General features: G+C 39.0%; 2 protein-coding genes and 1 long non-coding RNA gene across 3 annotated transcripts; all 3 read right to left on the bottom strand.

Moving 5' to 3' along the window:
• Positions 1-26,239: 26,239 nt before the first annotated feature.
• Positions 26,240-27,497, bottom strand: LOC122136920. Its single transcript, XR_006154407.1, has 3 exons — positions 26,925-27,497; positions 26,553-26,779; positions 26,240-26,454 (listed from the first exon to the last, which is right to left on the bottom strand). It is a non-coding gene; the product is annotated as an uncharacterized LOC122136920 (long non-coding RNA).
• A 10,665-nt stretch (positions 27,498-38,162) lies between these two features.
• Positions 38,163-41,419, bottom strand: LOC122136864 (mycocerosic acid synthase-like polyketide synthase). The gene is made up of 2 exons (XM_042721454.1): positions 41,389-41,419; positions 38,163-41,310 (listed from the first exon to the last, which is right to left on the bottom strand). Exons 1-2 carry the CDS (start codon positions 41,417-41,419, stop codon positions 38,729-38,731), a joined length of 2,613 nt encoding a protein of 870 aa, XP_042577388.1. The 3' UTR covers positions 38,163-38,728.
• An 897-nt stretch (positions 41,420-42,316) lies between these two features.
• On the bottom strand, positions 42,317-58,062 carry LOC109102305 (cluster 41 polyketide synthase-like). Its single transcript, XM_042721095.1, has 6 exons — positions 58,055-58,062; positions 57,789-57,942; positions 57,383-57,543; positions 57,003-57,209; positions 42,962-43,143; positions 42,317-42,858 (listed from the first exon to the last, which is right to left on the bottom strand). Exons 3-6 carry the CDS (start codon positions 57,486-57,488, stop codon positions 42,529-42,531), a joined length of 825 nt encoding a protein of 274 aa, XP_042577029.1. The 5' UTR covers positions 57,489-57,543; positions 57,789-57,942; positions 58,055-58,062; the 3' UTR covers positions 42,317-42,528.
• Between the last annotated feature and the right edge of the window lie 14,027 nt (positions 58,063-72,089).

The raw sequence follows: 72,089 nt of genomic DNA, 5'->3' as shown, positions 1-72,089 counted from the left end.
CCCTTAGAGTAATACAAATACAGTAATTATGTGTTATATTCGTGGTTGAAGCAAGAAGGGATACATTTACAGGAAACCAGCAATAAATAATTTTTTCTACGTATTAGATTGTGTTTTATTAAAGTCAATACCTACCCCAACCCTAAACCTACCCTTACAGTAATGCAAATACATTAAATATAGTATTTTATCATGTGAAAAAGGACGTGATGTTGCTGTGCGCATGCGCAGTTAACCCTGGTAGGAAAATCTGACAGGTAGGATAAAATGTCAGGACACCGGCCATGTTTTTTTAGATAAGCGAATGTCCTCACTTGTGCCACTTATGACAAAGACACAGCATACCAATTTTCAAGTTGATCGGACCAATGGTTGCGTAGTTATACCCTTTTTATGTTTTTTCATCTTATAGCATCACCAAGTGGCAAAGTTGCAAAAAAATTTTATTTGACCAAAGATTGAGGTCATAAACATGTGTACCGATTTTGGTGAAAATAACTATAGCTACATTTAATAATTAGCTAAAATTAGCATCAAACGTTTTGCCATTGCTATGTGACGGAAAGTTGAGATGTCAACTTTTTTTTATAATTATTGATATTCACTGTCCAGAGAATATTTCTGAGTGGTTTGGTTACGATTGAGTGAAAAACCTATGACTAATTTGCAAAAACCGTATGTTATAAAGCAATCTGTCAGACTGTTTTGTTTGTGTTGACCCAAGGATTCCAAAAGTGTAACATTTTTGAGTCTACGACAAATGGTGTACAAGCTAGGGCCAAAGTGTCTGACTTTTTTTTTTTTTGTGCTGTAGAGCCCTCTTTAGGCTGATTTGGGTTAGCCTTTGGATCTGAGTAGCGAGCAATACTACTACAATCTGACCAAGTTTCAGCTCCCTAGGCCTTACGGTTTGGGCTCCACAATCAGTTTAACCGGAGAAGAAGAATAAATAGGCTAATAAAATAGTCTTTAATGAGAAGAAGAATAAATAGGCTAATAAATTATTCTTTATTTATGTGGATTTTTTTGGTTTTTTTTAAATTCTTCTTCTTCTCCATTTATGTGGAAATAATTTGATAGAAAGGTTACCTTATATCTCTCAGGATAGTGTCTGTGGGACAGGACACTGCCGTCGATTCAGATGTCAGGTTGAGCAGAACAAGATTTCTGACCTTAAATCTCATTCACCTGTGGGTGTGGACTATTAAAATTAGTAGCATTCAAATATTTGCTTGTACTGAGTACTGAATGTGCTGACAATAAAAAAAAAGAAAAAAAAAGAGTGGGTTTCTTTAGGGTCTCTTAACTAGTTGCTTATTAGCATGCATGTTACTAGAATATTAGCCATTTATTAGTAGTAATTAAGCATATATTAATGCCTTATTCTACATCCCTAATCCCTATACCTAAATTTAACAACTACCTTACTAACTATTAATAAGCAGCAAATTAGAAATTTATTGAGGGAAAAGTCATAGTAAATAAGTGTTCCCTATTCTAAAGTGTCACCATGACCTCTAACTGAAACAAATATTTGAAAGTTTTTATAATTCAGTCAATAAAAATAAAACTTCAGTAGTAGGTAACAAGGTGCTTTTTTTGTTGTTTTTTTTGGTTACTTTACAAAACCTCTTGGCCCTGTTTGAGGGACAGGTGAAGGTGGACACGGTGGTCAGCTGCAGAACTGTCTCAGCTGTGTTGAGATGCAGTAGGACGTGGGTTCACCATCTGTATACTTTTTTCTTGTTCTAACATTTGTTTCATTTGTTGTTGCTTTGTTTCATGTGGTGTTGACTTATTTATTGTCATGGTTACATTGATTTATTATTTTACTCATTTATTCCTATTTTAAAACAATTGTTTCATTAACATATGCTTTAATTCATTACTTAACAGAAAATTGAGATGTATTCACCTTGAATGCATTTGTCTAGTGTGTAGTCATTCGTAGCTATGGGATATGACTAAACAAATTACATTTAGTTTGTTTTACTAAAAAATATAATTAATTATTGGTCAGCCTTTATCATTATTATTGTTCATAAGTGTTGGGGTGGGCTAGCAATGCTTTCTGAGGTCATCTTAATTTCTATGTAGAAATACTTCTATACTGTGTAAGTGTAAAATCAACAGTCTTCTCCAAAGACAGGATCTTTGAGCAGCTGATCAATGTCTCCTTTGTGCAGATATTACAAACGCTGAGGAAAACTACTAGGTAGGGTTGTCATGTTACTGATGCTAAGAGGTGTTTGTGCACCTGTCTCTCTTATTTTCTTTTTATTATTACTGTGGGTTATATTAATAACGAAAAAATATAAAAACTTAAGTCAACACAAAATATATTGGTTTTACTACAATCACAATGAAAGGGCAGCTGTTTCTTTACAAAATAAGCAAATTTCATCAACATCAAAATATTTAGATAGAGGTATTAAACCTGTCACTCATATCTTTTAAGTTGTTACGCTTGTTATTATGTCGTAGATCACATGATAACGTAAACATGGCGGATGACGTATGGATCACATTCATACACAATGAGATTTGGCTGTAGAGTACGTACTCTTTTAGCGCTCGTTAAGTAAGTAATTATTGAAATTAAGCCATTTCGGACACAGTCTTTGATTACTAAAGACAATTTCATAAAGACTGTCACCCGATAGATAAGACTCTAATACAGTGCATCTGGAAAGTATTCAAAGCGGTTCACTTTTTTCCACATTTTGTTAAGTTACAGCCTTATTTCAAAATGGATTAAATTCATTATTTTCCACAAAATTCTACAAACAATACCCCATAATGAATTTACCACAGGTGGACTCCAAACAAGCTACAGAAACATCTCAAGGACGATCAGTGGAAACAGGATGCACCTGAGCTCAATTTTGAGTCTCATGTACATGTGGTTTTATCGTTTTTTATTTTTAATAAATTTGCAAAGATTTACATTTACATTTACATTTATTCAAAGTAACTTACAGATGAGGACAATGGAAGCAATCAAAAAAAAGAAAAGGTTTCAAACACACTTCTTTCACATTGTCATTATGGGGTTTTGTTTGTAGAAGTTTAAGGAAAATAATAAATTTAATCCATTTTGGAATAACGCTGTAACATAAAATGTGGAAAAAGTGAAGCGCTGTGAATACTTTCGGATGCACTGTAATTAGATGCACTTCATGACTAATGTTATATCTTAAATTTCACTGGATATCAGAAGCAACCATATAAGAGTATTTTAGACAGAACTAAATATAAGGAACAGCAAGGATAATTGTGACTTTTTATTTATGTAGAAAATTTAAGGCTTAAAAGTTAAACTTAAAGCTTTGAAATGTTGACTCAATCATTTTGACATTTTAATTGATTATTCATTACTAATGTCAAGTAAATTCAAGTACACAAAGACAAATAAACAAAGTGATGAAACTAAAATATCAGTGTCATTCTAGGGATATAGTGCATGAGCTATATATTGATTTTGTTTAATGTATTTATTTATTTTTTGTCCATAGTTTGACAGCCAGTGGTCAATGTCATTTTAATACAGCAGCTTTTTATGATTCAGTCAATATAAATAAAACTTCATTGGTAGTTGAGGTTTTTTGGTTTTTTTTTTTTTTTTTGGTTACTTTACAAAACCTCTCAGCTCTGTTTGAGGGACATTATGCCCATCATAGAGCAGTAGTGTTGTTGTTGACACACATAGCATGCAGGTGTGTTAATCAGGAAACACACGAGTTTGCATATTGTTTGCATCAAAGTCCTGTGCATGGCCTTAGGCTGAGATTGTGTTCATGAAGGTCACGATATCCTGTATTTCAGTTACCACCACCCTCTATTGTTTAAAACCAATAAAAAAAATGTTGTTATTGTTTCACAAAACTGGAATGACTTTTAATTTTTGAATGTTAGGCTGCGTCCAAAATAGCATACTTCCATACTATATATAGGCAAAAAGCATTAGGCGAAAATTGCACTAATTCTCGTGAGATTCGGATGTACGTATACTTAAGTTGCGTTCTAATATGCCTACTTACCTATGAAAGAAGTGAAATTATTTCCTTATGAAATTAACTCCTCAAGCCAAAACTCAGGAACTCACAGAAAACAGATACCATGCTGCCATGCAATAAAACAATAAAACTGACCTGGAGAAGAGATCTTCAAGGAGAGTAAACAACACATCTCCTTTCTCATTTACGACCCCCTTTCTCCCTTTCCTCTCCCCTCCCTGCCTCTGACTCTCACTCTTCTCCCACAAAAGCAAGAATATCTATATGCCATGTTATATCTTGTGAAAATGTTGTTTTTTCCACTTCATGTTTTGTATCATTTTAAAGGTCTCTGTGCGATTGGTAAATTAGTCTCAATCTCACAGTAGTCACTTGTATTATAAGAAAAATTAAGAACTTTTGTAGAATTGTGTTCTGCTGAGAAGTGGGTGTCCCCCCCTTTACAGGTCTGTGAGAATATTTATCTCCAGCCAGGTGTGACCCTGATGTGATCACGGGAACCTAAAGAACCAAAAGGACTTTTATGTTTTTACAACTGATTTGAAGATTTCTTTGTTTTCTGGGTATTTAAGGGAAGTGACACAACACTACTGGGCGATTCTGTAGTCAGATCAGCCCATAGTGTGGAGTGTATCTCATATGCTCAATACTATGTATCTTTCTGAAGTCAGGTATATTATTATTTATTAAAAAATGTAATTGTGTTGAACACATTGTGCCCATAGGGCACACTGTATAGTTGTTTGTGCTACTACCTGCGCACATTGGCTAGTTAAGTTTATTCTCTAAAACACCTGAGTGCTTTACTATGCATTTTAGACCATGTGTCTTAAATTAGGATAACTGCTACATGTGTGACTATGTTAAATTTGTTCGTGGATCACTCGGCCGTTCCCCATATGGCTACAGTGTCTATGTACAGGAGCAGGTTGCCACGCGGTTACTATGTCATTCACAATTACACTATCCTTTCTAAATTGGTTTCTAATTGTTTCATTACGTAATTGGCATGATACAATTTTACCTGACTAAAGGCCTGTTCACACCGGGACGAATTTCGCGCGCGATATTCGCCGACGTTTAACGCCTCGTGACTAAACAAAGGGCGCCAATGTGCGTGTGCACACCGACGGCCAAAAACGCCACGCGTAAAAGCGTCATTTTTTAGGAAAAAACGCCTCGGGTTCGATTTTTTTTGGTTTGACGCACCGCGTCAAAAACTATACGACCAATGAGAATGGCGCTTTTGCACACGTGTCTGGAGCTTCTGAAGTTACAGTAAAACACAACTTGGGGGCGCTCAAACACAAAAACTGTCTTGCTGAGCACACATACGTAACGGCGAAGAAGATATACGCCAAGTAGCGTCTACACTGCCGCGGGGAAGAAATAAGACGAAGAAGATGCAAGGCAAGATGAATGTAGAGTTGTTCTGGTCTCGTTGGTGTCGGAACACAAAAAAACTATATGACAAACGCGACAGCGATTACAAAAATCTTGATAAAAGAGAACTAGTATTTCTGTTTTACATTAAGCGCCATCTAATGTCAGGGAATGAATTTGCATGTTCACTCGGCTCATCGTCAGCGAAAATCGCTTGGGTGTGAACACAAAAAACGCGTTGAAAAACGCTGGCGAATAACGCGCGCCGATATTCGTCCCGGTGTGTACGGCCCTTAATAATAAATTGTTATATTTGATTTATCCCAAACTCTCCTGAAATCATTGTGACTAGTAAACTGTGAGGAGGCTTTTGTTACCGCAAATCTACGGCCAGGATAGGTCAAACTGAAGGCTTGAGAATGATAGGAGCAGTAGGCACGTCATCGGGACCCTCTGATTTCTGTCTTTCGCTGCTGTTAGCAAGTTGTATGGGAAAAGACTAAATAAACTACACTTTTTGTCATAAGCAAGCAGTAGGCGGCATGCGAAACGTATTAGTCTACCTACATCCTCTGACTAACATCAGACTGGCGAGTTTGTGATCGTAAGATCCATTTGAAGCTAGCGTGAGACTTAAAAGAGACATTAGGTCCCCAGTGAACGGATAATTGAAAGTATAGTTAGTCTGGAATAATCAAATACCAAAATTGATACATAACCTTTGTGATCAGGTTTTAAATAGAAACATTGTCTAAATTCAGTGATCACTTAAAACTGGAGTCAAATTGAACACAGAGCTAGACAAAAATTTACACTAAGTTCTGATAAACTCAGAAGCGCAAGTAAAAGACTGAATATGCATTTAACCTTCGACCAGCCCGCTGGATTCTGCTAATTGGGCCGGCGGGTGGATCCTTACACCTATTATAAAGTAGGAGAAAAAAAAAGAGTATGTGAAGAAAGAAGTATGTTTGAAAACCGCAGTATTCATAAAAGAGTAGGCGAGAAATCCCTGGATGTCCTACTGCTTCAGCCCAGATTCTGAAGTATTCATTGATGGACACTTTTCAATCCCAGAAGCCCACGGGAGATCAATACGTCATCATTGAACATGATGGAGAACAGGTGTTTGGAATGAGATGCTCCATCACTCCACCTCTTACTGTCTCATCAGGACCGGATGTTGCTGTGGTCTCTTCATCCTCAGTGAGCCCAGTGCCAGAGAGAGCATCTAGAGAAAGACCAAAAGACACTGAGGATGTGATTTTGGTCAAGTTTGTTCTGCTGGTTTCTGTTCATACAACATCAGTCAGTAAAACCCGAGTTTCAGAAGCTTCAAAAGCATCATCAGATAAAGTCATGAAGAATCTGAAAGTCATGCTCCATTGACTGATACTGTATGAACACAAACCAGCAGGAGAAACTTGACCAAAATCCCCTTTTGTGTTAGGAAAAACAAAACAAAAACACACACAAGGATTGAACAGCGTGGAGGCAAGTAAATAATGACTGAATTTATGTTTAGATGAACTAACCCTTTAAAGGCCCAATTAGATAAATATATGTATTTATAAATACTTTATTGAGTGTTTGTGCCCAAGACACAAAAAAGCATTTACAAAATTGTCACTTACATTTTTGCATTTGTCAGACACATTTATGTGAAGTGACTTACAGTGCTCTAATAAAAGGGGCCCCAATCCCTCTCCAGCTACCTTGAGTAAAGACAACTTGGTGTGGTGATAGCAACCTTCTGCTTACCAGTTCCCTACACCACAGAAGTAATGAAGCTATATCAAAAATTAGCATGTAGTTGTAAACATGAAATTAAATTTGGCAAGAAATGGAATGCTGATAACATGAGATATAAAGCGTTTTACTTGATTTAAATGTGTTACAGGTAGTGGTGCTCATGGAGATCAGGCACATTAAGCCAGTTTTGCATGTAGATGAACAATTTTACACATAAAATAAAGAAATTAACATATTCAAGAGATAACGAGTTTGGGTTTTCGTGATAAAAATAAAATATCTTTAAGGATTAAACTGTGGGTTATATTAACAGAGTTAAAAATATAAAAACTTAAGTCAGCCCAAAATATATTGGTTATACTACAATCACAATGAAAGGGCAGCTGTTTCTTTACAAAATAAGCAAATTTCATCAACATCAAAATCTTTAGATAGAGGTATTAAACCTGTCACTCATATCTTTTAAGTTGTTACACTTATTATTACGTCGTAGATCACATGATAACATAAACATGGTGGATGACGTATGGATCACATTTATACGCAATGAGATTTGGCTGTAGAGTACGTACTCTTTTAGCGCTCGTTAAGTAAGTAGTAATTGAAATTAAGCCATTTCGGACACAGTCTTTGATTACTAAGTGATGTTTTATTAACAAGTTTCAGGAGGAGCATGCGCAAATAATTAACATGGCCAATTCATCATCAGTAATCACATGCATATTATTATGAATTCGGTGATAAATCAAGTAAATTGTTTGCCCATCAGCCCATCTGCTGCTTCACATCTCATTACTCAAATTTCCACCTATGTTGGGTCTTCAGTTAATCCACTAACTATTAATAATGAGTTCAGGAATTTTTATTCCTTGTTATATACTTCGGAAAGCATAGCTGAAGTAGCCCAATTCGATAATTTTTTCAATTCCTTCAATATGCCTTGCATTGATCCTGATATCTCCTTTAATTTTTATAGGCCCTCTTACATTGAATGAAATTAAGTCTGCTCTTAGTCTAATGCAGAATGGCAAATGTTCAGGGCCAGATGGCTTCCCTACTGAATTTTTCAAGACATTTTCTGGGAAATTATCACCTCTTCTACTTAACATGTTCAATGAGTCTTACAGCTCAGTTATTCTACCTCTTTCCTTATGGCAGGCTATCATTTCTCTTATTCTCAAAAAAGATAAAGATCCTTCTCAGTGCAGCAACTATCGTCCCATCTTCTTACTTTGTTCAGATGTAAAATTATTAGCTAAAGTCCTAGCAAGACGCCTGGAGGTGGTCCTTCCTTTAATTTCTACTGATCAAACAGGCTTTATTAAAAATAGACATTCTGTTCATAATATTAGACGCATTTTGAATATTCTTTATTCTTCTTCTTTAAATGAAACACCAGAGTTAGTTATTTCCATGGATGCTGAGAAGGCGTTTGATAGAGTCGAGTGGCACTATTTGTTTTATACACTGAGGAAATTTGGCTTTCCTGATCAGTTTATATCTTGGATTATGCTTTTATATATATCTCCCTTGGCCTGTGTTCGAACTAATAATAACTATTCTGAGTATTTCTCCCTTGGTCGCGGGACTAGACAAGGTTGCCCACTTTTCCCCCTTTTGTTTGCAATAGCCATTGAGCCTTTGGCAATTGCTCTAAGATCCAGTGCGATGGCTGGCATTCAAGCCAGCAGGTTGGAGCATAAACTATCTTTGTATGCAGATGATCTTCTCTTATATGTCTCTGAGCCTGGCACTTCCATTCCCTTGGTGCTTGATTTGCTAATGGATTTTTGCCTAATCTCAGGCTAAATTTGAGTAAAAGTGAATTAATGCCCATCAGCACAGCTGGCTTGAATTATCCATTAGCATCCCTACCTTTTAGATCTTCCTTACAAAGTTTTAGATATTTGGGCATAAATGTGACAAAAAACTTTTCAGATTTATTTGACCACAATTTTGTCCCATTGCTTAATCGTCTATTTTAGGATTTTAATTGTTGGTCTCTCCTTCCTATATCCCTGATGGGTAGGGTTAATTGTATTAAGATGAGCGTGCTCCCAAAATTTTTTTATCTTTATTTCTAAAGTCTTTTTTTCTTATACTCGATAGCTCTATTTCTAGTTTTCTTTTGAATAAAAAAACTCCAAAGATTCGGAAAGGCATTCTGCAGAAGGCAAAACAATTAGGTGGTCTAGCTCTTCCTAATTTTCTAATATATTATTGGGCAGCAAATATACGCACCACTCTTTACTGGTTCCAGCCAAGCAACTCCGTCAACTCACCATCCTGGCTGCATATTGAGAATGCCTCATGTAAATCGTCTTCCCTGGTGGCTCTTTTATGCCTCCCATATACATTGTCCCCAATGAAATATTCAAATAATATAATTGTTAAAAACAGTCTTAAAATCTGGACCCAATTTTTGCGACATTTCGGTCTTCATAATACCTCCCTGTTATCCCCAATACATTCTAACCCGTTGTTTTATTCCTCCATTTTAGACAGTGCTTACACCTCTTGGAGTGACCTTGGGTTGGTTTCTATTGCTGACCTGTACATCGATGGTGTTTTTGCCTCTTTTGAACAGTTGACTTTTCAGTTTAATATTTCCAAAAAACTTTTTTTCAGATATTTACAAATTCGAGATTTTGTACGAAAAAAATTGTCAACTTTCCAAATGCACGGCTCCCTTCAGATTTAGACACCATTCTGGATGTAGATCCTTGTACTAAAGGGTCAATTTGTAAATTAGTGAATATAATTGTTCATTTGCAATCTTCCTCTGATGATTTATGCCTTGTCTGGTCCCAAGACATCGGTACTGAGATTAACGAGGAGCCATGGAGGGTAGTCCTGAACAGGGTTTTACTCCTCACCCCTCTGCGCACGTCACAGGCTCTTATAGTACAAGGTGGTTCATAGAGCCCACTGGTCGAAGACCAGGTTAGCCTACATTAACCCGTCTATTGACTCGGAGTGTGACAAGTGTCATTTTGGTTCAGCCACTTTAATTCACATGTTCTAGTCCTGCCCTGCCCTGTCTTCCTTTTGGAGACCAATTTTTGTCTCATTGTCAGCCATTACCCTGGCGGATATCCCACTCTGTCCAGTCACAGCTTTATTTGGGGTTCTCCTGCCTGGCCATTCTTTGCCTTCTCACTTTTCAGATTTTGTGGCCTTTCTGACTCTTTTAGCTAGGCATTAAATTCTATTGAATTGGAAAAGCCCTCACCCTCCATCTTACACTCGCTGGATAAGAGGTGTTCTTTATTTTATGAAACTGGAGAAAATTAGGTACTCTCTTCACCGACCTAGCACCATTTTCATCAAGCTTTGGCAACCCCTTTGTGAACAGGATCAATTCATTTATGGAAATATTTCACCATTCACTGGCACGCTCACTCAGAATTGATCTAAAACACAACTGCCCCTGTTTTGCTGCAGGACAGCAATTGTGAGTAAATTTTCTGTTGTCTTTTTAGGACTGTAATATGAAGAGCGTGCAAAGTAAATATCTTTAGCAACAGTGTGAAAGTGAATAGCACATAACTGCATAACTGCAAAATTAACGTTACTGCTATAAACATGTCTATTGGTACAGTGTGTTACAAGACTAAACATGCTTCATCATTTTCAAAAGCCTCTGTTTTCACAGTCCATACTACAACGTGAAAAGTGCATACTGAAATTTATCCGCTCTGGAGAGCGTTTAAAAAAGGCTGGAAGGCCAAAACAAGAGGAAAAGATGCTTTTTCAACGGAAACGTATTAATGTGGACAAGGCTTGAGGAATTGCCAACTCTAGCAACAAATTGCTATGTCGGCAACATCGTAGGCTACCCAGGCATTTTTAGCTTGTCCCGTCAAATGTCACTAGCCTTTCTACTTTCCTGGAGCCTACAGCTACAGCAGCCAAAGCAAGCATGAAGCTGCTTCTACTAGCAACACTGGCCCGCACATCTAAGTATTTCCGTCCTGTTAATTCTAACCCCTTTTTTCCTTTCAGTGGCCTCCAGCTCCCATAGCAGATGCTAGCGTGAGCATGCCTCTGCTAGTGGCACAGACCCATCCACACCCCCATCATTACCAACCCCCTCCCCTACCCATGATCTGCAGCCCCACAGTCCAACCCTAGCATGAGCATGCCTGCTCTAATGGTGCAGACCCCGACGCCCGCCATTCCCCCACCCCTTTCTTCAGTGTTCCCTCCCTGAGCAATCCCAAGCGTGAGCATGCCTGCTCTAATGGTGCAGACCCCGACGCCCGCCATTCCCCCCCCCCCCCATAATAAAGATGTAAAAGTAATGTAGTTGTAACTAGCTTGAGCACACCTCTGCAGACGGTTCTGGCAGCTATGTTTCCTCCTCCTCGCATGCTTGCCCTCCCTTCTCTCTCATTTTCCGCCACACCCCTATCCATCCCTCTGAACAAGCTCACTGAACGCTCATCAGCCAACCCCTTTAACGCCAGTCCATCCCTGTTCACTCTAACTCCTGACCCACCGTAGCTAACCCCCTTTAACATCATCTAATCCATCTATACCAACCCATCCCCACTCCAGCTGTCCCAGCAGCATCCCGCAGTAGCTTTACCTAATTCCCACACTTCCACAACAGTCACCGATCCCGCAGGAGACTTTTCTGTATTTTTCTACTGCCGCAGCAGTGTCTGCTCCCGCAGGAGCCTTTTCCGTATTTCTCCAATGCCGTAGCAGTGTCCACTCCCGCAGGAGCCTCTATCTGTATTTCCCTACTGCCGCAGCAGCAGCTGCTCCCGCAGGAGCCTTTTCCGTATTTCTCCAATGCCGTAGCAGTGTTTGCTCTCGCAGGAGCCTCTAGCTGTATTTCTCCACTGCTGCAGCAGTGTCTGCTCCCGCAGAAGCCTTACCGTTTTTTTTTTTGGTTTTTTTTTCCCACTGCCGCAGCAGTGACAGCTCCCACAGGTGCCTTTTCCGTATTTATCTACTGCTGCAGCAGTGACAGCTCCCACAGGTGCCTTTTCCGTATTTATCTACTGCTGCAGCAGTGACAGCTCCCGCAGGAGCCTTTTCTATCTTTCTCTACTCCCGTGATAGTAGTGTCTTCCGCAGGAGACTTTATCTCTCTCTTTCAGCAGTGAACTCTTCCACAGAAGCCAAATTCTCTTCCTAGAAACCGCCGCAACAAATGTATACCAAAGGACATTCAGGACCCCTCTAACATTAAGCCTTGCTTTTTGGGGGGCTGCAAATGTACGTATCTGGCTGCTGACCTGTTCTAATTGCATTTTTGGGGTAGCGATTGGGTCCGGGCTAAACGCCGAGCTCAGACCCCTCTCCCTGGACAGGGGAAGTACCCCGGGCTTGGGAGTAAGTACCGAGCTCGGAACCTTCTCCCCGGACAGCATGCCAAATACGCATAACCCTTTATATGTAAGTGTGAACTCGTGAATTGATGTTTTATTAAAAAATTTCAGGAGGAGCATGCGCAGATAAATAACACGGCCAATTCATCATCAGTAATCACATCCATCTATCCAATCAGCGCAAGAGAGAACCCCATAAATAATCAAAGTAGTCCTACCTTTGTTATTTTTAGTCTTTCAGCATCCCTCCACCACGCCAACTCCTCACCTTCAGCCCGTTCCTAACCCAGCACGGGGAAGAACACTTGGAGGGAGCGATTGGGTCCGGGCTAAATGCCGAGCTCAGACCCCTCTCCCCGGACAGGGGGAGTACCCCGGGTTCTGGAATAAGTACCGAGCTCGGAGCCCTCTCCCCGGACAGCATGCCAAATACGCATAACCCTTTATATGTAAGTGTGAACTCGTGAAAGACAATTTCATAAAGACTGTCACCCAATAGATAATACAGTGCATCTGAAAAGTATTCACAGCGGTTCACTTTTTTCCACATTTTGTTATGTTACAGCCTTATTCCAAAATGGATTAAATTGATTATTTTCCACAAAATTCTACAAACAATACCCCATAATGAATTTACCACAGGTGGACACCAAACAAGCTGCAGAAACATCTCAAGGATAATCAGTGGAAACAGGATGCACCTGAGCTCAATTTTGAGTCTCATGTACATGTGGTTTTATATTTTTTTTTTATTTTTAATAAATTTACAAAGATTTACATTTACATTTACATTTATTCAAAGTAACTTACAGATGAGGACAATGGAAGCAATAAAAAAAAAGGTTTCAAACACACTTCTTTCACATTGTCATTATGGGGTTTTGTTTGTAGAAGTTAAAAATGAATTGAATCCATTTTGGAATAAGGCTGTAACATAAAATGTGGAAAAAGTGAAGCGCTGTGAATACTTTCGGATGCACTGTAATTAGATGCACTTCATGACTAATGTTATATTTTAAATTTCACTGGACATCAGAAGCAACCATGTAAGAGTATTTTAGACAGAACTAAACATAAGGAACAGCAAGGATAATTGTGACTTTTTATTTATGTAGAAAATTTAAGGCTTAAAAGTTAAACTTAAAGCTTTGAAATGTTGACTCAATCATTTTAACATTTTAATTGATTATTCATTACTAATGTCAAGCAAATTCAAGTACACAAAGACAAATAAACAAAGTGATGAAACTAAAATATCAGTGTCATTCTAGGGATATAGTCTGTTTGAGGGACATTATGCCCATCATAGAGCAGTAGTGTTGTTTGTTGACTCACATAGCATGCAGGTGTGTTAATCAGCAAAACACACGAGTTTGCATATTGTTTGTATTAAAGTCCTTTGTTTGCTCTTAGGCTGAGATTGTGTTCATGAAGGTCACGATAACCTGTATTTCAGTTACCACTGCCCTCTATTGTTTAAAACCAATAAATATTTTTTTATTTTTTTGTTTCACAAAACTGGAATGACTTTTAATTTTTGAATGTTTGGCTGCGTCCAAAATGGCATACTTCCATACTATATATAGGCAAAAAGCAGTAGGCGAGCGAATAAGTACATTTGTATTCATAAAAGAGTAGGCGAAAATTGCACTAATTCTTGTGAGATTCGGATGTACGTATACTTAAGTTGCATTCAAATATGCCTACTTATCTACTATATATTAGGGAAAAAGAGTATGTGAAGAAAGAAGTTCGAAATCTGCAGTATTCATAAAAGAGTAGGCGAGAAATCCCCGGATGTCCTACTGCTTCATCCCAGATTCTGAAGTGTTCATCGATGGATACTTTTCAATCCCAGGATGCCATGCGAGGGGATACGTCATCATCGAACGTGAAGGAGAGTAGTGTCGAAGGTGTTTACAAATTTGAGTATTATAAACCAAAACACGGTTCCCGTGTGTTAGAATCATATTTGTTTAGCTACTGTAGAGTAAATTGTTGATTTGCTTAAGCTGTAAGACTCTAGACATAGTATACTGTATAGTATATTTGTGATTTTTCTGTAAAAACACATCTTATTATGTATAGCGAACAGCGGCGCTCCAGTAAGCACACACACATCTCCAGAGTGCATTTACATAAAACCATATACATCTTAAAGACGATTAAATGTATATTTAATATGTGACAGGAAAATGTTCTAATAGAACTGCATATGAGCACATCACAACATGAACAGACATCTGAGTGAGAGATGTGTGTGTGCTATTATGTAGAATTCACTGTCAGCACTGCTTAAGATGAATGTAAGTAATGTAAATAAATAAATCTACATAGACTAAGTAAACATAAGTTATCTATTTCATTTGACCATTAGTATTGTTGATAAATTGAGGATCATTTGTGTTGGATAAAAAGCGAGTGAACACATCAGCAACAACCTGAACATGTAAATGCACTATATCACAGATACATCACAGAGGTGACTAGACACACATGTGGTTATCTGCTGCAGAGAGACTGATGGAGCAATGCTGCCATCAAAGCTCTCAGTGAGTATACCACAGTCATCAATAAAACATCTTTTAAATCTTAAGTTGTAGTTTATTTTAATTATTGTAATTTCAAACAGAGTTATTACAGCACTTTTCTGATTCTTGATTGCTGTACATTTGATGCAGATCTTTTGTAATGGAGCAGGTGATGGTGCCATTTGTGAAAAAAAAAAAAAAAAAAACTAAAAACCTGAAACAAAAATATAAAGAAAGATCATTTTGTTATTTATAATACAGAAATCAAATGACATTGTGTTGTTAAAATGACTGCTTTTGTTTTGTGTTTGTGCATCTTTGCTGGATCTGAAATGTCTGCAGACTGCTGTGTGCACTGAGGATGGAGAAGACAACAGCAGCATGCTGGAAATGGTTGAGTGCCATAGATGAGATGCTCCATCACTCCACCTCTTACTGTCTCATCTGAGCCGGATGCAGCTGTGGTCTCTTCATCCTCAGTGAGCCCAGAGCCAGCGAGAGCATCTAGAGAAACACCAAAAGACATTGAGGATGTGATTTTAGTCAAGTTTGTTCTGCTGGTTTTTGTTCATACAACATCAAATCAAGGAACTGTGCTGCTGTACCATGGGTGCAGCAGGCGCAGTGATATTACGCAGTCCCTGAAAATAGTTCCCAGCAACTCTGCTATTGCTGCAACTACTTTCTGCTGGTCTTAGTACACAATATAATTACAGAACAGTCAAGTCTTAAATAGGAAAAATATCGAAACACTATGGTTATTTTTGAACGCGATGCTACTGGTCTAATAGAATTCAATGATGTATGCTAAGTTATGCTAAAAGTGCTATACCCAGGTCCGGAGATCGGCTGAATGGATTCAAAAACGGTAAAACTCAATTTATTAACTCTGGGGGAGTTGGAGAATGAGCCTATTTAAAAAAAAAAGTGGAGTGTTCCTTTAAATTTCACTGGACACCAGAAGAAACCATGTAAGAGAGTATTTTAGACAGAACTAAATACAAGGAACAGCAAGGATAATTGTGACTTTTTATTTATTTAGAAAATTTAAGGCTTAACTCGTTTAATCCCAAAATTTTCCCAGATATGAAAATATCCAAATTATGTGTAATTAGTAACCCTTTGAAATAATCAATAATTATTTTTTGAATTTTTTTTGAAAAGTGTGTGAAAAATTGTGTTTTATGTTCGGTCACAATTGTGACCGGTGGGTTAATGTGTGTACTGAAATAACATATTTCTGCAGTCATAAATATGGTTAGATATTTTAGCCCAGCTATTTTAAACTGTTTGATCACGTTCTAGGGTTACTATTATGCAGAAAAAAAAAAAAAAACTTATGCAACATTGATAGGAACACAGATTAAAAAAAAAATTGTTAAATATAAAATACAATTTTTAATATTAATGCTTAGAGTATTAACACATTATTACTGTACTTTTTTTCTAACATTTGATTTTTTAATTTAGTGCAATATTTTGTTATTGCAACATTTTATTGTCATTTTCACCAGCAACTGCAATTAGATTTATATTGTTTACCTAAGTTCACTGTTATCCCACCGGTTACTATTGTGACCATCAACATGTTTACTCATTCTATGACCACACTCAACAAAACTAAATATATGTGAATGCATATATTAATACTAGACACCATAAACCAGTGGGGGATTTCAGACATTTTTGATGACCAAGGAGAGGGAGTGGTCATAGAGAAACATCCAATCACTTGGTATCTCTTAAAACTGTGGCATGTACAGTCTCAGAGAAATTCACAAAAATATAATGTCCTCATATGAGGCCGCAGGGTCTTAAGAGGGAAGGTGTGCCAAAAGTGTAAGGTAAAACAAAAGTAATCTATAAAACTGGTCAAATAGAACATAAAAATTACATAAAATCAAGCAATGTTAGGTTTTCCTTTATTATCAAACTCAAAGTAGGGACACAAATAATAATTTTTGTACTAATATTTACTATATACTAATAAGTGGATTCAATTGATGGATGGCGTCCGGGAGATGGCGACCTCTGGTGGAGAGAGGGAGAAACGCAGGGCCCGGACTCATGACAAATGGTTTGTGAAATTTGCTAAAAATTCAAATTGCTTGTACGCCAAAATTTGAATATCACCCATTTTATCTGAATCTAAAGACAATTAAACTCCTCACCAATAACAAACTAAACTAAGAGTAAACAATCTGAGAAAAAAAAAATTGCATGAATTCCTTGAATTTTAATGTATAGTCATTTCAACTTAAATTTTAGAGCTCTGAATTGGAAAAAAGAACAACCACCTACATTCAAATTATTTAAACATATTATAAACGACACACTACACATGGAATATTTAACATACAGCTTAAAAAACAAAATCCACATCTTTTTAGAGACCTGGAATATTTTTTTTGATCTATCATGAACCCTTTGACTCATGATATAATTTTTCACCCACTGTCAACACAAATTTTTCGATTTAATGTGCTATCACTTTGTTTTCAGTTTTTAATTGGCTAATACAAACTGGACCTGTTGATGTATGTACTACATTTGTATACTCTGATACTGTTTAATGTGCAATGATTGTATTGTTTTGTTTGTTATGTTGTAAACTGATAAATAAAAAATTTAAAAACCTATTCTGTTTACACCACCATGCTGGCAGGCAGGGCCAACCAGGAGCGAATATGAAATGAATGGTGCCAGCATGAGTTTCAAGGCAACAGAGTACACTGTGCACTTTAATTCAAAAGACATAGACCTGTACATAGCAAAATTTAATAGATTAAACATAACAGATACCTATAAGCACCGGGGTGCTTTTAACGTGTTTCAATAAAGGAACGGATAGCTTTCCTGACCTGCAGTATTCTGATATCTACAACTACCTCATCAAATTTCCCTCATCCTACTCCGGAGACTCTTCAGAAGCCTGGAGGGGTACAAATGGACGCAAGCTAATTTTGTGATCAATATTTAACTTAGAGGAGTCTACTGGTGTTCTGGCGATTTGCACTAACTCAATGTCAGATTTTGCTACCTCTTATTTAAACAATAGGTTGTACAATTAGACAATGGAAAATGTTACCTGTAAAATCATGGTTTATGAATGTCTACACCTACCCTAAACCTACCCTTACAGTAATGCAGATACATTCAATATTGTTGTTGGCTAAAAGTCAACTGTGTTATTAGCTAACGTACTCGACCCTAGCTGTCCTTGCAGGTAGCCAGCATTGCTATATCACTGTGAGTACAGATATCATAAATGTCATGAAATGTTAACCCTTTTAAATTCTTTCCCAGACATGAAAATATCCAAATGAGGTGTCATTAGTTGCACATCAGTTGTGTTGGTTAGCATTTATTTGTTAGCGTTTTATTGCAGTGAACCATTTTAGTCATCTATCGGGATCCTTAGGAATACGATAAAATTATTTCCCCATTGCTTTCCCCCACCTGTTCTGGCATCCTGAACAGGTGGGGGAGCAGCTGTTGAAATAGTAAGGTTTGTAAGGTTTAAACAGTCTGGTTTTAAATTATTGTTCGACAACTGTTGATACCAAGGCTACAGCCACTCTAGCGCTCTCCTGGTTGCCTGCCAAAATGGGGACGTTTAGATTGCGTGACGTCAACCTCCGGAGCTCTATAGTAAACTGATTTTAGCATTAGAAAAAAGCTGTAGTTTGTCAGAAAAGAAACATCTACAATGTTTTAATTTGCAGTTTGTTTTAACGGTTATAAAATAACAAACTAATTAATGAATAAACAAATATTTTGAGTATGTGTTATTTGTTTGCCGTTTGTTTCTGTATGATGCCAGTACTTTACTGTAAAAAAGAGGTTAAGAGGTTAAACAAGAAAGGACATGATTTCCAGCAGAGACGTCCCGATCAGGTTTTTTTGCCCTCAAGTCTGAGTCTGAGTCATTTGATTCTGAGTATCTACCGATACCGAGTCCCGATCCGATACTTCTATAATACATAAAAAAAGAATAAAGAAGAGCGAAAAAACAGATCCAGGATGTTCCTTATTTTTTATTTTTATTCACCTTATTTTAACATTCAATAACTCTGTTAACAAACAGAGCACTTCTGTGAGGTAGCTTTAACAATCAAGTAATAAATAACATAAATTCTTCACTTTTGGACTTTAGTGCAACAGTAAATATAAAAAAAAGTCTTAAAACTTAAAATACCCGGCAGGCATGTAAACATAAAAAAATAAAAGTGCCACAGTGTTTGCAAAGCCAGTAATGTGCTTTTAGGAACTGCACTCCTAACTCTTACTGCCATCACAGTAGTAAGTTTCACAGAAGGAAATGTATGTTTTTCTTAATGAAAACTAACATCTCTACCATGTCAGGTTTGAGCCTGTTTCTGTTCTGGTCAAGGACGTTTGCAACGGCACTAAAAAGTCTCTCACTGTCCACAGAGCTGCAGGGGGCACTGAGATACTGGGTTGCAACAGCAGCCATAGAGGGAAACTGATTAGCATGTTCTTTCCAGTACTGATGTGGGTCGCTTTCCTTAGGGGTGTTTTTTTCTGAGAGGTAGGTCTGCACTTGAGTTTCTGCTGATGTGGTACTCACGGACCGTCCCTGTGACTGCCTCTCTTGTAAGATTTCCTCAAAGGCGATGTCCAGGCTGCTACATGCTTCATGATGTGGTGCCTTGCTCACTGGCTCTGCTGCAGCCTCATTTTCCTCTGACACTGCACTGACAGCCCTCCTCCCCTCTGTCTTTGCCACCTCCTGGATAAGGTGTTCCTTTGCAAGCAACAGGTTGGCTGACTTTGTGAAAAAGCTAGAAACAGATAAAAGTAACACACAATTCAAAACAATAAGACAAGAAGAGACACCACATAGCACAGCTCTTCAATTAGGCAACTGCCTACACATGTACTCAATTAATAAACAATAAAAAAAAAATCGAACCTTATGTGGCCCATGGGTTGTAAGGAAACACCACACAATATAAAAAATATATTTTAGGGGTTTTATTCTGACAGCTGTCTCTCAGAAGGACAGCGATCAATGGGAGTAAGTACTGATGAAAAAAACAAATCAAATAAAGAAAATCTTAGGTCTCTGTAGTGCTTATTTGACAAAAACAAGAGATCAAGCACTGATTTATAGTCTCAACCTTCAAAATGTTCAGGGTACAGATATAGGAAATTTTAGTCTTCCTGAATTGCTCTTGAGTGAAATTAAATGGAGTAAAAAAAGAAAATGAAATACGGTAGAGGCCAGTCTTTGCACGTGTCCCAAAACGTGATCAAACCCGATCCACCTCACACATGCAATCCATAAACGTCCTTGCCAAAATCGGGATAATGGCACCAAACCCAGAGCACTAGTTTTTGCTGCTCTGCTCACACTAAAAAAACGCGCACATGCGATACATGCGGGAGTGCCGCAAGCAAGTGTTGCAAACACAGTTTCTTAAAGGATCCACAACCAATTTATGCTCGACGTTAAGTTCTATTAAATTGCTTCACTTGGCTACATTCTCCCCTGCTAAATGTCATTGTCCTCAATGATCAAATACATTTTTTACTTCTTTAACAGCCTCTCTAAAGAACAAACTCCCCAAGCTTGTCAACAGTGATGCAGGTACACTTGTTGACCAACATTGATAATGGGACAATAGACCTTGTCATTCAAAGGGGCCAATCTCTCAGCAGCCTGGTGTTCAGCATATTTTCTTGCCTGTTCGTGAGCCTCTCTCAATCTCTCTTGATGAATCACTAACCAGTCTTGCTTTCTGTCTACAGGTTGCTCATGACCCAGCAGGGCATCAACTGGAAGGTGTGGATGGACCCCAAACAGTAAGTAGTATGGTGAGTATCCAGTGGTTGCATGTGGTGTGACATTGTAGGCATAAACCAACTCCACTAGGTGTTCCGGGCACCGCCTTTTCTTTTCGGGGGGAAGTGTGTGCAGCAGATCATGGAGCGTTCGATTAAACCGCTCACACTGAGCGTTACCCTGAGGCCGGTAGGGTGTAGTGCGGGTTTTCTTCACCCCATACATTTTGCACAGCTCAGCAACAACTTCGCTCTCAAAATTTCTTCCCTGATCAGAATGCAGTCTTTCAGGTACACCGTATTTCATGAACCATTCCCTTAACAAGATTTTGGCGGTAGTGTCAGCTCTCTGATCCCTGGTTGGAAATGCCTGTGTGAATTTGGTAAAAACATCGGTCACAATTAATACATTTTCACGGCCATCAGATGATGGCTCAAGCACAGTAAAATCAACTGCCACTACTTCAAGGGGTCTTGATCCAAGAAAGGACTTCATAGGGGCATGTATCCTTGGCTGTGGCATCTTTGTTAAGATGCACCTCTGACACTTTTTGATCCATTGGTCTACATCATTTATACATGCCGACCCAGAAACAATGTTTCCTCAACAGGCCGATTGTGCGCTCTATCCCTTGATGTCCCATATTTTCATGCACACTTTCAAGTACAGATTCTTTTAGACATGCGGGTAAGAGCAGCTGTTGACACTCAGCATGATGCTGATCGTTCACAACACGATAAAGCAAACCATCTCGTTCACAGATACTTTTCCACTGCTTTATCAGCGATAATGTAGACTTTGATAGATGAGATCTTTCACGATGGGAAGGCTGTCTCCTCCTCTCCCAGAAGGGTCTGAAAGAACTGATGGTAGGATCGTTCTTCTGGAAATCTGCCAGTTCTGCTGTCGTGTAGCCTGGCAGAGTAGGTATGCTTCCCTGATTATCATTGTCTGCCTCTCCACCAGATTCCAAGGCACGAATCTGTCAGACTCTGTAACACCTTTCACTAGCAATTACTAAGTCAGGTTCCAGGACTGTCCCTTTACTGATTATTTTACAGATGGCAACACAGTCATCATACTCGTCTTGAGTGGTAGGCTCCCCTGCTAGAGGCTGCCTAGAGAGGGCATCAGCAGCAGTATTATGTTGGCCTGGGCGGTATTTAACTTCAAAGTCAAACACAGATAATTGAGCAACCCACCTTTGCTCAATTGCACCAAGTTTAGCTGTTTTAAGATGGTGCGGAGGGTTGTTATCTGTGATAACCATGAACTTAGAACCTAGCAGATAACCACAAAACTTTTTGGAGATTGTCCATTTGAGAGCCAGCAACTCAAGTTTCATGCTGCTATAGTAACGGTCATTCCTTTCTGCTTTCCGAAGCCTTCTACTTGCAAATGCAATGACCCTCTTACAACCACCCTGCTGCTGATACAGTATTGCCCCTAGGCCTTCATGGCTTGCATCAGTCTCTACGATGAACGGGAGACTAAAATCTGCATACCCTAATACAGGAGCAGAGGTAAGTTTCTCTTTCAGTAGCTCAAATGCTGATTGGCACTCAGATGACCACAAAACACAGAAATTATTCTTCCCTTGGCCGAACTGGGTAATACACAGACTCACTAAATCATGAAGGGGACCAGCAACTCTAGAAAAACGCTCTATGAACTTTCTGTAGTAACTACAGAATCCTAAGAATGAGCGCAATTCCTTTACTGTGTTGGGGACCTTCCATTCCTTTACTGCCTCAATTTTCCCTGCATATGTAACAATTACTTGAGCTGAGACTTAATGACCTAAGAAGATTACTTCCTGTTGTAGGAAGTAGCATTTCTCAGGCTTGACTTTGAGACCTGTTTCCTTTAACCTCTTAAAGACTATTTCCAACCTCTGCAAGTGCTCTGGGAAATTGGGTGCATACACCAGTATGTCATCCAGATACACTAGCATGATTTGGAAAATTAGATCACCCATTGTAGTCTGCATAAGACGTTGAAATGTTGATGGTCCATTACAAATTCCAAAAGGCTTACGACAGTACTCAAAAATTCCAAATGGAGTTGTAAAGGCTGTCTTATGTCTGTCACGTTCATGAACGGCAACCTGATGATATCCACTCACCAGGTCAATCGAAGAGAAGAATGTTGCTCCCTGAAGTGCGTCCAAACTCTCATCGATCCTAGGTAAAGGGAATGCATCTCGTTGTGTCTTGGAGTTGAGCTGTCTATAGTCAACGCATAGCCAGAGGCTACCATCCGTTTTTCTCACCAATACAATAGGTGAAGCAAAAGCACTGTTACTTTCTCAGATCACTCCTTTCTTGAGAAGCTTACTGATATGTTCTCTAACTTCCTTGTACTGTGTGGGTGGTATACGCCTGTAAGGCTGTGTCACTGTAATATAATCGGTTACATGGATCTCATGTTGCACCTTATCAGTGAAACCAAGATTTTCATCCTCGAGAGCAAACACATCAGAATACTGCATTAACAAATCACTCAGCTCTGTTTGCTGCTCAAGGGTACCACCGATATGGAGCTTGCTGAGGAAGTCTTTTGAGCTGTTCTCCAATACCTGATCACTTTTGGTGTTAACAGTGATTTCCTCAGTATCAGCTGGAACTTAACCTCACATGTCTCATTTAATTTCAAACTTTCAATGTGAGTTACAGTCCCAAGCCTGGTTCGGGGCCGCAACCAGATGTCCTCTGCGGAAAGATTCACCACTTGCACAGGAAAAAACAACTGTTTCCCTGCGGCCACCAGACAGGGAACAACAATTAATCCACCTGGTAATGGTACATTCAATGGCTCTAGTAGGTAGTCAAATGAGCCATCACGTGACATATGTTTTGTGCGTTTAGCCAGCACAGTCGCAACTGAAGAAGCAGGTATGTGTACCATGTCTTTTCCGGCTAAACAAATGGCTGTCCTCTTCTCTTGGATACTTGCATGGTGCAGTTGTTGAAATGCCTCTCTCCAATTAGACTGCAATTTCCCCCCAAGGGTGGTGTCAAATTCTGCATGTACCAGTTGTCTGCATCTGCTGATAATATTCATGCCAATTAATGCTGGTAAAAGAGGGGAGTTCAGTGTGTCTCTGACTACGAGGAAGCCACATTCAGAAAGGACAATACCCATGGTTTCAACTTTCAACTCAAGGTAACCGAGATAAGGTATGTCCAAACCATTGGCAGCAGTTATTTTCAGCCATCCTGATGTTAAGAGCATATCTTTATCCTCACCACACAGGTGTTCCCTGAAAAAACTCTCAGAAATAGTGCTGACTTGACTTCCCGTATCCAGCAGACAAGTGGCACTCACACCATTTATTTTGAGATTAGCAATTGGACATTTTCCAACAGCACGTTCAAGTAGTCTGTCACGACTAGTATCTACAGTAGTTGAGCCAACTGACTGCCCTCGCATTGCCTGGCTTACAGCAACCGAGGGTGGGTGTTTCCCTGGGATCCAGAGCTAGTAGCTTGCTCTGTAACAGCCTGTTCGTTTCTTCTCATGCACCTCTTAGCAATGTGTCCTACACCATTACACCGGAAACAAATTGGCTGCCCATCATCTGTAAACCTTGGCTGCACCTTGGGGTTGCTTTGGGTTACAGGCTCTGACTTGAAGCACTGTGTGGTGAGTTTCTCCACAGATTGGGTTAGCTCTCCTATAGCCTTTCCTTGTTCTGCTACAATTTTCAAAACTTCTTCAAGACTGTTTTTGTTTCAGGTGCAACAGCAGCACACTGGGCTTCAACAGTCTCAGACACAACACTTCGATTGCTGATTACTTTTGGGACATGAGGCTTGGGATCTTCTAAAGACCACGTGAGAGCTTCATCTCGCACTTCAATAAGTGTTGACTCTGGCTTCTCTCTAACCAGCTTCCGAAGGTCTCTCCTAAGGCTAGCGTCTCTAATGCCCTCAATGAATTGGTCTCGAATTGCCATGCTCGCATTTGCCACAGCATTTGCTGATTGTTTCTGAATAGAGTTCAGAATCTGGGACAGTGCATGGGAGTAGGCACAAATCTCCTCCCCTTCTAATTGTTTACGGCTATAGAAGGTTTGCAATAGCTGAGATACACTGCGCTTTTCTCTGAAAGCTGCTCTCAGATATTCAACAATGTTACATGGATGTTTTGCATCATTCCCCATTTGCAATCTGACCTCCTCTAAAGCTGCCCCTTTTAGAAGTGAGAGGACAAAGTCTAATTGGTCCTCCATAGTCTGACTTCTAGCATGCATCACCCTCTCTACCTCTTCAATAAACTCGTCAACATATCTCCCATCTTTGTTCAAATCACCACTGAATGGTTGTATGTGACGTTCTCTCGGTACATAAATATAAGACCTGGTTGGCTCTCTGCTTAAGTTAGCAATTGCTGCCATAGTTTCCTCATGCTTTCTATTAAGTTCTTGAATTTGTTCGTACATGTCATGCCTACCACTACTTGCACCCCGTTCATCACCATACTCATCCACTGGTAAAAGTGGAGCAACATCATCTGATTGTGACATTGTTGAAGTATACAATTTTCTTCAGTTTAACAAAATGGAAACAGTTGCTTTGGTCAAAAATAGTCTCTTAATCAGTTCGTTATTATTTGGGAGTCAAAGGATACTATAGCCTTCACTCCGTGCTCCACAAGCACCTATCTTCAGCTCTACCATATTTCAATACATAAAAAAAAACTGACCTATAGAATCCCAACAGTCAGATACCCCACTCCTGGTACCAAAATGTGGCCCATGGGTTGTAAGGAAACACCACACAATACAAAAAATATATTTTAGGGGTTTTATTCCGACAGCTGTCTCTCAGAAGGACAGTGATCAATGGGAGTAAGTACTGATGAAAAAAAAACAAATCAAATAAAGTAAATCTTAGGTCTCTGTTGTGCTTATTTGACAAAAACAAGAGATCAAGCACTGATTTCAAAATGTGAGAAATTCAGACCTGAAACAGTCTCAACCTTCAAAATGTTCAGGGTACAGATATAGGAAATCTTAGTCTTCCTGAATAGCTCTTAAATGAAATTAAATGGAGTAAAAAAAAAGAAAATGAAATACGGTAGAGGCCAGTCTTTGCAAACCCGATCCACCTCACACATGCAATCCATAAACGTCCTTGCCAAAATCAGGATAATGGCACCAAACCCAGAGCACTAGTTTGCTTTTGCTGCTCTGCTCACACTAAAAAAATGTGCACATGCGATACATGCGGGAGTGCCGCAAAGCAAGTGTTGCAAACACAGTTTCTTAAAGGACCCACAACCAATTTATGCTCGACGTTAAGTTCTATTAAATTTCTTCACTTGGCTACACTTAGAACTAAATTACCCAAAACTAAATTAAAAAGGAAGTAAAAAATAAATTGGCTTAATACTGGTGTCTGGTGATGACTTTATATAAACATGATGTACAAATGGTGCATTTTAATTTTACTATACTTGCCCATCTTTGTATCTGGGATCTAGAAGAGTGGCGATGTAGAAGAGTGGCTCAGTTTCAACATCAGCAAAGCGCTTCTCCACTGCCTCCAGCAGAGTCCTCTTCATTGTTTTTATTCCCTGGTCATCATCATCCTCCCGAGACAGAACACGTCTGAGGACTAATGAGTGAATGAATGACTTAATGAATGCATGGGATTATAGTTTGTTTTAAACAACATCAACAAATGTTAAAGTATAAAGTAATAAATAAAAATACATATTATCTGTTATGGCAGGGGTCACATCAGCTGCAGTTGCAGTCTCCCTGCTCACATCCCTGGTCAGCTCTTCAAAGGGGGATAGCACATCAGCAGTCTTATTCATCAGCTCCCACTGGTGAGGTGTCAGTGATGCTGGTAGAGTGCGCTCAGCTGCAAAGACACTAATAGCACGTTCTTGTTGCAGTAGGCTCTGCAGCATGTAGAGGCTGCTGTTCCATCATGTCTGCACATAAGAGAACATGATTCACTTTATTTTTAAGCAAATTAGGTGCAGAGCACTTAATGTATTAGTGGCTTACTAAATCAAGTGTATGGGAAATAATAATAAAATAGAAATACATTAAAGATTGTTACGAGAGGAATCTCACCTGTACATCTTGCTGTAGGTGCTTGATATCCATATTTAGGTCCATCTGTATGTCTTCTAGTTGAGAGTAGGCCAACGGGGAGTGTTTAAAATGGCCTACAATCTTCCTTGGGTTGGCCAGGGTCTCTGTCATGCTGTGGTGAGACAGCAGGCCTTCATGCACACAGAGTTGACAAATACTCGGCACCCCCATATCCCTCATAGCTTTCTTCATATTTGCCGCGTTGTCACACAAAATTACGTGGACCCGTTGCTTGTCAATTCCCCAGTTGTTTAGCATCTTTTCAATCGATTGCTGGATGTGCTCTGCGGTGTGCGATCCGCGAAATTCCTGGACATGTAGGGTCGCACAGCGTAAAACAAAACTTGAGTCAATCCATTGTGTGGTAAGGCTTAGTAGAGACATAGGAGCTACGGACGAACTCCAGATGTCTGTGGTGAACGAAACATGGGGTACATCTGATAACAGGACAAGTAGTTTGTCAGAAATCTTCTTATAGAGGGCTGGCAGAGCTTTCTCTGTGAAATAGTGGTGAGACAGCATTTCAAATCGAGGTTCTACATGCTCCATAAGCATAAGAAATCCAGGGTTCTCTACAAAGGCGAATGGCAGGTCACTCATTGCGATCATTTGTCCTATCTTGGCTGTGATGTCCTGCGCCTTCGCGCTGTCACGGGGCATTTTTTCTCTCCTCTTCAAACTCTCCTGAAGAGTGAGCTGGCTCGTCTTCGGCTGGGTTGCCTGGTTAAACTTGCTGTATTGTGTCGGGTGTTTGTTTTTGAGGTGCCGTATCAGGTTTGTTGTGTTAAATGTAGCCTTTTCCTTTCCACCTCTTGCAATTCCAAGTTTACATATCTCACAGTTTGCTATGGCAATGTTGTTGTCATCAACTTTATAATACCTCCAGACCGCAGACATACTCGCGCTTTCCACTTCAAGCTGCTTCCGTGTTCTACTTTGCCAGCATTTAACCAATAGCGTCTCTGCAACAAAGTGATGTTATGCCGCACGCGTTGCTGTTTCTGTGTTGAGTCAAAAGGGTCTAACTCTGGCCACCGCATAACTATAGATGTGTTCAAAAAATAATTAGAATATATATACATATATATCCGAGTCCTGATCGGGAGGTAACGTCCGATTCCGATCGAGTCTGAAACCACGTGATCGGGCCCGATTTCCGAACACGTGATCGGATCTGGACATTCCTAATTGTAATAATCTAAATGTAATAACATAAAATGCAATAATAATAGTGAGATTTTTGTTTGCACATGGATTCTGACAACAGCCAGTGCTCCACACAGAGATCTGATCTCACCATCATCCAGTCTGTCTGGAATGACATGAAGAAACAGAACAAACTGAGACAGACTCAATCCAGAAGAACTGTGGCAATGTCTCCAAGACACTTCAAGAAACCTACCTGCAAAGTTAACTGAAAAACAATGCGCAAGTGCACCTAGGACAAAAGCTTTTTTTAAACGCATAGTGTGGTCACACCAAATGTTGATTAAGTTAAGTTAATAGAAGTTAATTAATAAAATCTATTTATGGCATTATTTTTGACAGCATCCTCACTTTACAGCATTTTTACACAAGTGCCTAAAACTTTGCACAGTACTGTAGCTTTGCAGGTTTCTTGAAGCGTTTTGGAGATATTGCCACAGTTCTTCTGGATATAGTAAATGGTTCCGTGGTGCTGGCGTGTGTGGCTGTGCTGTGCAGTCAATGAACCGTTACCATCAGCGCTGCTGCAGCAAAACACACTGTTGCTCACATTAACCATTTTTATCTGAGTTTTATTACCAGTACTTAGTTTGATCCTGCTGGATCCTGTTCCGGAAAATGCCAGATTTTTAATTTTTGCATTCAGGTAGGCCTATTTGTTTTTTAAAAATCTGGCATTTACAGTGCGTTAGATCGTGACAGTGCATGCGTGTGTGCATTTGAAACGGCGCGAGCACGGTTTAGATTTATTTGGAGGTTATTGCTCACGTCTCATTCAACACAAATCCTAATGTTTCCATATTCGCAATGTATTTGAATGTTAAACTATTATTTATAATGTAAATTAGGCTTGTACTTTACACGCATTCGCATAAAGAAGGAAAAGATCATCCTCTTCACATGAGCAAAAACGTCCTTAACAGCAGAGTGGACCGGTATACTACTGTCTATTTAAACTGAGCAGTGTAACCTTTTATATGTTTGGTTGACTGTATTTTATTTTGATAATGAACAAATTTGAATTGCTAGAATACGTGCACGTGAGGTGCCGGCGCGATCAAACAGCTGAGACAAAAAAATTAAATAATAAAATTAAAAAATAAAACTTTTGTAGTGATATAATCCACAAACGTGTTTACTTTTTATTTTTGCACACTCGCAATAAAAACAGAAGATTTGTGCTCTTGTAAAATAAAGCAAACAAACAGAATGTACGTTGTCCTTTCCTTTCCGTGAACTTCTTTATGGAGCGCCCCCACACATCTGTTTTAAATCTGTTTGGATGCGGTTTGAGCCCATATAGCCTACATTAACGCAGCTTTGTTCTGGTTTGCTGGTTGGTCACGAATTTCCACGAATTCAATAATATTTAGGCATAGTTTCTTTTACTAAATCCTCACCATCTGATCCTGTAATTTCACAGGTTTTTTTTTATTGTCTTTCACTTTTAATCACTGTTTTACATCTCTTACTGTGGTAAACGTGGGAAGTGAAATGAAAGATTTCATGAATTAAGAATTAGTTCGATTTATTAATTTGTTCCCTCATTTCATTTCATTTATGTGTTAAGGAACACAATTAATGAAACATGGGCAATGGCCGCAAATTGATAAATCGTAGGAATGAATTAAAAAGATTTAGGAATGATTCTAGGTCAGGGGTCGGCAACCTACTGCACACGTGCCAACAGTGGCACGCAGAGGGATAATCGCTGGCACGGAGCAATAGGGAATACTGCATACTGATGTACATTTTGAGGTAATAATTTCTCATGGTCATACAGCCTGTTGGGAGCTATAAATACTATTAAAGTGTGAGAATTAACTTGCTAGTCTACGGATGTGTGCGCGAAAGCTGCACATACTAGGCGCTTCAGATCAAAGCCTCAGCAGTCTAACAGTGCTCATCAATGTCAAAATGACTGATGGCCAATCAAATCAAAGTAGGTGGGGTTTACTGTTCACAGAAGCAGGGCGTGAAGCGTCAGTTTAACGTTAAAGAGAGGGAGGCAAGATGAAGCTGCAAATCATTCAATATAAGTCTTTTAATGATACGTTTTATGATAGAAATGTTAAATGACCAACAGCTATATCCAGTGATGCAAACTACTCAATTTTTTTTCTCAAATATGGCCATTTTTAGAGAGAGAGAGAGAGAGAGATGTAAATTGTCTGCGTCTGTGTCTCTCTCTACAAACAATGAAGCTGAGTTTAGTTACTTAAAAAACAGTGATTTTAACCCTCCCTGTTGATGAGAAATATAATGTAGCGATTCAGTATCGATTAATAAAAGTGCTGACAAGTTTATGAGCTTCTGAATGTTTCTTTTTGCACAGCACAAACTCAGACCTCTGTGTGCGAGTGGTTTGTGTGTGCGCGCACGCATCAGTTAAAGCAGCGCATTAATGTAGAACATGGTAATTAAACTGAACGGTTTTAATGCATTGGCCAAAATAAAAAAAATAAAATGAAAAAAAAATTATGAAAAAATCCTTAGAAACTGTTTGCATTAAAATCAAATAGGCCTATTGTTTATTTAATCGTACAATTGAACAATGTTTACATACAGAATGCATTTTGGGGGGGGGGGGGGTTGGTTTGGTTTGGCACAGTCTATTGATGCTTGTGTCTCCAAACTACAATGCACTGAAAAACTGTCCAATGTCGATGGAGTAAAGCAAGATTGTGTACTGAACAATTTCATTTTCAGACTGCTAAAGGATTCCCTCCAGACTTTTTACACGATTTATTAGAGGGCATTGTTCCAGTCGAACAGAGTATTAGTTTGCATTCTTTGATTTCTGGCAAATTCTTCACATTAGATGAACTCCACGGTGTGATTCAGACATTCCCTTACAAATTTTCAGATAGACTTAATCGACCTCAGAAAATTCCAATAACTTTATATGTTAAAAGGATCAATTGGGGGTAATGGTCATGAAACTCATTGGTCATTGGACTCTGTTGCTCCCCCTAATGATTGGTCATTTTGTTCCTGAGTATCACAAAGCATGGGGCATTCTCATAGAATTAAAAGACATGGTTGTGAACTTTGAACTTGCCAAAAGTTCAACAAAGTCATTCTGCTACCTGGAATGTAAAATATGTAATCACAGGAGGTGACTGTGATTTCAATAAGTACAACATGTTCCTGGATCAACACCCCTGTTAATCCTGGAACAACATTCTAATTAACCAATCAGAATTGAGGGACAACTTTTCAAAAAATATCTGTTTTAGGCTTACAATCAAGCTTCTACACCCTTGTTAATCATTTTACACTGATTTTAGGAATAAATTATGGGTAGGATTAGGTTTAGGGGTAGGGATTGGGTTTAGTCTATATTTTTGGATGGTAATGTCCAAAAGATGTTGATCCAGGAAAGTCTAGGTTATATATGTAACCCTCATTCCCTGAAGGAGGGAACGGAGACGTTACGTCAGAAGAGACTGATGAATGGGGTCTCGTCTGAGAGTCCAATCACCTTTGAGTGGTAACAAAACGAGTCAATGGTACAATGAGTATGGTCTGCGGAATTTGCATTACGAGCTCCGCCCTACCATGTGGGTATATAAGGAGTATATATAGCCAAAATGCGACCAACTCGCATTCAAGTCTTCGCTGAGGAGCCGAGCCATGTGGCCCAGCCATTCAGTGGGACAGCAATTGTGGCAAGGGGATGTAACATCACCATTACCTTCTTCTGGGAATGAGGGTTACATATGTAACCTAGACGTTCCCTTTCAGTCGGTCATGTTCGACGTTACATCAGAAGAGACTGACAAATGGGGTCCCTTCCAAAACGCCACAAGGCTGTCTTCCAGTGACCTGCATAAGTGATAGCACCCTGTCGTAAGGCAGCACGAGCGAAGAGCTATACCTAACACAGGATGCACTAGGTAGCATATTCCAGCTGGAAGTATGCTAACATTTTGCCTGCTCGTAAGAGGTCTTACAAAGCACATATCAACCAGCTTAGCAGTGATACATATGAATCTCTGAGGTACCCAGCCCACAGGGTGGATATATTTCAATGACAGAGATGGCAAGGGTGGCTTGCCAAGGGAAAGACACATGCTGCTGAGTGAGACTTACTGTGGAAATACACACGAGGGATTGCCCAAGAGGGGAACCACAACACATGGAGGCACCTAGTCCAACACAGGGGTTGACTGATAGGGCATGCATGCAAGTGCTGGCCATCAACAGTGCTAGAGGAACCCAGGGTTCTGGACTGTGGAACTCACCTGAGGAGAATAGTGCACGCATCCAGTCTGTGGAGTGGAATGGTGCAGCAAGCGGATTGTCCTGTTTACTGGCCCGAAGTTGCAAGTACCCGGGGGAGAACACAGGCTCTACACGGAGATTATAGAATCTCGCAAACGTGTCAGGTGTCGCCTAGCCCGCAGCTCTACAGTTGTCTTTTAGCGAGACACCATGCGCCATCGCCCAGGAGGAAGCCACACTTCTAGGTGAGTGGGCCCTCACCCCTAGGGGGCACAGCAGGTCTTGAGCCTGATAAGCCAAGACAATAGCATCCACTTTCCAGTGGGATAACCTCTGCTTGGAGACAGCCTTTCCCTTCTGCTGGCTTTCAAAACAAACAAAGAGCTGGTCTGATGTCCTAAAGCACTGAGTTCTGTCTACGTAAGCGTGGAGTGCACGTACTGGACAGAGCAGCGCCAGGGCTGGGTCTGTCTCCTCCAGGGGCAGCACTTGCAAGTTCACCACCTTATCTCTAAAAGAAGTGGTGGGAACTTTGGGCATGATTCCGGCCGGGGTCTTAAGATAATGTGAGAGTTAGCCGGCCCCAATTTCAGGCATGCTTCATCAACTCTCTTAACCGAAGCCAAAATTGTCAGGAGCACAGTTTTTAATGATAAGAATTCCAGCTCTACTGACAGCTAGGGTTCAAAGGGATCTCTCTGCAGTGCGGATAGCACAACTGCAAGATGCCAAGAGGGAACTTGCTGAGAGCAAGGCGGATTGAGCCTCCTGGCCCCTCTCAGAAACCTGATGACCAGGTCATGCTTCCCAAGAGACTTACCATCGACCAGGTCATGGTGAGCCACAATGGCAGCCACATAGACCTTCAAGGTGGAAGGAGACAGACTTCCTTCCAACCCTTCCTGAAGAAAGGAAAGCACTGACCCAATCGGGCATTTCCAGGGAGCTTCACGACATTCCAAAGATCGGGACTGGGTGCCAGAGGGTGCCCTGTCTCTGAGAAAGAAGGTTCTTCCTCAGAGGGATTGGCCAGGCAGGGGCTGTCGAGAGGAGTACAAGTTCGGAGAACCAAGTCTGGCCGGGCCAATATGGCGCAACCATGAGCTCCTCGTCCTCCCTGATCTTGCACTACGTCTGTGCGAAAAGGCTCACTGGGGGAAACACAAACTTGCGCAGGCCCTGCGGCCAGCTGTGTGCCAGAATGTCTTTGCCAATGGTGCCCTCAGTCAGGGAGTAAAACAACTGGCAGTGGGAATTGTCTGGAGAGGTAAACAGGTCTACCTGAGCATCTCCAAAGTGTTCCCAAATCAGTTGAACCGACTGGGGATGGAGTCTCCATTCACCGGGGTGAGACTGCTGTCGTGAGAGCTCGTCGGGTGCATGATTGAGTCTGCCCGGGGGTGTGGGTGTTGAGAAGTGACCTCAGATGCTTCTGACTCCATAAGAGGAGATGGCAAGCGAGTTGCGACATGTGACGGGAGTGTAAACTGCCCTGACGGTTGATGTACGCTACAGTCGCAGTGTTGTTCGTACAGAACAGAACATGCTTGTCCTTCAGCAGGGCCATGAAACGGTGCAGAGCAAGCTGTACTGCTAGCAACTCGAGGGAATTGGCATTCCACTGAAGTCGTGGCCCCGTCCAGCATGTGTTTTTTCAATATCTTAAAAACATATTAATGGCTAAAAGTCTAATTATTATACTGTATTCAGCACAGACTGGGCTTCAAAAATATGTGAGCAGCAGTACATGTTTGTGCTTTTGCAAAAGCAGTGGTTATGCGGGGTTAGTGAAAAACTACTTTTTTTGTTTAAAATGTTTTATAAGTTCAATAAACAAATAAATGTTGAATACATGATTAAAATGTATGATAAATGATTTGTTTTGCTTTAGTAACGTTTGTTACTACGATGTGTTTTGTAAATTCAATAAACAAATCTTGAATACTTGTTTAAAATGAATGATTTACTTTAGTAGCATGGTAGTAACATGCTATCATATTTTATTATATATTTACATATTCTTTAAAATAGAGATAAGTCTCTCTTTAGCTTGAAATGTTTATGTGCATGCTTGTTTATGTTGTATCAGAACACAAATTTGTATAATGACGTGTATTACACTGATATAACATTGTAAATGTTTTTATGAGGACATTTCTTGAGTTCTCATAATTAAAATACAAGCAATATTTTATAAAAAATGGACATATGCATACATTTTCATGCGATAGGTAGGTGTACAATTTGAACAGTACAAAATCATTACACCTATGGAACGTCCCCAAAACATAAAAACCAACGTGTGTGTGTGTGTGTGCGTGCGTGCGTGTGTTTCAATAGGTTTAGTTCATGTATTGTAGAATAGCAGTTAGCAAATAAACTTTGTTTCATTTATAAAGAAGCATTGTCTTGTGCTGTGTATTTAAAGTTAAACTCTGCCCAGATCCTTATTACCTTGCTCAGATTTAACTTGATAAAAGTTGCCCACAAGATTAAGCAGAATTGGTAAAATACACTCAAATCTGATAGACGCTGGACGAATAGTTGATGAAGTGTAAGCTATAAATTTGGAATCAGTTTTAACCAAATTAACCCAAATCTTTAAGGTTCAATTCCCCCTGAATTGTAATTTTCAAGAGCTAATTCTTACAATATATATATATATATATATATATATATACACACACACACACACACACACACATGCAGTATGTATATATATATATATATATATATATATATATATATATATATGAAAAAATGCATGAAAATGCATGAACCTACTGAAAGAATGGACACAAAAACTGATATATATATATATATATATATATATATATGCATTTTTGTGTGTGTGTGTGTGTGTGTATATATATATATATATATATATATATATATATATATATATATATATATATATATATTTGAGAAAATGACTGCAGATTTACAGCGGAAATCAGACATTTTCCGACAGCACTAGACACTAATTGAAATGTATTTGCTTGACCTTTGAAATGTTTATTTTTTATTTTTTTATTTTTTATTTTTTTGTAGTTAATGTATTTGTATTTATTTTAAGTTTTTAATGGTTTCTTCTTTCTTTCTTTTCTTTTTTTCCATTTTATGTGGCTATTTATTTATATTTATATGGTCCATTTTTTTATTTAGTTTTTCTGTTGTTGTTTTAAGAACTTATATTTTAAGTAAATGTTATGTGTATATTGTTGTTTATAAAAAAGTTTAATAAAAACACAGTTAAAAAAGTGACCTTACCAAGGATAAAAGATAATTATAGAATTTAAGATAATTTTATAAGAATATTTGATGTCAGAATGCTATAGTTGACCACTCAGAATTGGGTATCCAGAGAGCTGTGTAATAAATGAACATTTAAATGACAGGAAAATACTTTGTTCATTCTATTTCTTCATTTTACAAAGATTGGATTTGGGAAACAGGGCTGTTGCATATATGTACTTTACAGTTCTTATTTATCAATAAATCATACACCTTATGCAAGGCCTATCATGTATACCACCTTGTCCTCAAATGTATCTTGCAAAGTTGAAGTAGGCAAATGACTAATGTCTTTATTTCTTTCATTATAGTTTTAATGATAAATTATCATACCATATCAACAATTCAATTTAAAATTTGCTTTGTAAAATATATCATTATGATACTAGTATTTACCCGAGTAAGCTTTAATACAGGACATTCAAGCACTGATTAATCAATAAACATACATATTTTGCCATTTCTTATTTTAGTCATTGAAGATAATATTTTAAACATTTATCACAATATAAACAATAATGTATTTTGGAAATACTACAACTCATACTGATTCTATTAGACACTTTCAATAATTAAATATTACTTCATTTTTAAAGTAATGTAATCTTAATTTTGTATGTTGTTATCTTTTGCATGATAACTTTAGTGAGAAGAAAAGATAGTCTCAAAATCCCAATTAAAAAACAATATGCACATCAGTATGTATGAACAAAACAAATTGCACTGAAAAAAAATGGTAATATCTAAATTCAAGTCAAAGTTATAATTTAACATCACTTAATCAACTCCCCAAAAATTTTGCACCAATAAATGTGTCCCTGGACCACAGAACCAGTCATAAGGAGCACGGGATATCTGTAGCAATAGCAAAAAATATATTGTATAAAGCAAAATTATCGATTTTTCTTTAATGCCAAAAATCATTAGGATATTAAGTAAAGATCATGTTCCGTTAAGATATTTAGTAAATTTTCGGTTGTAAATATATCAAAATGTAATTTTTGATTAGTAGTTTGCTTTGCTAAGAACTTTATTTGGACAGCTTTAAAGGCAATTTTCTCAGATTCCAGGTTTTCAAATAGTTGTATCTCGGCCAAATATTGTCCTATCCTAACAAACCATAGATCAATAAAAAGCTTATTTTCAGATGATTCAGGTGAAAGCTTTTCAGATGTTTTATAAATCTCAATTAAAAAAATTGACCCTTATGACTGGTTTTGTGGTCCAGGGTCACAAATATGGATTAAATCAGATTTAAAAAATCTCCCTTTGGTAACAATTTCAAGCTATCACATTTTACAGTGTAAAATCATGATAAAAATATTAAATCCACAGTCAGAATTTTCTGCATAATCTAATTGATCATAATTATATGTGATGTTAATACAGAGGATGCAGGAATCCAGAAGAATGTCACTGAGAAACAATAGAGTTTGGTGGAATGTCTGCCAAATACCTAATTCAAAAGGAATAATTAAATTTAGATCCATTGCTTAGTACCACAATTTTATACTACGTTACTTGACTATACACCCATTTCACTCCAAAATTTCATGAATTTCCTAAAAATCTTATTTGTTCTGAGGATACTAAAAGACTTCTGTGGAGAAATACAAATCACCTTTATAAGTATGTGGAATTGCTCTCATCATCATTCTGATATTCCTCTACACAGTTCTGCTCCAGGATTTTGATGAGCGTTAACTATGTGCTATTCGGATCCAGCAGAGTCACTAGAGGGACATTCACACCTCTATCAGTAAAGAGAACATTCTGCAGAGTCATGGCTAACATTGAGTCAATGCCCAAATCGAAAAGTTTAACATCATCATTCAGCTCGTCCATCTCAACACCAGCTGTTTCACTAATCATGAGCTGCAGATAATCACGTGGTGAGGAGGATGTCATGGGTTGCTCAGGTCTAGACATGATCACTCCAGTTTTAATGATGGCTTCCTGTGCTATTTTGTACAAGCGTACACTCAGTGATTTGTTCTGACTAAGGATGTTATTCCAGCTTTTTTTAAAATCGAACCTGCATACAACCTGTTGAGGCTTGTTGATCAAAAGGCACTGCTCAAGACTTTCATGGATTTCTGGAATCTCCAAAAGCATGATTCCCTTTGCCTCCAGAAATCTTTGGAAATGGACTTTGTTCAGAAGAAGGCCAAGATTCAAAGCCCCCCAATTAATGGACTGTCCAGAAAGCCCAATGTTTCTGCGGTACTGACAGAAAGTGTCCATGAACGTATTAGCTGCAGCGTAATTTGTTTGTGCGGGATTGCCAATGAAGGCAGAGATGGAGGAATAACACACAAAGTAATCCAGATTGCATTGTAAGGTTGCACGATGAAGGTTAATCACTCCATTCACCTTTGGCCTCATGACTTTCTCATAAAGAGACCTGTCAAGACGTTCAATCAGCCCATCATGCAGGACAACCGCACTGTGGAATACCCCTTTAATGGGACTGGATGGAAATAGTTTTCAATATTAACAATCATCTGGTCCACTTGCTCAGAAATTGAAACATCACATGGGAGAGATTTAATGACTGAATCCCATTGGCTACTGACTTGACTTATCTCTTGTTGCATCCTAGAGTTTGGATTACTTCTAGACAGAATAACAATTTTTCCTCCTCCTTTCTGAGCGATGAACTTTACTGTCTCAAAGCCCAATCCCGTTAGACCACCGGTGACAATATAGACTGAATCTTTCTGGAATAGACAGTGCTTGGGCATCACTGGAATGTCAGACAGCTGGTCCTTGGCTTCACTGTTCAGGACTATTATGGGTACGATCTGGCATCTGAAGTATGATTCAGATTCTTTTACAGACAAAAGATCAATGTCTTGAGATTTCACTCTTTGAACAGCTGTTGCATCCAAAGACAACGACTTTCTGCCCAAATCCATAGATATCAGCCAACGGTAGATTTGTGGCATTTGGGTTTGCAGAGAGGATTTCTGCATTATTTTCGACATGCAGAGGACATGGTAGTAGACCTCCTCATTTGTACCACTAAATGTTGTTGAATTCAATGGAAAATCTGTCTAGTTGTCACAGACAAACACAATGTATTTGATGCCTGTAACACTGCTAGCTATTTCAGCAGTTTTTACATTATAAGGAGGAAGAAGAACAGCTCCCACAACCTCACTAAAATCACCAGAAAGCTGATCAGCCTGCATGCTCACTCTGACATTCCAACCTGATCTGTTTGCAATAGCAATTAAAACAGTCATCAAAGCTGAGTCAGGGACAGTGGAGAAAATACCCAGTTTCCTTTGCTGTTTAGCCCTGGGTAAAGCCTCGTGCAAGATCTCCCAAGCTAAGACCATATAAGAGACACAAGGGATTTCATTTAGGAATGAAAGCCTTTTTGCTTTACAGCAAACAGCTGCTGGGAGAACTACTTTAGTGGTGGCAGCCACCGGGTAACAAGACACAACGTGATCACCAACTTTAAATTTACTGACATCTTTACCTACTGCTGTGACAGTGCCACTGAAGTCAAGGGCTAAGAGCTTATGGTTTTCATTTGTGTGCTTGTTCCAATACAATGTCTGACCATAATTCAGGTCAGAAATGCTGACTGGAAAGTAGTCTGATGAATGAACGCAGATTTTTTTGAGGTGAAGCTCAATGTTTTTTCCTTGTTTAAGTTCAACTGAATTATCCACTTGTGTTGCTGACAGATTTGTCATTATATGTGGGTCAGATGTTTGCAACATAAAGACTTGATCATGCAACATGTGGATATTTGTTGAAGAGATTGCCATCGTTGGCAATGGTGTGTGGGTGATTTCAGGTTTGAGAATTTTGCCTTCCTTCACTACTAGCTCTGGATATTTGTGACAGGGGTAAGACCTGAGGACCTGAACCAAAGCTCTGATGTCTTCAAAAGAGGCAGAACCCATGTCAATCATCTGGAAGGAAAGTTGTGGCAGCTCAGCTGCACATGCTCTTGTCATGCCTGACAGAACAAACCCAGGGTTGATGCAGTCCACTAAGGTCTCAGAGCACCTATAGGTTATTACTCTGATATCACCTGGAAAACGAAGTGTCTTAAGATATCTGACAATCTTTCTGAAAACCTCACAACACCCTGCCATGCTGTCCAAGACCTTCTCTGATTCGAGAGAGGTTAAATCTGCATCACTCCAAATGAACAAAATTTCCTGGAAGTTTTTCTTTACACTTGAAATATTCAGTTTTGACAAAAGGAGTTCAACTCCATCTTCTAACAGTGTGTTAGCTTTTGAAGGAGACACATACCTAGATTTTGGGTCCAAGTACTGTTGCAAAGCTTTAGAAATTCCTACCTGGTCAGAAAATACCAGTGCCTTCATCTGTGTATCAAATTGAGCAACTTCAGAGATGATACTGAGATTGTTATGGAAGAAGTACTCTTTGACTACTTGGGAACGACTTCCTAGCATTCTGATCTTCACATAGCTGAGTTCAACCAACACCCTACCCTGTTTGTTGGCTAAGCAGCCACAAATGTCAAAATCATCTTCTCCCACATGTACTGCTCTCAGATATACAACCATCTCCTCTTGCAATGGTTCAAATACAGTCAGGCTTCCTATTTGTGCAGGAAATTGAGGTCTTGATGATACATCATTCACTATAGTTACTGGAACAATTTGCATGACGTAATCCAAGACCACAGGGTGAACATGATAGTCATGTAATTGAGGCAGTAATTCCTTTGGGACCTTCACAACAGATATAACCTCTCTAAATTCTTCTCCACAAAAAATATCTGCCTTATTTCTGAAGACAGACCCATATTCAAATCCTGTTTGACTTAGATGTTTGTAGAGTTCTTCAGTAGTCACGTGGAATGTGCATCTTTTGGAAATACAGTCTAATGAAATGAATTGTTCTTCAGGCATTCTACCTGGTTTTGTTTCTACTGTGCCAAATGCATAGACTGCAGAAGTAGACTGTATTTTGAAGTTACATGTGTTATCATCCAAATGATCTGAATGATCCAGCTGTATGTTTATTTCTGGGGCCTTCTGGGTGAAAATGTATGGACTCTGGAATGTTACACTGAGCTGCAGGGAACTTAGTGGAACTTTAGGTTTTGCATATGCCATGTAAGCTGCTAAACCCAACTCTGCATAAAATGCACCAGGAATGATGGCAACCCCACCGTGCTTGTGGTCCTGCAGGAAGGCCACAGATTCAGAGGATAAATCACAGCTGAACATTGAACTGCCTGTGCCAATTTGTGTAACTACTGGATGGTTGCTAGTAGGCCCATTCGACTGCAAATGTGAAGCGAAGACATCACTCTTCACATCATCAAACTGGTATCGTGGGTAGGGAATTGGTTCAGTCTCAAAACCTTTGTATAACATTTCCCAGTCCACTCTGAGCCCAAACTCAAACAGTTTGGAAACAACAGCAAGCATTGTCTCGTGATCTTTATCAGGCTGCACTGAGGGAATCACAGTAAAGTCATTTCCCAGAGTCTCAGTGATGTACCTCTGCAAAGATCTTCTTGGACCAATTTCAACAAATATCACATTCCTTTTGTTTTTAACTGCAGACTTCACAGCTTGTTCAAATTCAACTGGCTCTCTGATATTCCGTGCCCAATATTCACCAGTAATAAAATCTGAGGAACACAAACTTACACCGGTCACTGTTGAGAACAGTTCTGTCTCCAAGTTATGTGCCTGCAATGAGCCTATACTCTCTTTCACTTTGGATACAATGGGATCCATCTTGTGACTGTGATATGCTGCAGGTACATCCAAAATGTGAAGGAACAGTTCAGTTCCTCTGGCTGAGATGCTCAAATTCTGATGCAATCTGTCAATGTCATCTGCATCTCCTGAGAGGGTGCATGACTGTGGGCTGTTATAAGCAGCCAGGCAAACCCTTCCCGAATAAGAAGGAAGAGTTTTCAAGACTTCAGAAACAGCCATATTACTGACTACCAGCATCTTCCCTCCTGTCACAGTGCTTTGCAAAGAACTGCGATAGTGGATTATTTTCACTGAGTCTTCAAGTGACAACAAACCAGAACAATGAGCTGCAGCGACTTCTCCAATAGAGTGCCCCAAAACAGCATCAGGACTAATGCCCCAGTGTTTCAGAAGTTTGACAACAGCTACCTGAATAGCAAACAGAAGAGGCTGGACAATCTTTGGATCAGATGGCTCTGTACTTTTCTCAGATTCACTTTCCAGCATCTCTATCAGATTCAGACTTCTATAGCTTTGCAAAAGAGTTTCAATCTTAATGATTTCCTCTCTGAAAACTGGCTCTTGTTTTAGGAGCTGCTTGCACATGCCATGATATGTAACACCATTTCCACAAAACACAAAAACAAGCTTGGAGTCTGTCTTTGATGGTACAAGCTTTTTCTGTACAGAAGCAGTAAGTTTCTCTTGCAGTTCTGTCAACGATGATGTTTGAACTATTTTCCTGTATTTGTGTTTTAAATGACTTCTTCTACATGCAGATGTGTACAATAAAGCCTGCAGATTTGATGTTTTCCCTGCTCTGATCTGTTCTGCTGTATCTTCAATAATTTTTTTTATAGATTTTTCAGAGGCTGCAGAGATGACAAAATACTGATGGGATTTGCTAATCAGCTGAACATTTGGCTTTTTTGACTGCACATATTGTCTGACAACTGCATGTGCATTTGTTCCACCAAAACCAAAGTTATTGATTCCTGCAAACCTCCCTGATCTGCCGTCTCTGACCCATTTTTCTGCCGTGGTGGGGATTTTCATATTGAGAGATTCGATGTCTATGCTGGAGTTTTCCATGGAGTAGAACAATGACGGCACAATAGTTTTGTGCTCCATCATCAAGAGAACCTTTATGAGCCCTGCAACACCTGCGGCAGATTCTGTGTGTCCAATATTGCTCTTAACAGAACCAATGATGAGTGGCCCTGACTTTTTAGGTCTTGCTTTGGCAATGACTTTGAGATGCTACCTGCCTCTACTGGATCTCCAACTGGAGTCCCAGTCCCATGAGCTTCTATGTACTGGACACTAGTCAGATCAGTCTCTGTTGAGTAGATTTTTTTAAGCAGCTCCTCCTGTTGTACCATGGATGGTTTGGTTATTGGACTAACACTGTGGCCATCCTGATTTACTGCAGTTTTGCAAATGATGCCCCAAATGTGATCATGGTCCTCGAGTGCCTGTCAAAATATAGACAACTTATGTTTTTTGATTTTAGTACTTTATTGTATGGTGCATTGTTGTGATGATGATGTGTTTATGTTATACAATCTTTTTGTTTACTTTTTTCAAAGGCTTCAGAAGAATAATCCCACAGCCTTCACCTCTCCCATATCCATCTGCTTTGCTGCTGAAAGGTTTACTGGTGCCATCAGAGGAGATCATTTTTGCCTTGGAGAGAGACACAAATATAACTGGCTCCAAAATACAGCTCACACCCCCACACACGGCCATTTCACAGTCTCCTGTTGAGTGAAACACAGACAGCCAGACATTACAAATGATATGCTAGTGTACTCAAAGGTGATTTTTAAGACACAAATCAGGTAGGTAATAGACAAATCATACTTAATTACAGATTACAATAATACTGCTACAATAATTGATACTTTTTTTTGCTGTCTGGTATGCAGTAATGGTGTTATAGTCGCAGGTTTGAGTCTCATTACTGGCAGGAATTGTAGGTTCCTCAATAACCACAACTGAGGTGCCCTTGAGCAAGGCACCAAACCCCCAATTTTTCCCTGGGTGCCTCAGTAAAAATGGTTGCCCAATGCTCTGGGTGTGTGTGTTCACTACTGTGTGTGTGTGCACTTGGATGGGTTAAATGCAGAGGACAAATTCCATATTTGATATTAATTTGCTGTATTAATCCTGTGATCAGCAATTGGTAGATTGTGCTTAAATTTAAGGCCAATAAGTTGTACACACTAAATGCACTGGACATGATTTTCCCGGCCCAGAGTCCCATTTAAAATTGGATTAAAATGGTTCCAACAAATTGTATTACTGTACTGTGATGCATTTCTAAGTGAACTGGCTATCTTACAAGAAAACAATATAGGGCAGGATTTAATTTTATCAATCAATTGTTGAGTGGATTGTGAAAAGTGAGTGTTGTATACTGGAATGGAGGCAGGATCTGAAAGCGACTGATTTAACTGCAGCACGATCTTGCATATGTCACAGGAAGAGCAAGTTATGAAATTTCAGTTAAATTACAATGCCAAAAATGTTACTAAAATAAATGCATTGATGACTTTTTCACTATAGGACACCATCCATACAAATACAAATAAAAAGGATCAATTTTGATTTCATGTTAACATTAAGTCAAATAAAGTCGTCACCTGTATTTCTATAGCACTTTATAAAATGCGTATTGTGTCAAGCAGCTTTACAATAGAAACACAAATACATTCAAATTCTGCTGTAAAGCTGCTCTAACAGGACAAGTGTCATTATTCAGCTCAAGTGACTGACAACTGATAACTTAAAACTTACATTGATTGTCACACTTGGTTGCAAGGATGAGTAAATGCAGGATCTAGTAGCAGCAAAACTTAAATAAACAATAAATAAAAAACACTCAGGATGTTTAGCACACAAGAACAGATCAATCAACTATTATAGCCGTAGAAGAGAAAAAAATAACAAGGGAAACTCAGGACTTATGGTACATTTACACAACAACATTGCACTAAAAATGGAGATGTTTTCCTTTGTACAGATGACAACATGTCAAATTGATCTCCATTGACAGGTATCCACAATCTATTAAAAACACTTATAGAATAAACAAATAATACTCATCATTAAATAAACAAATAATTTGTATCTTTGTTGTTTACATGTAGATGACAGGGCTGCCATTTTCAAAAATGTGCACTGCAATCTGTTTTCAAAAGCTTGCATTTTTAGGCACCCAATGCTTCATTGTTGTGTAAATAAGCGGCCAAAACACATTAAAAAAGTTACATGTTTTTAGTTGAAAATGGTGTTGTGTAAAGCCCCTTGAATACACAGGGGTAAGCAAGTGAGATACATCTGAGACAAGACATATAATACATCTGAGATGATTTGAAAGATTCTGGATCTTCTAATTGTAATAACTGATCTCTGGCCAATTTGGTTCTTCAAAAAAATTTGCAGATTTAATTAAAATATTACATTTACATTTAACATTTATTCATTTGGCAGACGCTTTTATCCAAAGGGACTTACAATTGAGAAATGCAACAAGCGATTTACCGCCAGTTGGCAATAAACATGACAAGTGCATGTTATACAGAGTTTTAGTCATCATTCAATGTAGTAAAAGCTAGGACAGGAAGGGATAAGGATAGTAAGAGAACAGATAAAATGAAGAAATGGATTTATATATATACAGTGGGTACAGAAAGTATTCAGACACCCTTAAATTTTTCACTCTTCGTTATATTGCAGCCATTTGCTAAAATCATTTAAGTTAATTTTTTCCCCTCATTAATGTACACACAGCACCCCATATTGACAGAAAAACACAGAATTGTTGACATTTTTGCACATTTATTAAAAAAGAAAAACTGAAATATCACATGGTCCTAAGTATTCAGACTCTTTGCTGTGACACTCATATATTTAACTCAGGTGCTGTCCATTTCTTCTGATCATCCTTGAGATGGTTCTACACCTTCATTTGAGTCCAGCTGTGTTTGATTATACTGATTGGACTTGATTAGGAAAGCCACACACCTGTCTATATAAGACCTTACAGCTCACAGTGCATGTCAGAGCAAATGAGAATCATGAGGTCAAAGGAATTGCCTGAAGAGCTCAGAGACAGAATTGTGTTATGGTGAAGATTTGGCCAAGGTTACAAAAAAAATTCTGCTGCACTTAAGGTTCCTAAAAGCACAGTGGCCTTCATAATCCTTAAATGGAAGACGTTTGGCACGACCAGAACCCTTCCTAGAGCTGGCCGTCCGGCCAAACTGAGCTATCGGGGGAGAAGAGCCTTGGTGAGAGAGGTAAAGAAGAACCCAAAGATCACTGTGGCTGAGCTCCAGAGATGCAGTCGGGAGATGGGAGAAAGTTGTAGAAAGTCAACCATCACTGCAGCCCTCCACCAGTCGGGGTTTTATGGCAGAGTGGCCCGACGGAAGCCTCTCCTCAGTGCAAGACACATGAAAGGCCGTATGGAGGTTTGCTAAAAAACAGAGAAATAAGATTCTCTGGTCTGATGAGACCAAGATAGAACTTTTTGGCCTTAATTCTAAGCAGTATGTGTGGAGAAAACCAGGCACTGCTCATCACCTGTCCAATACAGTCCCAACAGTGAAGCATGGTGGTGGCAGCATCATGCTGTGGGGGTGTTTTTCAGCTGCAGGGACAGGACGACTGGTTGCAATCGAGGGAAGGATGAATGCGGCCAAGTACGGGGATATCCTGGATGAAAACCTTCTCCAGAGTGCTCAGGACCTCAGACTGAGCCGAAGGTTCACCTTCCAACAAGACAATGACCCTAAGCACACAGCTAAAATAATGTAGGAGTGGCTTCACAACAACTCCGTGACTGTTCTTGAATGGCCCAGCCAGAGCCCTGAGTTAAACCCAATTGAGCATCTCTGGGAGAGACCTGAAAATGGCTGTCCACCAACGTTTACCATCCAACCTGACAGAAACTGGAGAGGATCTGCAAGGAGGAATGGCAGAGGATCCCCAAATCCAGGTGTGAAAAACTTGTTGCATCTTTCCCAAAAAGACTCATGGCTGTATTAGATCAAAAGGGTGCTTCTACTAAATACTGAGCAAAGGGTCTGAATACTTAGGACCATGTGATATTTCAGTTTTTCTTTTTTAATAAATGTGCAAAAATGTCAACAATTCTGTGTTTTTCTGTCAATATGGGGGTGCTGTGTGTACATTAATGAGGGAAAAAAATGAACTTAAATGATTTTAGCAAATGGCTGCAATATAACAAAGAGTGAAAAATTTAAGGAGGTCTGAATACTTTCCGTACCCACTGTATATTAAATTAAAATTAAAAAATTAAATTTATGCATTTAGCAGACGCTTTTATCCAAAGCGACTTACAGTGCATTCAGGCTATCAATTTTTACCTATCATGTGTTCCCGGGGAATCGAAAGCAGACGCTTTTATCCAAAGCGTATATATATATATAGATATATATATATATATATATATATATATATATATATAAAGGAGGCAGTTAGATGCTCATGGAAAATATGAGTTTTCAGTTGTTTCTTGAAGATTGTGAAGGATTTGGCTATCCGGATGGAGTCAGGTAGGTCATTCCACCAACAGGGTATGGTGAAAGAGAACATCCTGGAGACAGATTTTATGCCTCTCTGCAATGGGACCACGAGCCACCGCTCAATTACCAACCGCAGGCTTCTGGAAGGGATGTAGATGCTTAGAAGAGAGTGGAGGTAGGAGGGTGCGGAGCCCGTGGCTGTTCTGTTGGCAAGCACCAATGACTTGAACTTTCAGAGTTCTGATTGCACATGTTGGGAGTCCAGCCAGAAGAGCATTGCAATAGTCCAGCCTAGAAATGACAAGGGCCTGGACGAGAAGCTGTGTTGCATGTTCTGTTAGGAAGGGTCTGATCTTTCTGATGTTGTGTAGTGCAAACCTGCATGATCGTGCTGTTTTGCAATATGATCTTTAAAGGTCAGCTGATCATCAAAGATCACCCCAACCCGATGGGATTATGGTTGATGAGCCCAGTTGGATGGTAAAGTATTGAGTGGCTGGGAGGATGAGAAGCTCAGTCTTTGCCAGGTTGAGTTGCAGGTGATGTCCGTCAGGCAGTTTTGAGATCCGAGTAGGTACTGTTGGATCATCTGGTTGAAATGAGAGGTAGAGCTGAGTGTCATCAGCGTAGCAATGTTAGGAAAACCATGTGCCTGAATGATGGATCCCAGTTATGAGCAGTTGATGTGATTTGGATACCTCTCCTCCCCAAGACACCTTGAAGGACCTACCTGTGGGTTAAGACTCAAACCAGTTTGGTGCAGTTCCGGTGATGCCCAGCAATGAGAGGGTGGACAGAATTATTTGATGATTAACAGTGTCGAATGCAGGAGATAGATCTAGCAGAATGAGAACTCAAGATCTGGACTCAGCTCTTGCACTCCGTAGTGCTTCAGTGACCGAAAGCAAGGTGGTTTCAGTTGAAAGGCCACTTTTTAATCCGGATTGGTTATTGTCTAGCAGGTTGTTCTGTGAGAAGAAGGAAGACACTTGATTGAAAACAACATGTTCAAGTGATTTTAATATGAACGGAAGGAGAGAGACGAGTCTGTAGCTCTCAACAAGTGAAGCATCTAGTGTCGGTTTTTCAAGCAGTGGGGTTACCCGAGCCTGCTTGAATGCAGTGGGGAAATTGCCTGTGAAATATCTGGATTAATTTGTCTAAGATTAGTGCACGTTCTAGTGTTCCCCGGAAAGGGCAGATGTATCGATACTCGAGACCACAATCAGCAATGCAGCGACTGGCTGGCATCAGGACAGCAACGTAATGACATCATATAATTAAAAAAGACACCTGACGAAAAGCTTGATGAATTTCTGGATCTTTATAAGGAAACAGCCAAACAAACAAAACTGCATTAATAAAAACTGCATTTTACATGATCAACTATTCATATTATATTATGATTTCTAATATTTGTACAGGTTTTAAATTTTTATTTCTATGTCGTAATTAGCAATTAATTAAACTTTCTTAAGAGTCAAGATATCTGCATAATTTCAAATTATTTTTTTATTATTATTTTAATTATTGTTCCTGAATCTTGTAATAAAGTAGCAGTGGGTGGGACAGATAAAAAAAAAAAAAAAGATGCAATCCAATCCTGTTTACATGAGCAGGTTTAAGCTTACAGACCTGTTGCTATGACATGAACAATCTAATCCAGCTAACTGAGTTAGCGATGTACGAAGAACAGACCCCAGGCAAACACAAGAAAACTAGATCAGGAACAAAATCAGGACCAGAACCAAACCAAACCAAGATACAACGAACAACACAAACAGGGGCACAGGAGGCTTTGTGCCGGACAAGACCAGCACAGGCAGCGATGTATAGTACACAGAGTACAAATACTTCGTTACGGTACTCAGGTACAGATTTTTGGTATTTGTACTTTACTTGGGTATAAATATTTTTGCTGACTTCTTTTTTTACTTTACTACAAATTAAAGGAAAAAATTATACTTCTATTCTGATACATTTCTCCTGGCCCTTTCATTACATTTGCAACTGCAAAGTGCAAAAAACACAAAGCAATCTTTGCTGATCGGTCAAAGTGATATCCAGTTCGGAAATGAATCTTTTGATTCAATTCAGTTCCTTTGAATTTACATTTACATTTAATCATTTAGCAGATGCTTTTATCCAAAGTGACTTACAAATGAGGACAATAGAAGCAGTCAAAACCAACAAAAGAGTAATAAAATGCAAATACTATGCAAGTAACAAGTCTCGGTTAGCCTAACACAGTATCTTTTTAATATATATGCATAGTGTGTGTGTGTGTGTGTGTGTGTGTGTGTGTGTATATATCTATATAAATATACATACAAATAAAACAAGTAGATAGAATAGAAAAAGAATATAGAAATTTAGTGTTAGGGTTTATTTTTTGTTGTTGTTTTTTAGAAAAACAAGCAGTTAGAAAACAAGTAGAGAGTGCAAGTGATAGAGGGTCAAGTGGGTCTTTTTTAAATAAAGAAACCAAATAAATAAAATAGAACTAGAATAGAGAGTGTTAGAGTTAGAGGGTCAAATAACGATGGCATAGATGTGTTTTTAGCTGATTCTTGAAGATGCTAAGGACAGATTGAGTTGGGCAGGACATTCCACCAGCAGGGAACATTTAATGTAAAAAGCTGTGAAAGTGATTTTGTGCCTCTTTAGGATAGCACAATAAAGCACTGTTCACTTGCAGGATGCAAGCTTCTAGAGGGCACACAAGTCTGAAATAGTGCATTTAGGTAAAGGGGTGAAGCCAGTGGTAGTTTTGTAGGCAAACATGAATAGCTTGAATTTTATGCGAGCAGTTATTGGTAGCCAGTGCACATTGATTAACAGAAGTGTGATGCGCGTTCTTTTTAAAATTTGTCAAACTGGTTAGCGAAGAGGTGTAGTAAATGATTTGTTTTGCAAATCACAAATCTGAATAAAAAAATCGGGAAGCACCAGCACACCAAACAGTGCATGGATCTCCACTGTGGATCTAAATTGAAGACATTATTCATGTAAGTTTTAATCTGTGTTTTATCAAGGTAAATATGTTTTAGGCTTGAGCAATATTATGAAATTGTGTTAATGTGCAATATGATTGTGAAGTTGGGTGTGATAAGACATGTGACAGAACCCTCCCACCTTTCCAAGAATGTAATCCTAGAGGGGCCATGGTAGCAATGAAAAAATTGTGATGAAAAAGATGAAAAGCGTGTTTTTACAAGTTAACATGCATTATATGGCCATCAGAGATGCACCAGTCAACCGTCCATAAATCGGAACCGGCTGGTTTTTGCTTTATATCGGCCAATCTTTAGACTTGCAAACAAACTGCATTTCAGTAATTTTCCAAAATGTAATTTGTCTTGAAATATTACACTCTATGAACAGGACATTAACAGTGGCCAGAGATGCTGAAGACCGATGCAAATAGGAGAAAATACTGTACTGGCAGAGCAGTTCATTGTTCAAGATGCACAAAATATTGGAAGAATATCAAAATATTGAATTGGGGGTGGAGGTTTCATATGAATGTACCTTTGAGGGGAACTGACTGTCTTCAGAAAGTTTAGGTGGCATTTTCTCTGTATAATGCATTTATAATAAAATTTATAAAGGAAGTAAATGCTGTGTTGCTGCTGTTCCTTAAGTGCCACCTGCTGTCAGAGAGTGAATTTGCGTCTCATTCAGCCCATCTGCTGCTTTTGTTTTGTGTAGATGTTTTATATTGCATAATTTCACAAAGCCAAAGTCAGACCATTGTATTTTTGATTCAGATTTTGAAATGATACAGTTTAATGTAAATCAAACTGCTCAGTCTACTTCTTTGTTTTGATCATGATGCAGTGGTTGCCTCTAATAATTAGCAGGCAGCTCCAACTGGAATGTAACCTCATTAATCTGTCTTATGATTTTAAATGGGCCAGCATACCTTGGGCTGAGCTTCCTGCTTGGTAGCCGCAGTTTGAGGTCCCGTGTGGAGAGCCAGACCCTCTGTCCACGTTGTTAGGAAGGTGTGGATGACGTCATCTATTGGCCTGGATCTCCTGGTTCCGGACAGCCCTTTGGAGACGTACAGGAGCACTGTCCAACACCCTCTCACTACGACGAATCCAGTCATCGACTGCAGGTACCATAGATGGTTCTCCTGACCACGGAATCATGGGGGGTTGATATCCAAGCAGACATTGAAATGGGGTGAGACCAGTTGAAGAATGTTGTTACGTCCAAGGACGTATTTGTTTTGTTTTCTCCCTGTTTCTCTCTCTACCTTTTTACTTCCCATAAGCAGGAGGTAAAGGCTGCCACCTGATTCCAATGATTGGTGATCTGATGGGATTGCAGGAGGAGGGGAAGCCATGAGGATTTAAGACGCACCATTGCACAGCACAAGGTGTGTGTGAAGGCTGCATCATGAGGATTCTATTCTCAAACCAACAAGCTTTATTAGCTGATACTTTGTTGATTGATTCCTGTACAGTGTTATTGTGTTAACACTCTTGTGGTAACTGGAGCCTACGACAAGGAATTTGGTTTGTTTTGAAGTTATCTGTTTGTCCGTACTTATGTTATTGTTTGTTACCTATTAAGCTTATATTGTTAATTTATTGGGGGTGTGTTAGTAGAGAGGTGGGTGCCATTTTCTTTATCATGTTTTTCTCCTGTTTATGCCAGTTAGGAAGTTAGCTTATTTTAATGTATTTTTCTTTTCTGTTCTTTGTTAGTTTCTCCCAAATAGTTATAGGGTTTTTGTTTGTTATGTTGGCCTTGCCCCCTCTTGAAGTTTTGACATCCTCCCATATTTGTAAAATAAAAGAACTTTGTTTTTGATATTGAGTTGATTGTTGGCCTTCGTTAAAGCTCTGGGGTTGGAATTTGAACCTTGCTGCCTCCACACATCACCTTTTTTATTCTGTTACCCATTCCTCTAACCCTAGACTAACTGGGAACGTAACAATGTCTTAAAGAGTTCTGCGCATACTCTGCCCATGGTAGAAACTCAACGACACTGTTCGCGACCACAGTATGACCGTAAATACCTGCCAATTTCTTGGTTCAATCTCTCCACTTGAGCGTTAGACTTAGGATGATATCCAGAAGTTAAGCTGACGTTGATGTCCAGTTGTCCGCAAAAGGCCTTCCACACTTGTGTGGTGAACTCTGTTCCTCTGTCTGAAACAATATCTTTGGGTATGCCATAAGCTCTGAAAACATGGTGGAACAGCGCTAGAGTGGTTTCTATGGCAGGGGGGAGCGCTTTCATCGGTATGAGATGGCATACTTTTGAAAAGCGATCAATGATAATTAGAATTGTAGTGAATTTATTCGACGGAAGTAGATTGGTGATAAAGTCTATTGAAAGGTGTGATCATGGGCGTTGGGGAATGGCCAAAGGTTGTAGCAAACCAGAGGGTAATTCTTTGTGTTTTAGACTGGGCACAGAATAAGCAGGACTTTACATAGTTAGCCACATACTTAATCATTGATGGCCACCAGAATAAATTTTGCATGAGATGGAGCGTTCTTGAGATACCTGGATGGCCTGAGCAAAGTAATGTATGGTCCCATTGCATGACCCTTAAACGAAGATTTCCAGGTACGTAGTGCTTGTTGGGGGGACAACCTTGTGGCGTGGGTTCATTCTGTTGCTCTATTTGGATCTCATCCATCAGATCCCATGTAACGGGCACAATGATAACTGATGGAGGTAGAATAGATTCTGGCTTGGATTCTGTTTGGGGATGATCATGTTGCCTGGATAGGGCATCGGCCTTACTGTTTTTACTACCAGGTCGGTATGTTACGGTAAATTGGAATCTTGTGATTTGCTTGACAAGGATTTAGTCTCTTGGCACTCTTGACGTACTCAAGATTCTTATGGTCTGTGAGTACCTGGAATGGGTGAGTGGAACCCTTTAGCCAATGTCTCCATTCTTTTATGGTAGCTTTCATAGATAGTTTATAGGAGTTCTTTATTGCCCACGTCATAGTTGCGTTCAGCATCAGTGAGTTTTCTTGAGAAATAGGCACATGGGTGGAGCTTTCCTGGCTGTCCATGGCGTTGAGAGAGTACGGCACCAATTCCTCTATCTGAAGCATCAACTTCTTGGACAAACGGCAGGTTGGGATCTGGATTTTTGAGAATGGGTGAGGTTGTGAAACTGTCCTTGAGTTTGATGAAGGCTAGTGTGGTGTTTTCAGACCATTCTAACTTTGAAGGTTTACCTTTCAGCATAGAGGTTAGCGGTGCTGCAATCATGCTATAATTGTGGATAAAGGGTCAATAGAAGTTGGCAAACCCTAGAAAGCGCTGAAGTACCTTGATTGTGGTTTGCTGGGGCCATTCAGTAACTGCAGAAATCTTGGAACCATCCATCTCGTTGATAAAAGATTGAAAGACTGCTGGTACATTAGCTAACCTATACGGCATAACCTGGTATTCAGAGTGCCCCCTGGTGGTCAAAAATGCTGTTTTCCATTCATCACCCTTTTTGATCCTGATAAGGTTGTAGGCACTCCGCAGGTCTAATTTGGTGTAAATTGTTGCCTCTCTGAGTTGTTCCAGGGCAGCAGACACTAAGGGTAGTAGATAACAAAATTTTACTGTGACATTGTTCAAACCACGGTAATCAATGCAAGGCCGAAGTCCTCCATCTTTCTTTTCCACAAAGAAGAAGCCTGCCGCCGCTGGGGAAGTGGATGGACGAATGAATCCTGAACTGAGAGCGTCCTCTATGTATTCCTCCATTGCCTGGGTTTCCGGGCGTGATAGGGGATAGATCTTACTTTTTTGGAGGCATCGCGTTGGGTAGGAGATCTATGGCACAATCCCAGGAACGATGAGGGTGTAGTTGAGTAGCTTTAGTCTTACTGAAGACCCCTTGATACTTCTGGTAGCACGATGGGATGGTGACTGATTTGGAGTTGGGGCTTTCAATACTTGTGGATAGACAAGACTTGGTAACTATGGGGTGGAGACAGCAGGAATAGCAGAACTGTGACCATTGTGCAATCTCACAATGATGCCAGGAGATGACTGGGTCGTGAACAGATAACCAGAGGTATTCTTGGATAATTTCAAGGCGGGGGGAATCTATCACATAGAATGAAATGTTTTCTAGATTAAATAATCCTACTTGAAGTTGCATAGGCAGAGTTTGTTGAGTAATTCCATCTCCAATGGGTTTATTGTCAACAGCATTAACTTTGAGGTTGTGTATCAGCCGGCGTGATCCAATCGATCGTTTTACCAGTTAGCAGAGACATGAGAAAATCACATTTCTTGTCATCAGACTCTAAATCATCCCCTTGGTGCTTGGAAAAAAATTCTACTTGCCGGAGAAATCCTTTACACTGCTCAGCTGTTCCGTCAGATTTATTGGGTAAAGCTAAGCTTACCTTCTTTGGCATGGAGGGTGGTAGCGATTGGATATACTGCGTAAAATAGTCGTTAGCAGCTCGCAGATTACCCAGCTGTTCCTGGTATCCTTTGAGAATATCGCTCTGGTAAGCGAATGCTGCTTGCAGATTAGAAACTTCCGCTAGATCCATCGCAGGCAAAGTATTATGTATAACGAGGCAGAAGCCGAGTTAGGATCCATGTGCAGTAGTTTAATAAAATCCTCAGCAAACAAGTCCAAAACAGTAGGCATAAACGTGAGACAGACAAAGTTCATAACCAGAAAGGCAATACAATCCAAACAACTAAGCAAGGGGTAATCCAAAAAATGTAAACGGAATAAGGCAGGCAATGGTCATACACTAGATAGACAAGGCAATGGAATTAGAAGGCTCAGTAAGGCAGGTAGACTGGCAATACTTCGCAACGGCCTGTTTAGCCAGGTTCACTAAATATATCACAAAACAGGAAGTAACCTGGGAAGCAAAGCGAGCGGCGGCACATAGTCAATACTCGGGGGAGGGCTCCCTCTGCTGGCGAGGTGTTACAAAAGACAATAAAAGATAGCAGCTCTTATGTAGCATCAAATGCCAGACTATAGAAATTAGTCTTTAGGCTAGATTTAAAAACAGCAAGTGTTTTGAGCCTGTCTAATGTAGAGGAGCAAACTATTCCAGAGCTTCGGGGCCGCCACTGTGCAAATGCTCAGTCACCCCTGCTCTTCAACTTTACCCCTGGGATGACTAAAAGCAAATGGTCAGCAGACCTAAGTGCTCTTAGCGGAGCATACAGCTTGATCAAGTCGGACAGATATTTAGGGTGCTAAACCATTAAGAGATTTAAAAACAAATACCAAAATCTTAAACTGAATCCTAAAATGGATAAGTAACCAGTGAAGAGGAGGCGAGAACGGGGGTGATGTGTTTTTCTGCTTTCATGTACCCTGTCAGCAAGCGCGCTGCCGCATTCTGGACCATCTGCAGTCTGGAGAGAGAGCAGGCCTGACTAATACCTATATAGAGGTATTGCAACATCCATACCAGAGTTGAGTTGAAATAAAAATATGAACGCCTCTCTGATTCTTTGAAAGTCTTTTAAAAGACAGGAAAGATTTCACCTTGGTGAGTTGTCTCAACTGGAAAAAAAAAACAAGATTTAACTACCTAGTTAATCTGTTTGTCCAATTTAAAATCACAGTCTATGATTTTTTTGTTTGGGTTTGAAAAGTGGTTTCAATTCACCAAAGTCCAAATCTGATGACTCACAAGTACCTCCCGGCGTAAACAGTATAACTTCTGTTTTATTTTCATTAAAATTAAGGAAATTTAGTGCCATCCAGGCCTTAATTTCCTCAAGACACTGCAATAGGGGCGCTAAAGAGCAAGTATCTTTTAATTTCAAAGGTAGATAAATGTGCGTATCATCTGCATAACAATGAAAAGTAATACCAAATTTCCTAAAAATATGTCCTAAGGGAAGCATATACAGAGAGAACAGAATAGGCCTCAAAATGGAGCTGCGGGGGACCCCACATGTAAAAGAAGCAGTTGAGGAGAAAACACATCTTGTTCATGTAAACATATTGTAATCCTTTCTTGTCTCTTCCTCAAAACAAAATAAATATATTAAATAATTAAATAAAAAAATTGGCAATCAGTATCAGAATCGCATTATTTAAAAACAGGCAATCAGAAATCCACCATGAAAAATCAAAATCTGTGTTATCTCTTATGGACATCTTTGACCAGTAAGCCTCACTTTTTTCTACTGCCCTGAAAAAATATGTATTTTTTGTGAATAATCCCTAATAAACTTGTATATCCAATACACATCTATATATTATATAATATATATTCACTTAGGTTGCCATCAATACAATCAGCTGTGCCATTATTTATAAAATGTACTTGTACTTTTGATTCTTAAGTAGTTTTAATATCAGTTACTTTAATACTAAGTATTTTTTTAATGAGCAATTTTAACTTTTACTTGAGTCGATTTCCATAAAGGTATCTGTACTTTTACTGAAGTATGGCAGTTTACTTTATACAATGATTACTTTATAGGATACTTTATATAACACTGGGCCCAGGAGATTTCATGCTAGATGGTACCAGTGGGGACATGAAAACCCAGAAAATATCCTCTTCCAGTTCCCCAAAATTGCAGGGGACAGTTGTCAACTGGCACACAACAACTTGCTAGCATCCACATCACCAACACTCGTAACACAGCTCATTGATTGTTCGCTCTTTCCATAGAGACCCCATATGTCAGTAGACATAACATTGAATGTGAATGACAGAAAGAAAAAGCATAGGTCACTGTTGTAACCCTCATTCCCTGATGGAGGGAATGGAGACATTATGTCCCTCCTGCCACAACCTTGAACTACCCCCGCTGAATGGCCATGACACTGTCTCGGCTCCTCAGCAAAAACCTGAATGAATGAGAAAAGAACGCCCACCAGCTTATATACCCGTATGCCCAAGGAAGTGTCTCGGCATGCAAATTCCACTCGCCAATTTCATTGCCCATTTTTGTAAAATTCAGAGGTGACTAGGCTCCCAAGTGAGACCCTATATATCAGTCGACATAATGTCTTTGGGGGAATGGGGGTTATGATAGTAACCAAGACGTTTTACATACAGTACATATTTGTGAAGACTACCTTGTTTTATGGCTTGACAAGCGATGTGCAGGGCAACAAGGGATGAGGAGCAGGCACAGTCAATGGACAATGAGGGGCCAGTGAAGTTGAATATGTAAGAGATGCGGTTGGCAGCTATGCTCATAGCGACACCAGTGCCGACGGTGTGGTCGATGTGTTTTGGATTGATCCTTATACTTGCCAGCTCAAAGTCCCTGTTCATTAGGCCTGAAAAATCAAGTAAACAATAGCACAGTATATTAACCACAGATTGCTCCTAGGGTATTTACCATCCAATTATAATTGCACGTATATAGAAATCCACTAAAATTAAAAACTGAACACATAAATTTTCTCCCAGACAATAACAGTAAGAACATATCAATTATTTAAAATGTTACCCAAAAATACTCCTGTTCTCATTCCACTGGCCTTCTCCATTGGTATCCCAGCATCCTCAAGGGCCCTGTAGGTGCACTGCAGCAACAGTTTGTGCTGAGGGTCCATATTGTTCGTTTCAGCATCAGTAATGCCGAAGAACTTGTTGTCAAACTCATTCAGTCTACACAGAAAAAAAGTAAATGATGTGTTTATTGTTTTTGAATTGATGCAAAGAGAGGCCAAACAGATGGGGCTCAGCATGTCATCCCTAAAATTAAGCATTTCAACCTCTGGTCTTCAATGTATTAATAAATTTGGACCATTTATTTTACAAACATATGTGAACATTAAGGAGCATAATGATTAAAAATAGAGGGCATCACCCCTTTGATTTCTTTTATAAAGGCAAATGAATTGAAGTCTGACCCATTAATAAGTGCTGCCTTTGCGGTGTAGGTCTTTCCTGCTTTACTCTCATTTGGATCATACCATTGAGAGAGATTAAACCTGTCATTTGGTATCTGAACTGCACAGTTTTCTCCATGAAGGAGGACTCTCCAGAAGTTTTCAAGTCCCTCGCCTAAAACAGATGAGAACACATACAATGCAAATATATTAAAATCATGACATGAAGGAATAATGAAATAGAAATTGTATTAATAGAAATAGAAAAAGAAATTCTTTACAATTACCTCCAGGAAAGTGGATTGCGATGCGATGAAAAGAAATTTTTTTTTCGCATCATATCTCATTCATACTTGTCTTGTGATGTGTTTGATTTTAGTTTATTTTGAGATAAAATAAATACTGAGGTACTGAGGAAACCATATTAAAAAGAAACAAAGTTACACACTTAAATGGACTATTTCCAAGCATTCACTGTCTCTCTCTCTCTGAGAAAGATGATGCATGCTGTAAGTATTTTATGCAAAATAACTTTAGAGGCTTGTATTCGTCATGTTGGTTTTGGTTGAAATTTATGTTGCCCTCTCTTTTATTTTGTAACAGAATGTTCTGATTACTTTTTTTTTGATTTGTGTTGTGTGTTGTAACCCCCCAATAACCAAAACTAGCAAGTACAACCCCCCAATATTTATACCATTGATAGTGGAAACATAAAATGAGTCTATTGACTAATTATTTAAATCACGCTTTTATAAGCGCTAACTTCACATTCGAACCAAACGGAGCAGTTATCAGCACAATATGACTGAAGCAAGTTTTTAAAAATTGTGCACGAGCGCAAATCACCATATAGTCTGCGCGCGTTCACCAGCGCACTTGAAAAGTGTGATAAAATTGGCTTGAGCATTTCCTATTGTGAAGCTGATGGCAAAATGTCAGAGCTGTTTGAACTCTATTGAGAAATTGCCTTTAAAATACTATGGAGAAAGTCTAACATTATCTGAAAAAGGCACATAACTAAAAGGACTGATGAAAAGAGGAGAAAACTGTTGTTTTATTGTAACAAAACTTCTAGAATTTATGTTAAATAATCTGTTAAATTAATTGATTTTCCCCTATAGATTTTTTATTACAACTGTGGCATATTGTAGCTATTGTTTCTGAATGTGCAGGCTGTTTTTTTTTCATAACAAATGCTATATAGATTAATAAAAAAGGTCATTATTGGCCTGGTATTGATTAATAGGCTAGCTTTATTACAACAAATGCTACAATTAAGAACTATAAAAGCTTGATTTAAATAATTAGTAAATAGACTGGTTTTAGGTTTCCATTATCCATGGTATAAATATTGGGGGGTTTACTTGCTAGTTTTGGTTAGTATTTTTTAAATCTTTTTTTTGTGTAGTGAAAAGGATGCTTTTTGATTGTGTGTATTGTACTAAGACAAACATTTTAAAATTGGCAGCATATTTAAAGACAGCATATTTAAAATTGTCTTAGTAAAATACAAAATCACAAAGCATCCTTTTCACTACGCAAAATAAGTGTTTCAGTCTGTTGAAATGGTTTCATTCACAGCACTGCCTCTTGACTATCAAACTTTTCATTTGCATGTCTTCTCATATCAGTTTATGCATTTGTCTATTAGTACTTATCACACCCAGTGAATTGAAGTGGAAAAAAAGAAGCACCAGTACTCACCCCCACCCCCATTTATTTATTTATTAATATTAAATAAATAAGTATTTTTAATTTTCATAATTCACAATGTATGTATAGTGCCACAATCAGTGAATCAATAATTAAATTGAAGTGGAATAATACAAATTAGTCTACAATCTGGATCGCTGCGATAGCCAAACAGTGACCACAAGGAGATGCCAAAGACCACTAAACCTCCTAGCCTTCTTCCTGACTGCGATGCATACAATCCTCCTTGCCAATAAATTTCCATCCATGCAAGGCTGTTCCTCTCTCTTGCCGACTGAAAGAGCCATCTTAATCCACTAATTATTCAAGCTTCAAAAGTCTACTTTTTGTCACGATTGGTGACAGATGACTAATGCAACTTTTTTTCTCTTTTTTTTTTTTTTTTTTTACATCTCGAGTCAACTTCGACTGTTGCGTTTACCTTTTTAAACTACAATAATGATACTTTTTTGAGTTGTGATAAAGACTTTAGCAAAAAGTGCACAGAACAAGAAGTCCATTTACACTTTACTGTGAGTGTGTTCAATAACAGCTGTCTCTTCTTCAGTAAAAGAAAACAATACAAAAAAATATGCTTAGAGCTCCACCTAGTATTTTGACCTAGTCATCTTATTAAACTTAAACGAGGATTCACATGAAACAGTTTGTGATAACTTAAATAGCTTATTTTTAACATATTTTCTATCTTCACTGTGCTCTCTGAACCAAGCCTGGCCAAAAATTTAAATATAACAGTACGGTTCTTTCATATATAGGAGAAAGAATGCAATTCGCACTTATGGCGGAGTAAAGCCCCCAGATCAGGTTCCATAGGGTCGAAACATGGCGTGCGCATGAGACTGCACATGCGCGATTAGCTGGTGCAACCTTAATTATAAAAGCCTAATATTTGTATATAATCATATTTGACTCACACATAATGTAAACATATCCCAGGTCGGGTCCTCAGGTCTTCCGTGAAGACTTTTACTCTACTGCACCTCCCCTTACATGCGCTCTTGCGCCCCACAATTTGAAACCCCTGAGAGTAGACTCCACTTGCATTCATGAGAGGTGAGAGGTGACACCCCCCTGCTTAGTGAGATTTATATAGTGTCATTTCTAATTACCCGACACTGATGCTTTGACTCTGAGTACCGCCTGCAACCATGTCAGAAAGTGCCGGAACGCACAAAAAAAGTAACCAGTTAAGACGCTAAAGACTAAAATATAGAATGTCGGGTACTGCATACTATGTCTGTACCTGCCCACTTCAAGCAACCTGAATCTCACCTCATCTTGCTGGCTAATGTCATTAACTAATTTGGTGTGCATCTGTAGATAGTCTCATAGATTCAATAGATGTAGTTTTCTACAGAACTTGTTTGCATTTAGGATACCAATGTTAATGAATTCTTTTTTACACATTTAGCTTAGATGATAACCACTATTGTGTGTGTTTTACTCACTCAGTTCTCTTGACTCACAATGCGGACCAGACCAGATATATATATATCATATATATATGAAAATTGTAATCTGATAAATGGTTTAATTGATGTGAAAAGTTAATTGCCATGAGGGTCACACTAGATCGGGGTTTTCAACCTTTTAGGACATGCCCCCCCCCAAGTTTGTCTAATTTTCACTTTCTTGAGGAAGCAGCACTGCCTGATTGTTAAGATAGTTTTTGGGGGACTAAGGTGACAGATGGGGACTGAAACCCGACCTAAAAATTGTTTAGACCACCCCTGGTATAGTGTGTGTATTATAACTAAAAAATAATATATAACCAGTTTTACACCTGATTCATGTGATGGCTGAGCGTGTTTCTGAGATAACAACATGCTAATCCTTGTTTGGATTTTCCGACACGCTAACCGTAAATCCATCTTACACTTGTCACTAAAGCGTGACTGATACTCAAGCCAACACTGCTCTAACTGTCGACTAGCAGTGGGAGTCATATTGCCCCCTAGTGGATGGCTAAAAGGATTTGCCTAATCAGATTCATAAATCCTCATGGGAAATGTCCTTAATTAACTGCTCCGTACCCCCCTTCACACGTGCTATTAATTGGAACAAATGCAATCACACTTCAACAAGGGCCCTTAGAGCCAAGCACAGAAGGTGCATAGACATCTATTGTATCTGCTGGCGGCATTGTTCTCTTTCTTTTTCTGCTCTGGGAGTCTATGACAAACCATAAAACGGCTTTGCAGGAAAGCTATGAATTTTTGTCACACAGATATGAGGACAGTCCTCCACATTAACATTGCAAGTTTGGTGTCTCTAACTCAATCCCTCAGCGAGCGGCCCCCAACAATCTCAAATTTTCACTCATGTTTTAGGATACTAACTGCACAGGGGAGTTTTCCGCTTTGATTCCATGGCTCATGCCAAGTCGCAATGCATACCAAAACTAAAATTGTTATGCACCAAGATTTTTCAAAATTTTATTATTAAAAAATCTATAGACTTTTTTGAACTTGTCTCAAAATGGCTTGAGAAACTAATTCAATTTTGTACTTAAATATTATCACTATTCAATATTATATGTGAAATTTACATTTTACATTTGTACATTTAATCATTCATCAGACACTATTATCCACAATTTTATTACAAATGATGACAATAGAAGCAATCAAAACAAACACAAAAAGCAACAATACGTAAGTGCTAATGACCAGTCTCGGTTTGACAAACGCAGTTTAAACAAATTTAAAATGCATAATTTCAGTTCGGGTGAAAAAAAGCTTTTGGCTTCTCATCCTGAGGCCAACATTGGGGGCCATCTAGCAAAATAATTACTAATGCACGTGTATTAAAGCAATACAATAACATGACTAATCTCGCAAAATAAGTGCATAATCTTTCAAATAATGTTTTATTAACCACATATAATTGAAGTTACTTAACAATGTATAACCAAAATAGCATCATGTCTGCATAGTTTTAATACAAAGGTACAAAAAACAATCACACTGTCACGGAGCCTGTGCCTTCCCGTCTGTTTCCGTCACCACCAGAGAATCACCTCGCTCATTACTACTATAGACTCTTGCACTAACACCTACCGTTGCACGTCCACCCCTGACTACATTTCCCATGATACCATTGCCTGATTACTCCCACAGCTGCAACCAATCAAACACTTTATAAGCACATGGCCTTCCTCCTTCTCACCACCGTATTGTGTTATGCACTGTCGCGGTCTAAGTGTAGCTTACTCTAATCTACGGAGCTTTTTTTCGTTATGCCTTGTTTTCTGTAACGAGTCCTTGCTTTAGTTTTAGTTTTGCTTTGCCTGTTCTCCATTCCTTTCATGCTCGCCTTTTATATTGGAATTACCTCCATTTGCCTGACTCTGTCTTGGATACTGATTTGCTAGTGAAGGCGAAGTGAAGCGTTCTGAACCAGTGAAGCTTTCATCGGAAAAAGGGTCATTATTCAAAGCTTTTTAAAACGGTTATGCTGTGGCCCACTAGTGGTTCATAAAAAGAAATGACACCTACCAACGTGTTTTCTCATCTGGCCTCGACCAACTGGATTATTTGTTTATTATATTTTTATATAAATAACGTTTATTGTCAAAGTCATTCATTTGTGTCAGGGTACCCGGCACTAAAAGTAAGTAAAATACACTTAAACAGAAATTTTATAATTAAAACCTATGATCTGTTTATTGTTAACTCTGCCCTCAGTCCTCAGACTCAATATTTCATGGCCAAAGTTCATTTTTGAGCTCAATATATAAATTACGAACGATTAACAGAAATGTTAAAACTAACAAAACAATGGCTAGCAACATTATAAATGTAATATAATGTAAAACTTTGTGGTTAACCTGATACCGAAGCAGTCAGTGGTTTTCAGGCGAATGAAGCTTTGGCGTCATAGATCACCTGCTTTTCTCAAAACGAATCAAGCTCGATACAGTGAGTCAATGTGCAATGTGTTGTGTTGTGGTTTTTTTTAATACAAGCTTCGGTGTTGAACGTACATACTATTGGTTCCCTCAGCCTGGATTCTTGCCTTTTTTTTTTTACGATTACCCAGAAGCCTTTTGTCAAGCCTCTGGATGTTGTTTGCCACACTTCCGCCCTGGCTAACTCTGTCTTGCTTCATCATGTCTGTTCTTTGACATGCTCATGAATCAAATCGGCAGATGTGATCCGCACACTTCCTCTGTTCTCTCTGTAACACACACAGCAGTACTGTTTTTTTCATTTGAAAACTTTTGAAAAAAAACACCATGACTGTCTTGAGATATGTTTTTTCAAGTTTAACTTACATTCATTTTACAGTGCTTTTAAACATGCGCCCTCTTGCTTGTGTCCTTTAGAAAAGCGATAAATATACATTTTGTGGTGAATGGGCTCAGTCAGTTTTAATGTAAAACAAGATCTTCTCCACACTGATGTTCCTTTTTCCACAATATTTTATAAAAAACGGAGCAGCACACCGCTAGTGGCGCAACTGGCTAGCCTAAAATCATCCCCTTTTTATTTAAATTCGAAAAAATATTCGAAATTTGAATTATTTTTTGACTACCCCTATTAGACACTGTCAATTTTCCCCAAAATTGGTCAGTTTATCTTTGATTTGCTGGCAAACGTTGTTTCAATTTTTATAGTCGTTCACAAATAACACTAAAGGAATTTGGTAAAGGAAACCCCAAAAAAGGCATGGGCTAACTCAAAAAACTTTCTGTTTTAACCCAAAATTGGTGGTTTAACGGGGGAAAAATGGGGTGGGACAAAGTCACTTATGCAGATAAATTTTTTTTCATGACCACACACTCACACCCAGTACTCTGGGGTTAGGGATTTGTTTAGGCGATTTTAAAATCGAAAAATCGGATTTAAAACATCTTTGCATGTTGAAGCACGGGCGCGCATGAATTGTAAAACAGGGGGTCCAAGGGGCGGTTTAATAAAAGGCTTGGTCCGCATTTTTAATAAAAAAACTTTCTCATTTACCCACTGATTCTGTGAGATTGCTACCTAAAAATTTAAATGTTACGAAACTGTTTAGGGATTTTACCATTTCAATCGTCTGTTTTAAAATTGCGCTTGTTTTCCGAGAGACCAAAAGTTTTTTTTTCATTTCCTTATATGCATTTGGGTTCCTACCAATAAGGGAAAAAAATCTTAAAAAAATTTACAGTTGGAGCGGGGCCAAAGCGGGGTTGTTTTAACGATTTAAAAATTTCCCACACTGATAAAAAAATTTCCCAATTTCCGATTTTCCCTTTCGATATCATCAATACATAGAAAAAAAGGGCAAAGTCAAAATCTTTGAAGAACCCTTTGAGATTTTTTTAACCAGCAAAAAGTTTGGCTTAAGGAAATTTTTATCTCAGTTTTTTTGTGTTTTTTTAAAAATTACATCTGTTTTTATTTTACAAAATTTTTTTACAATATTTAATCTCCAAAAAATTAATAGTTTGCTTCGTTTTTATGTTTTCTATAAAAGGGTTTTGGGTTTTTGCTCCCTCCCTAACACAAAGGAAGAATCATGAGGCATTTTCTGGCTGACCCCGGCGATGGTTTAACAACACTCACGCACGGATTTCAGTTTTAGCCGCACCCCAGTGAGATTTAGAGTTTTTTTGGACCATTGCATGGCTCATTACCCTTTTAAATGAAAAATTCACGTAAAAATTAATACTGAAATTTTCAGTTTTAAAATCAAAATAATACTGATAAAATAAAACAGGTGCTTCTCAAAAAATTAAATGTGTGGAAAAGTTCATTTATTTCAGTAATTCACTAAAATTTGTGAAAATCGTGTATTAAATAATTCAATGCACACAGACTAAAAGTATTTAAGTCTTTGGTTCTTTTAATTGTGATGACTTTGGCTCACATTTAACAAAAACCCACCAATTCACTCATCTCAACAAATTAGAATACTTCATAAGACCAATAAAAAAAAGATTTTTAGTGAATTGTTGGCCTTCTGGAAAGTATTTTCCCTTTACTGTACATGTACTAAATACTTGGTTTGGGCTCCTTTTGCTTAATTACTGCCTCAATTTGGCGTGGCATAGAGGTGATCAGTTTGTGGCACTGCTGAGGTGGTATGGAACCCAGGTGTCTTTGACAGGGCCTTCAGCTCATCTGCATTTTTGGTCTCTTGTTTTCTCGTTTTTCCCCTATGGGGGTTTAGGTCTGGTGAGTTTTTCTGGCCAGTCCAGCACACCAACACCATGTTCATTTAATCAACTTTTGGTGCTTTTGGCAGTGTGGGCCGGTGCCAAATCCTGCTGCAAAATGAAATCAGCATCTTCAAAAAGCTGGTCAGCAGTGACTTTGGTTTTCAAAAAACACAATGGACCAACACCAGCAGATGACATTGCACCCCAAATTCTTCAAGCAACTTGGGCTATGAGCTTCTCCACCCTTTCCCCCAGACTCTAGGACCTTGGTTTTTCCAAATGAAATATAAAAATTGCTCTCATCTGAAAAAGGGACTTTGGACCACTGGGCAACAGTCCAGTTTTCTTCCCTTAGCCCAGGTAAGACGCCTCTGACTTTGTCCTGTGGTTCGGGTGGCTTAAACGATTACGACAACGTAGCTAGTTGTGTGGTGGTCTTTGATGCCCTTGACCCCCGCCTCAGTCCATTCCTTGGAAGTTCACCTCAAATTCTTGAAACCGATTTTTGCTCGACATCCTCATAAGGCGGCGGTTCTCTCGGATGTTGTGCATCTTTTTTTCTTTCCACAACTTTTTTCCTTCCCTCAACTTTCTGTTAACATGCGTTGATCTACCGCACGCTGTGAAACAGCCATCTTTCCCTTTTGCAATGAATGCTTGTGCCCACCTCCTTGTGAAGGGTATCAATGTTTTTGTCTTCTGGACACCTGTCAGTATCAGCAGTCTTCCCCATGATTGTGTAGCTCAGATAACCAAACTGAGGGACCATTTTGAAGGCTCAGGGAAACCGTTGCAGGTGTTTTGAGTGGATTGGCTGATTGGCATGTCACCATATTCTAATTTGTTTGAGATGTGAATTGGGATGGTTTTTGTTAAATGTGGAGCCAAACATCATCATACTTAAAATCAAAGACTTAAACGACTTCCAGTCTGTGTGCAATGAATTTAATTAATACACAAGTTTACAATTATTGAGTTGAATTACTGAATAATGAACTGGGTTTTTTTTTGTTCCACAACATTCTAATTTATTGAGAAGCACCTGTATGGTTATTTTTCTTAAATACATAATTTCTGCCGTATTAAACTTTTAATTAAGATTAAGCTTACAGTAAGAACAATTGTTTTTTGGTCTCAAATATTTTGGTGGGTCTTGAAATAGAATATACTTGTCTAGGTGGGCGTGGAATGGAAATGTTTGGGACACCCTTTCTGTTTTAGAACAACCATGACATGAAGACACTTGCAGTTTCACCACAGCACCACCTATTAGTCAGGAGTTATGATAATTTTTTTTTGATTTTTTTTTTTAAGCAATTTTTTTTTTTACTTCTGAACGGTTAGTTGAATGTCATCCAATTTCCCATATGGCCATTTTGGGGCATTGGCCATTTTGAATTTTGTTTAAATTCTGTATTTCACGAATGCATTAGTGCTATTCAGAAAAGATTCACTTTCTGGTCAAAATTTATAATTAAATTTAAAAATATGCTAAAAGATTTTGTTTATTTTGCCTATTTTATGAAACTGGTCTGATAGATTCCTTGGATCACCAGAGAACATTTATATCCAATTTTGCCATATTCGTTTGAAGTTGCAGTTTGGCCTTTGGAATTTCTTTGAAAACCTACTTTTTCAAACTCCTATACTTTTTGCCTGATTTTCACCAAAATCAGCTCTGATAATTTTCAGACCATGCTGGCAAAAAAGTTATCAAAAGCTTTTTGATAGACCAAACCATTTTAAAATAATGAATCAATGAAGTTGTTGGCATGATGCCAAGCTGATTTTGAGGCGCAATTCTGCACCCTGCAACCCTTTGGCATATTGACACCCAAACCTTTTATGTGTCATTATCATTTCGCACTAACCACAACATAATAAGTAGATTACAGTATTATCTATTGGTCAAAAATGATAAGCAATTCAATTTTTTTACTAGTGATGGTATTTGTGATTTTTCAGCCATTTTGACTGAAATGATTTTAAAATGTCTTTAACCACTCATTGTTACAGTTGGTCTGATGCTCCCAGCCATGCTATCATGACTCATTGTTCTTTCTTTTTGCTTGGCCCCTTAATTGCTGCTTGCAGCAATATTTAATAAGAATATTTATTAAACTTAAGTTTTTATAATTATTATTATAATCATATTTTTGATAAGCTGTCAATAAATCTTATGCTGTTTTTCTTTTGTATTACATTTTGTATTTTTGATTACTTTTGTCACAACCAGCTCAAAGCAGCACCAAATAAAGGAGGACATAGCGAAATCAGTGTGGTTTCATGAATTAAACATATTTAACATAAACTGAAAAAAGGAAAACAAAAAACAACCAGGTCATCTGTAAAATACGTAAGAGGCATGAGTTGTTTTTGGGATGTTGTTTTCTATGCTTTACACACTAAGACCTAACAAAACCAAAACTCAAACCAAGAATCACTGCTGGAATCTCTCTCCAGCCACATTAACAATGAAATGCTTTTAGAGAGAAGAATGGCTTGACCTAGTTCTCTTCATGAGTATCCAAGAATATGTACTCTACAAAAAAATTATTTTCTTCCTCAGTATTTTGTTTTGTTTCCAGGACCAATATCTAAACATCCTCAAATCAAGACTTTCTAAAGAAACAAAATGACTTAAGTATTGTTTTCTGCCACTGTTGCCAGATAAATATTCTTAATTTTCTTTTACATTAAGCTTAATTTTCTGATCCCATTAGCAGATTTTTTCCCCGATTTAAAACACACTTAAAACACACCCGATTTAAAACACACAGATAGAGTTGACTAAAAAGGTAAATTAATTGATAAAACACACCATGACAGCATATTAGTGCCATGTTAAAAAATAAAAATCGAAAATTACGAGATTAAAGTCGTAATATTTTGAATTTATTCAAATAAAGTTGAAATTATAAGTATAATGTCGAAATATTTCGAGAATAAAGTCAAAATTATGAGAAATTAAATTGTAGAAATTAAATTTATAATATTTTGAGAGTATAGCCTAATGCAACTGGCCCGGAGAAAAATTGTAGAAATTAAAATCACCGGAATTATTTGAATATTGTTGTGTCCGATCGGCCACATCATCTTACTGGAATGAGGAAGAGTTAATTTTAAGGACTTACGGAAACTGCTTAATGTCAAGAATTTGATACTTATTAACAGACTGAACAGGAAAAACTTTTTATTAACATCAGCTCACACACCCAGTCGACATTACTTTGGGGGTTACGTAGTGCACTTCTTCTTAACCCTTTGTAATACACTACAAATGGCCTATACATTTGGGATTATTATCAGAAATCATAACCAGGTCAAGTCAGAGTCTGCTTTATTGTCATTCTTCCAAATGTAATAGCACATACCTACAGAGAATTGAAAGTGTTTACTCTCATACATACCATCGTGCATACAGATAACACTACAGTACAGCCTAAAATACAGTAAGATACAGATTATTATAAAATACAACTATCCAAATAAGGCAATGTAAAAACTCAGACAATACCAGTTAAATAAAGCAGTGCAGGCACATGCAGTGAGTGCAAACCAGTTAAGTAAACAAACAGTGCGATAAACAGCTTGTAATTGCAAAATGCTATTCCAGTCTGATTAAAGTGACAAGAAAGCTCAGGAGCAGTTCTTTATTTAAACTGACAGAAAGAGGTAGTTTAGAGGGACGTCAGTTCTCTGCTGAATGCGGTGAGTGAGCAGACCAGTAACGCACACAGTGACGCTGGTGCATGTCCAGCGTATAATGTTGAGTGGGAGGGGGGAGTGGAAGGGACCTGGTGATGTAATGGGAGCTGGGGGGGGGCAGAAGAGAGTAGAGGAGGGGGGTTCAGAGTTCCTGTGCCTGCCTTGGCACGAATAGGGAAGGGGGGACAAATGTCCGGAGGTAGTTCAGCTTCCTGACAGCTTTGAATGCACTTTGGATGGGGTTCAATGCGAGCACGAATTCTGCAGTATTGTCCACTTTTAAGCTGTGTTTCGGTGGTGGTGATCACTGCGATACAGAGGCTTTGCTAGTGAGATGGGTTTCCACTAAAATGTCCCTGGATGGAGGGGAAGAGACAACGATGTCTCTCAGCTGCTCTCACTAGGCGTTGAAGGTCTTCTTCCGGCAGGACGTGTTGCAGTTGCCATACCACCCAGTGTTCAGCTAGTCCTAAATTCTCTCGATGTTGCCTCTGTAGAAGGTGCACATGATGGGGGGTGGGGCTCTAGCTCTTCTCAGTTTGCGGAGAAAGTAAAGACGCTGCTGTGCTTTCTCGGCCAGTGTTGCGGTGTTGTCGGTCCAGGAGAGGTCCTCTGTGATGTGCACACCCAGAACTGGTGCTGCTTCACTCTCTCCACGTCGCACCATTGATGGTCAAGAGGACATGCTGAGTGTGCCCTCTCTGTATTCACCACAATCTCCTTCGTCTTCTCCACGTTCAGGAGAGATTGTTGTCACGCAACCCCCGGCCTGCGGCTCACCTCGCTCCGTGTAATTTGTCTCATTCTCAGTTGCTAATGAGACCCCACCACAGTCATGTCAACCAGCAAACTTAATAAAGAGGTTGGAGTTTGTGTTACGAGGTGCAGTCATGGGTCAAACATGAGTAAAGAGGAGGGGCTCAGCACACATCCTTGGGTTGGGCCCCATTGTTTTAATTGTGATTGGTGTTGGATGTGTTGCTGCCTACCCAGCCTAGTCCTGAAGGCGTCCACCAGTCAGCCAGGCCAAAACCAGTAGAACAACGAAGTGTTTGAGGCCCCCGCGTGGATTAGTTTGTAAATGAGCTGTTGAGGGAATGATTTTGTTAAATGCTAAACTGAAGTCTGGTTAACAGCATTCTGAATGTATGAGTCCTGCAAACTGGAATAACCAGGGAGGGGGGCAGACTTGATATGGTGCGGCTACTAAATGGCTCAAAGCTAATCCCCAATGATAATAGGAGGTGACAACTGGCTGGTAGTCATTGAAGCAGGATGGAGACGGCTTTTCTTTGGGACTGTAATGACGGTGGTAGCTTTGAATCATGTGGGGACACAACACCTGATTACCTGAGATGTTGGAAAATGGCCTGTGAAGACAATAGTAAGTTCCACTCCACATGTCTCTCAGTACTGCCCGGAATGTTGTCAGTACCCTGAAGCTACGCCCGCATTGATCCTGCTGAAGGATTCTCCTCACGCTGTCTGGGGTCAAAGGCCATCACCTGTCACACTGGAGAAGGTGGAGTCTCTCCTGTGCAGTGGTGCTGTTTTTGTTCATACTTGCGTTACAGTTGCTAAGAAATATGTTTCATGTCTTCAATCCAGCAGAGAGATGTTATTGTCAGCAGGGCCACGGCGGTGGGGGCTTGTAGTCCCGTTAATGGTTCAGGTCCCCGCCACAGGCCTCGGGAAGTGTGTTCTCTCTGTCTGAGAATTGATGGGCTATCCTCTGGAGTACCGGGCTCTTCAGCCTCTCTAATGATGCCATCGGAGCAGGCTGGGTCTCTGGCTTTCGTCCCCAGGCCCAATCCCCATCTCCAGTCTGAGTGCAGCATTCCGCCTTGGGAGCCCGTCCACCCCCACTTCCCTGTACATCCTATGGCTTTGCCAATCTGACTGTACTGGTCTTAGACTGTGCCACATCATATGTAGTTTACATCACTGTATACATCATAACGGCGCATTATGGACTCACACTTGTTACTCTAAGTCGGCTTATCTGTCCCCTTCAAAATGGCTCTAAGAAATTTATATATTGTTAAGTGACTCCCCCCAATCTGTTGGGATTAAATTTATTTAATCTGCAAGTGATTTATCGTGGTAACCCTATATTCAGAAGAGCATGCACCAGTTTTTTCACGCCTACCTTCAGTACTCGCAATAATTTGGAGATTTGTTGCTTTTAATATGACCACAGCTGTGATCCACAATCAGTCTGGCAGGTTTAAAATCAACCTATAATACAGATGATGTTACAGAGTTTATTTCCTCTTTATTTCCCAATTTTACAGCAAACATAAAAAGTGTGATGGAACATTCGGAAGGCAAAATAAAAAAGGAGTATAACAATACTTATTTAATAAAACCACATAGTCTTAAACCCGTAATTCGAAAGATGACTGATATCCATTCCGCTTAAACTGAAGCGAATACAAGCAAGCTGTCCACGGCAGTGCCACCATTAAAGAGCATGAAAAAACACATATTGTAAATGACTAGCTACTGTTCTGTATTTCGCTATAAACTGCCATAAGATTTTTGAAAATATGGACTCAAAATCATACAGTCCCTCTGCTGTTAGGGTTCACATGCAAAGATCGGGAAAACTGAAGATCTGCAGGACATGGAGGTTTAAACTGAAGAACATTGCTCAGTTTAACTGTCAAAACCAACAAGGTACTCATGAACAACTCACAAAAACAAAAAAAGGTGTTGATCAATCCAGGTACCACGCACGTAATTAAAACCATTAG

This window comes from Cyprinus carpio, chromosome B3, assembly GCF_018340385.1.
Source record: "Cyprinus carpio isolate SPL01 chromosome B3, ASM1834038v1, whole genome shotgun sequence".
Lineage (NCBI taxonomy): Eukaryota > Metazoa > Chordata > Actinopteri > Cypriniformes > Cyprinidae > Cyprinus > Cyprinus carpio.
Note: the sequence above shows the minus strand (reverse complement) of the source record. Positions and strands in the feature narration are given on the sequence as shown.

Coding starts and splice junctions, on each gene's coding strand:
- LOC109102305 (XM_042721095.1), bottom strand. CDS start 57,488: ATGGACCCTCAGCACAAACTGTTGCTGCAGTGCACCTACAGGGCCCTT. Junction 57,210..57,382: donor GAGAACAGGAGTATTTTTGG/GTAACATTTTAA, acceptor TTGATTTTTCAG/GCCTAATGAACAGGGACTTT. Junction 42,859..42,961: donor TTCTGAAGCCTTTGAAAAAA/GTAAACAAAAAG, acceptor ATATTTTGACAG/GCACTCGAGGACCATGATCA.
- LOC122136864 (XM_042721454.1), bottom strand. CDS start 41,419: ATGGATCCCATTGTATCCAAAGTGAAAGAGA. Junction 41,311..41,388: donor TGTATCCAAAGTGAAAGAGA/GTATAGGCTCAT, acceptor TGTGTTCCTCAG/ATTTTATTACTGGTGAATAT.